The sequence below is a fragment of the Notolabrus celidotus genome, chromosome 11, assembly GCF_009762535.1.
Source record: "Notolabrus celidotus isolate fNotCel1 chromosome 11, fNotCel1.pri, whole genome shotgun sequence".
Lineage (NCBI taxonomy): Eukaryota > Metazoa > Chordata > Actinopteri > Labriformes > Labridae > Notolabrus > Notolabrus celidotus.
The window spans coordinates 3,418,211-3,480,816 of NC_048282.1; the positions used below are offsets into that span (position 1 = coordinate 3,418,211).

Below are 62,606 nucleotides of genomic sequence, written 5' to 3' on the forward strand. Positions count from 1 at the left end.
GAGTTGGGCAGGGAGGGCAGGGAGGACTGGTGGATGGGGACTGAGGGAGGGTGTCCATGGGAAGGGGATTGGGTGTGTTTGCAGGCTAGGAAGGATCAGGGGAATTGGGAATCAGATTCAATCAAAGAGTTCTGGAAACATGACGGACAGTGAAGAGGATTCCTGGGAGATCGTGGTGACAGGAGGAGAGGACACCAGCTTAACCGTCCTGGCGATTAATCCCGACTCCGGCAGCATCAAAGTTCTGTCCGTCATTACAGACCACATCTCAAGCGTCCGAACAATAACATCAATAACACATCCAGAGGGAGGCAGTGGAAACCAGACTCAGTCTCTTCACGCCCTGCTCGTGTCAGCCGGTGGGCGAGCTCAGATGCAGTGCTACCGGCTGTTGGTCACCTGGGACACGCAGAGACAGATTCCTTCCTGTCAGGTGATCCAGGTGGCCAGTCACCGATTGGACGACCAGTGGGAGAGACGGAGGAACCGACACAAAACTGTGAAAATGGACCCAGAGACGAGGCAAGTCCATACACAATAATCAATCAATCAATCTTTATTTGTATAGCGCCAAATCACAACAAACGTTATCTCAAGATGCTTTTACAAACATAATGAATTCAGAGAAAGTACGATTCATCCAACCTTTCATTTAAGACACTTCCTTTTATTTTACACTGCTGATCAAGCCTCACTGAATTTTGTCTCCGTGCTTTCAGGTACATGTGTGTAGTGGCTGTGGATGAAACACCAGGCAGTGTTCTTCTGGCGGTCGCCTGCAGTGACGGAGCTCTTAGGTTTGTGTCTGTAGAAACATCTTACACCTCCCTCTCTGGAGCTTTAGTAATGTTGACTTGTATAAAAATCTAGAAGAAGAAAAAACGTTCCATTAGTTCAATAACAATCAATTATTGATTAATCATTAAAAAAAGTAAACGTTTTCCATGTCAAATATAATGCCAAATGCGTTTTTCCCCTCAATCAAATTTTCCTTCACAATACAATGTATATAACTGACAGTATTGAATATCTACAGATCGTATTAAGGTGATTAAAATGTAAAATGCTGAATATCAACGTGTGGAGCAGGCTCATAATCTCCGCGGACATACAGTCATAAAAGTGAAGGCTCAGACTTCAACAAGGGAACTGAACAGAAACATATTTCAATCAGGAGAGACACAGTTTGAAGATTAAAAGTTAGTTATTAAAACTTAAAAATAATGAAACTTGACAGTAAGGACTCTATGGGGATCATTTAGTGAGCATAGGATGTGTGAATTTGGCAGCAGAAGAAATCCCCCTTGAGTCCAGACTCTGGTGGTGGTGGTGGTTGATGAATTCTAGGAATTGAAGACTTGCAGAGACCAGGTGGAGATGGGGAGATGGAGGGGTGTGCACCATCAAGCAAGAAGGAACTAGCTGGAGAGAGACACACAGCAGAAAGTTGATAGGCTGACAATAAGGGCGTGCCACTGAGCTATTGGCTGACAGCCGCCACTGATTAACCAATGGCAGCTCCGGAGCGTACAGCTGTAGGCGGGTGAGCTATTGAACAAGAGAGAGGAGAGTTAAACAACTGCTGTGATTGCTTTTATAGTCTTCCTGTCTGAACTTTCATTAGAGCTACATTTCAGACTCAGTGTCCAGTTTGCTCGTTCTTATTGAGAAAAATAAGCATGTGAACGTGGTCAGGTGTCAGCCAGGAGCGCAACCGTGTCAACCAGTCCGGCGGCAGAGAAGAAAAAAGTGCTTGTGGAGACCTGTCACTCAGTCGCAGCCCCCAGCTGAGTGTCTCCACTGTGAGCAACACCTTCAATCAGCTGATTCACATGAAACATGCTTTAAACTTAAAACACCTCCCTGGTAGCTGAACCAAATATGAGACCACATGATGTTTGTTTAAAAAAAAAAGTAAGTTCTTAACAATTAATCGATTAATTGTTGACATTCCTACAGGAAATTAAACATTCCTTTTGAAAGTGGAAGCATTGATTATGAGACATTTTGGGGTTAAAGGTGACATATCATGCAAAATTGACTTTTTAATGGTTCTCTACCTGAAATATGTTTCCCTGGCATGTCTACAAACCCCCCGAGAATGAAAATAATCCATTCTGCCCCTGTTCTGATTTCTCCACCTTTCTGTAAATGTGTGTGAAACGAGCCGTTTCAGACTTCCGTGTTTTTGTTACGTAACAACAATATCCGGTCTGTCACGGAGTCAGAGCTCGGAGCTTGTTCAGCCCATAGACTGTATAAAATACTACTCAACCCCTCCTCCGTTTTTCATTCCCTGCACACATGTGTGCTAACAAGGAGCTTAGGAGGGAGGCATGCTAGTTGTAGGCTGTCTTAATAAACACAAAGGTCGGTTTTACTCCCCACGTCTGCAGATTTGAAGATCTAGTGGATGATTTTTATTTATCATTGATAAGTGCTAGCGCTAGTTAGCATAGCCACATAGCGTAGCTGTAGCTGTGTACCAAGACACACGTCTACATACTGACAAATAAAACAACAAGAAACACAGAATCTGTGACCAATCCTTCAGAAAAGGTCCCGCTGCCTTTCTGGCAGAGGTCGGTTTTACTCCCCACGTCTGCAGATTTGAAGATCTAGTGGATGATTTTTATTTGTCATGGATAAGTGCTAGCGCTAATTAGCATAGCCACATAGCTACATCTTCATAGCTGTAGCTGAAGCTGTGTACCAAGACACACAAGAAACACTAAATATGTGACCAATCCTTCAGAAAGGTCCTGCTGCCTTTCTGGTAGAGGTCGGTTTTACTCCCCACGTCTGCAGATTTGAAGATCTAGTGGATGATTTTTATTTATCATGGATAAGTGCTAGCGCTAGTTAGCATAGCCACATAGCTATATGTTCGTAGCTGTGTACCAAGACACACGTCTACATACTGACAAATAAAACAACAAGAAACACTAAATCTATGACCAATCCTTCAGGAAGGTCCTGCTACAGGCGCCTCTCCGTCAGGATCAGATTCTGGATCAGATGAAGTAATGTGATCTGTGAGCAGCCGTGTATATTCAGCCAACATGTAAACATTAGATCAACGTGCTGGAGAGCCGAGGGCACATCCACTTCCTGAGGGGGCGTGGTCAGAGGGAAAACAGAGTGTTCTGAGGAGGACTGAAGAAGAGGGATTTTCAGGCAGACCAAAATCTGATTTCAAAGTGTTTTTTTTTTAGCATAAACTTTAAAGACATGTTTTGGGGACCTCTTAGACCAATATATATTGATGAAAAAAGCGTGATATGTCACCTTTTAAGTTTTAACTGCAGGCAGTATACAGCTTGAATGTAGCTAAAGATTTAAAATGCAGCTGTTTTTATTGTAAAGATGTCCTCAGGTTCTACACATTTCTATCTTTTAACTTCATAACTGTTTCTTTCAGATTTTTCTCGGTCAGCGAAGTCAAACGTCAGATTGATTTGTTATGGGAAACATTTTACCATCAGCGCTGTGTGCTCAGTGTCGCCACCTGCAGCCTGGAGGACAGTCAAGGCAACAGGTGACCTCATTTCTCAAACCTGAAATTTGTATCTTCTTTATAAGTCATCAGTAGTCTTATTCATGAACAAGATCACTGATTCTTGTAGAAATGTTTGTCTTCATTGTACATTACTCTGTCTTTAACTGAAAGCTTTTGCTGTTAGAAGTCTTAAAAGAGGAATCTCACATGAGCATGTTCACCTTGGGTCTCCAGGTATACTCTGCTGTGCAGCGCAGCAACAGATGGTAAAATTGCTGTGTGGAATTTGACTGAGCCTTCCTTCTTATCAACTGATTCTTCAAGCTGCACCCTGACTCCACCAATCCCTTGTCTCCTCATTCCCGCCCATCAGAGCGGCGTCAACTCATTGGCTGTCTGGAGAGAGAATGTGGGACAACACGAGGACCGTTGCTTGGTAACTGTTGCTGGCGGAGGGGATGATGGGCAGCTGACGGTGTCCACAATTAGGGTGCAGTACCCAGAAGAAGGGAAGACCGGGGGCAGCAGAGGGTCTTCTCAGATGTCTGAGCCTCCAGCTCTAAACCAGATGTCTCTTGATCTCCACTCCCAGTCCAACACCCTGCTGGCTCACGCTGCCCCTCTGACGGACCTGAAGCTCCTGAGCCCCGGTCTCTTGGTCACCACTTCTTCAGATCAGAGGGTTTGCCTGTGGAAGTTCAGCAGTGCCGGTATAAACCACAGGGAGGCGGTGTACTCCCACGTTGCAGATGCTGCAGGACTTGCTGTGTGGGAGGGAGAGATGATGGTGCAGCAGGAGGAAGATGACAAGAGGAAAACAGGGTTTGAGTCTGAGCTGGAGATTGCAAAAGTGGGGCAGAAAGGGGGTCCCACGAGTTTAAGGATGAGGTGTGAGACAGGAGGGAGATTCAATGAGGATAAGGAGACAGCTGATGAGGCCAAGAGAGGAGAACCTGATGAAGTTGAGAGTGGGTCAGGTCACCATGTTGGTTCAACCAGTGATGAGAAACAAGCAGAGGCGAGGGGATGGGTGCTGGTCTGTGGACAGGGCCTCCAGCTGTTAAGAGTCAAAAATGCAGAGATGGAGACTGCTAGAGGAGGAGCAGGACAGCACAAGGAGGATCACAGAGTTAAAGTGACTTTGCAAGAGAAGTCAACGTGAGTGGGATCAAAAGATGACAGCGCTCCAAAGAACTACTTCAAAATTAGACGAGGACCTCAGACTTCAGAGGTTCTCGTCTGTAATAGTTTGACCAATTCACAATGAGCCTCTGTTTGATACCGACACAAGAGCAGACTCTGAAAGTCTTTTTATTTTATAAAATGCCTTGATTGCTCTTGAACCATTATTTGATAGACAATCATGAGTGGCCCGACATGACCAAGGTCAGATAGAAATCTTGGTCTGCTTTAACTCAACAAATGAATATATTAAATTTTACTTTTGTAATTTAAAGAAAAGATTTTTAATAAAGTTTTTTATTCTCTATGTCTTGGAATATCTTGTGTGAGTGGAGTTCAGTGCAGTTCAGAAAGACGTTCATATCTTATGCAGCTGCATGACGAGTCGGTGTAAAGAAAAGAATGATTCATTTCCTGAGAGGAGACATTTCAAGCACAAACTCCTAAATGATAAATCAACAAAGGTCATTAAGAGTCAGATTATTTCTCTCTGAATTTAAGTGAAGCAGGAGGAAACCCTACTGATAAACTTCTCAGAACAACAAAGATTTAGACAGGAATTAGCTTGAAAAAAACAAACTACACAGACATAGGGCTGGGCGATAATTCAATAACCAAAATTATCGCGATATAATTGTTCTCAATATAAATACAACAAATGTTCAATACAAATTTGAGATATTAAAACCTGTAATTACAACCCCCAACCACTAGAAAGGGAAGAGGCACTTGTGTGCTTTAAACGCTAGTTGCCACCCAACATTGAACAGAAGAAGAAGAAGACGGGATTGAACAGCCAACCATGTCGCAGGGTGAGAGGTAGGCGGAATCAGTGTTGTCAATTTAGTGACTTTGGGCCCGATCTACTAAAGGTTTGCGTGTATAAAAACACGTGCAAACTTGATAGCGCGCGTAAAGCTGACGTACTAACCGGGAGCACCGAGGATTGCGTCTTTCAAATGAGCAAAATAGCACTCACAAATCATTTAGTGTGTTTGCCTTCATGAATATGCAGAATACATGTAGATCATCTGGACGCGCAAAATACTGGGAGGAGGAGATGCAAATGTAATCATTTAGCACACGCAATGTGATTTATCAAACCTGAAGCAGATGTGAAGTGCGCGCTGTATTTGCGTCTATATTTAGCACGTTTGAAAGGCAGGTGCAAACTGGCACAGCGTTACGCACACATGGCTGTGGTCACTGTAAAGCTCATCATAACATCGCTTTACAACATGCCCGCAACAGCTGGGCTTACAAGCATTACTAAATGTTTTAGTCAATCAAACCAAGAGAACAAAATAATAATAATAAAACAACACAAATTCAAAGCAGTTCAGCACCACGGATAGCGACCGCATCATTCTGACACCCACTTTAACTTTTTCATATAATGAGAGCACAGTAGGTCACTGTATCAACAGATATAAAGTTTAGTAAAATTGGCACAGAGGCCCACATGTTCACATACAAACAAAAAATCTATATGAAGTACTCGGCCTACTCACCACTGTCTGGACGAGCCTTTAGCTCCGTGGACTTGTCCACGATGCACTGTATGTCCATTTTCTTTGATCTGTCATTCTCAATAGATAACATGACATGTCCACTCAGTCTCTCCTGTCCCATCGTGCTCATCAAGGGGTTTTTAGTTAGTTTTAACTTGGAGAATGAGCGCTCACTGAGCTGCGCCAGGCAGCTCTGCGTAACTCCTCATCTCGTGCTTGCAGCAGTGTGTTGGGGCGAATTGACTCAAACATGTTCCCAGTTCCATTTAAGCTGGTGAATCTTTGGGACAGTTGCTGGATGATGATATCAAGCATTAAAAACGTTGCTCTCTGCGTCAGTGAGGCGACTGTCTTCAACCAAGTGATGCCTAACTTTTCTAGAGCAAGAGTGGCAGACTAAGCCTCATCAAATCGCTCTCTAAACTCCATCAAAACACTGATTGAGTTTTGGAGAAGAGTAGATGAGTTTATTTCATCGGCAGATCTTCTGTTTTTTCTCACATCATTCACCTTTTCACAGATGGCCTCCCAAATCGTGTTTCTAACGCTGAGATGTCTCTGCTGGAGTTCACCGGTGTGTTTATTTCCCTCCTCCACTAAAACCTCCAACTCCATGTCTTCAAACTTCATTTATCACTTAAGGCCACTCTGCTCTCTCAAACTCTCCATGGTGACAGCCGATAGCACACGCAAAATCCTCATTAAAATAGGGCAGTCCACACCACTTTTGCACTCGTTATCATTTGCGCACGCAGTCTTAGTAGATCACCCGCAACACACCCAGAAGTAACACGTGCAAAATTATTATTTGCACACGCAAATTAGCGCTCGTTATTAGGGATCTTAGTAGATCAGGCCCTTTGTCTCTATATTTAGAGAGTTTTCAGTCCCCTCTGGTGACTCTTTTTCAAAAAGGCAACTAGCGACAAATCTAGCGACTTTCTCTGGTGTTAAATGGAGACTTTTGGAGACTGACGTGAAAGCATGTTATTCTTACTTTTCTCAATGAGCAGTGGATGCTACTGTGAGTCTCTCCTAGCTGCAGTCAGAGCAGGAGGCGTTCACCCCTCAGCATCCAGACTGCAGATATATCAAGCATATACGAAGACACCACTGGCTGATCCCGCCTACTGTCTCTTTTTGGTCCATTTAGATAATTAATATAGATGTAAACAATAAACAAGTAGAAAATGTTCTGGTTGAAAAATGTAATGTTTTACTTTGATTTGTTGTAGGCTCCTAAGGGTAGTTATAAACATATTTAGGGTGTTTTTTAACCTCTTTTTGTCTCTCCCTCTGCGTTACACGTGTCTCCTACAGCGTCCATTATAATTCCAATTATGCAAATTAAACGATGACGTCATATAGCGACTTCTAGCGACTTTTAGGACAGCCAATAGCTACTTTCCTCACTGAGGAGTTGGCAACACTGGTTTGGAGCAGAATGTAAAGGCAGCTGAAACAAGCAGCTATTTAAATCAAATGATCTTAACCAGAGAAAATAAGAATCTACAAACTAAAACTTCACAAAAATCTAATTTTACACAAAAGACCTGCTTCCTGTTAGCACCATCAGAAATGATGGATTTAAGAAGTTTATCAGAAAACTAAATCCAGATACAAACTAACAACCTGTCTGGTTTCTTCAACTTTCAAAAATCTGCCTTTAAATTTAAATGAAATAAAGATTTGATATTCATTGTTATAATTATCGATATCGACTGATATGAGAAATGTTAACGTGAGTCCAAACTCCAGTTTTCATTCCTCTTGGCCTGTGAGGAGCACGTCAGGCTCATTAAGGAAACCACAATGTTCATGGGTTTTATTGAGAGAACAGTAAATCCATCTCTGATGTGTTTTTGCCATCTGTAGCCTCCTTTGGGGAAAAGCAACACACTGTGCAAAGATGGTTTTCTTGACTGGGGATATGTTTAATATATTCTGTTCAATCTGAACTTGTCAGGATATAGAGGCGTTCACTTGAATAGAGGTGTGGTTTTCAAAAAGCCAAAAGCTTGCCTCTAACAAAAGCATCCCGGTGTCTAACCCACGTCTTAAGAGTTGTTGAGATACAAAGTTTACATCCTGTACAAGGCTAAGAGACACACCTATTCAAAACCTTCCTCCTGAGGTGCAAGCAAACCACTTACATTCTGACTGTGCGGCTGAAGAGCTGCTTCTTCCCATAATTGCATGACTATAAAAAGCATCACCTAAACATCACTCCTGCCTTAAAATGATAGACGACATCTATAATAAGCTTTGTTCCTGAATCATAAAAGTTAAGTGCAATGTCACAATCACTGCTGTGACTGTGAGGAGACTGATTGAGCCCTGCAGAGAGGAAGGAGTCCCCTGAGTGGAGCTGACTAATCCTGTGGAGCTGTGATCTCCAGCCTGGGAAACATGAGGGTGAGTAACAGAGCGTGTCTCAGCTGCACAGGATGAAGATTCAGGGGGAGGTTATCAAATGATTGCTTTTCCCTTGTTTATCATTTTTACAACTGTTGCCTTATTTAAATTTAAGGTGGTGATAACATGATGGGTTATTATTACTTACTTCTTTATTTGCTGCGATAAAAAAAATGTAGCTTGTAGTTTTTTGTGTTATGTGTCTCATCAACACTTTGTTGTTCTGATATGGTGCACCTCCTGCCTTGGTGTGTTTCCCATCCTTTGGTCATGTACCCTGCCTTTATTGTTTTAACCCTCCTGTTATGTTTGTTTCTCAGTCAGGAACAGCAGTAATGTTCCTGGGTCAATTTGACCCGGGGCATATTTAGTTATCCATAAGTGTCAAAACCCCCCAAATCCCAATAAACATTTTTAACTCCATTAATAACCATTTAAATCAATACTTAGTTCAATGAGGAGAACTCACTCGTTTTTCATGAATATTCATGTTAAAACTTTAAAAAGTATAATGTTGGCAGGACTCCCTTGCAGAGAATGTTTTGCCCCTCCCCTCCTGAAGGCTGATTTATACTTCTGTGTCTCCCCTACGCAGCAGGGGCTGACGCGGACTTGAAACCCACATACTTGTGCGTCGGTGTGTCCGTGTCGCGCAGCAATTCTCCGCCGAACCACTAGAGGGCAGTGTGGTCTCTCTGATAGCCGGTCGCCTGCTCCCGGCCCCGCTACGATCTCTGTTTACTTTTCCCCAGAGATTCAGAGCGTGTTCTGTTAATCTACAGCTGATACATGTTGCTGTTTATCATACAGACATGATTACATGAAGAATAGAGAGGAGGAGATGAAATACACGGCAGATGTGCAGCCGATGTCCGGGATCCCGGAAGTGTTGTAAATGCGGGAAATACAAAGCTGCCGAGCGGACCAATCACAGGGCTTGAGGTCCCCGTCGGCTCTACGGGGAGTTACATTTTGGAGGAGGTGCACGTCAGCTACGTGCGTAGGCCTCGTCGTAGGTACGGGAGCCACGCGGACCCCCGGCGTAGGGTACGCCGTTGATTCAACGCAGAAGTATAAATTAAGGCTGATTTATACTTCTGCGTCTCCCCTACGCAGCAGGGGCTGACGCGGACATGAGCCCCACATACTTGTGCGTCGATGTGTCCGTGTCGCGCAGCAATTCTCCACCGAAACACCTGAGGGCAGTGCGGTCTCTCTGATAGCCGGCCGCCTGCTTCCGGTCCTGCTACGATCTCTGTTTCCTTTTCCACAGAGATTCAGAGCGTGTTCTGTTAATCTACAGCTGATACATGTTGCTGTTTATCATACAGACATGATTACATGAAGAATAGAGAGGAGGAGATCAAATACACGGAAGATATGCGGCCGATGTCCGGGATCCGGAAGTGTTGTAAATGCGGGAAAGACAAAGCCGCCGAGCGGACCAATCACAGAGCTTGCGGTCCACGTCGATTCTACGGGTAGTCACATTTTGGAGGAGGTGCACGTCAGCTACGTGCGTAGGCCACGGCGTAGGTACGGGAGCTACGCGGACCCCCGCGTAGGGTACGCCGTTGATTCAACGCAGAAGTATAAATCAGCCTTAAATCAGCCTTGAGTGTTCAATCAATGTGGATGGAGTTTGCCAACAGGAACAGAGAAGGTGGGGTGAAATATGTCACACAGTTACACAGAACAACTAGTATTGGACACTTCTGATCCTTTTTAGCCTTCACTTTGATTGCCGGGTCAAATTGACCCACGAACAGTATCTGTGTAATATAAACATGCAGGGGGGGTTGAAAATATGTGAAATGAACCGTTTTTATTTTATATGTTGATTACGCTAATTAACCCAAGCAGAGGAAGTTTCATCTGCATTTGGGTCTCTTCCCTCCAACATGACAGCAAAGACCAACATGATTGTTTAGCCTTCATATTTTACCTGGAGCTCACTTCAGAAGCAGTTTATGTGCATAGACCTTGTAAAGGCTTTGATGGTTACAGTTGTGTGTCGTATATCAGGCCAGGGTTTGGGTGAGGTGTGTAGAAGTTGCATGACAATTTTTAAGTAGGGTTAAATATTTTATTACTTACTTTTTACTTTTATATTGGTTTAAATGTTGTTTCATTATTATATAAGTTTTTACTGTTTATTTTATGTATTTATTTATTTTAATTTATATTCTTAGTTTTATTAATATTTTTAGCCTTCATTTTATTTTTCAACTCTTATCCTTACCCTTTTAAATGTAATATCTTAACTGTTTATATTCTTAATATTAATTTGATGCTTTCACTTATTTTAATTACACATAATTATTGTTGTTGGTGTGATTAGTCTCTATTTTAAAATCCATTTCTGTTTTTGATGTCTTTAAGCCATTCTTTTATTTCTGCTTCTTTCTTGTTTTTAGTCGCTTTAAAGCACTTAAAGTTGCATTTGATTTGTGTGAAAGGTGCTCTATAAATAAAGCTTGATTGATTGAATACAGAGTCAGTGAGGGTCAACACATGGATAGAAGAAGTTTTAATAGTGGTAGTTATAAACTGCGTGTAAGTGTGTCTCTGAACATGCTCACTGTAGTTGCATCTTGTACTTGCTGGCTGGAGTAGTGCTGATAAAGTAGAAATGTTGTTGTATGAAATGCTGTTCATGTGGCAAGTTGATATGACACAACGTGCACATTGTGTGTGTGTGTGTGTGTGTGTGTGTGTGTGTGTGTGTGTGTGTGTGTGTGTGTATCTTGCATACTTATTTAGCTGTGTGATAAGAAGATGTCAGATGGCGAGCAGCATGTTCACCTGTGCCACATTAAATGTCACACACTGCAGATCAAAGTGTGTGATGATGATTCATCGTCACGTCAGGACTGGAGTGTGCATCATTTTCTCGGTGTGTGTGTTTGTGCAGTATGAATGTGTGTGTTTGTGTTATGGTCTATAAAGCGTATATGTTTTTGAACATGTCCTGCAAAGAGATGTGTGTGTGTATGTATCAGTGTAACTTTTGATCATGGATTGCTTTTTGACCAACACATTAAATCAATAACCCGGTCATGTTTCTTCCACCTAAGAAACATAGCTAAAATTAAATCCCTGGTCTCACACACAGAGTTAAAAATGCTGGTTCATGTTTCATTTCTACATGGCTCGACTATTGCAATTCTCTTTTCACCAGCCTAAATAAATCTTCTCTTGACCAACTACAATTAATTCAAAACGCTGCCGCTAGACTGATGACCACATTACCCCATCCCATTCTCCTTACATTGGCTGCCAATCAAATCCAGAATACAGTTTAAGATCCTCATATTAACATACAGTGGATATCAAAAGTCTACACACCCCTGTTAAAATGCCAGGTTTTGTAATGTAAAAAAATGAGACCAAGATAAATCATGACAGAACTTTTTCCACCTTTAATGTGACCTATAACATGAACAATTCAACTGAATTTTTAAAAAAATCTTTTAGGGGAAAGAATAAAATAATAATTAAAGCCGCAAGCGGCGATGAACGAGCCCTCGCACACCCGCATCCGCCGCCTACGCGAGCCGCCGCCACACGTAAACTGCCTCCTGATGTTTGCCACCACACGATGCGAAAACAAGATCTGAGAGTATATGCTGCCTTAGGTGGTGCAAATGTTCCAAGTTTTTGGCAGATTGCCAAGAAAACCTCAAACTTCAGAGTCTGCCACGCCCACAATTTTAGTCTGACCAGAATGCCTTTAATGGTTTTATAATTGTCAATATGTCTGCTATAGAATGTGCCTTGTTTGGACTGAATCGGAGAAAAACTCTAGGAGGAGCTCTCAAAAGTATGCACCCTTATTCGGGCTTCATTCTTCACATTCAGAGCTGTATGTGCGTTTGATGCCCCGCCTCAACGCATGCCACGCCCACATTTTTTGTCTGACCAAAATTTGTTCTGATAATTTTTTCTCGTCAAGGTGTCTACTATAGGTTGCCTTTGGTTTGGACTGAATCGGAGAAAAGCTCTAGAAGTTAATAGCGGTAGTATGCACCCTTATTTTGACGCCACTTTTCATGTTCAAAGCTAGGTGGCGCTCTTCCTGTTGAGTTTGGGATATGGGTGCAAGAGGCTTTTTTCTGCGTCCTGATGCCATGAATATGTGTAAAATTTTTCAAGCATGTAGCTCAAAATAACCCCTATGGGGAGGGTTTTTTGAAAACTGTAGGGGGCGCTAGTGAGCACATTTTTTTGACTTTTTTTGCGAAACCCATAAAATGTCGCAATTTTTCCCAGGATTGATGAGTGTGTTGGATGAGGTGAGATTACGTGAATTTTAAAGTCACAAAAATCCATTTTCCGACGTTTTCTTTTTATGCCCCGCCCCAAAGTCTGCCACGCCCACATCTTTCGTCTGAACAGAATGCCTTTACTTTGTATTAATCGTCAATGGGTTTCCTATAGAATGTGCCTAGTTTGGACTGAATCGGAGAAAAGCTCTAGGAGAAATTAGAAAAAGTATGCACCCTTGCACAGACCCATTTTGGCCAATTTTTTCATGTTCAAAGCTAGGTGGCGCTCTTCCTGTTGAGTTTTGAATATGGGTGCCACTGACTTTTTTGTGCGTCCTGATGCCATAAATATTTGTAAGATTTTTCATGCATGTAGCTCAAAAAACTCGATGCATAGGGTGTTATTTTTACATCTAGGGGGCGCTACAGAATTTTTTTTTGCGAGACCTATAATAACTTGCAATTTCCACCAGGCCCAATGAGTGTGCAAAAATATCAGCGCTTTCATTAATGTTCAGGGGTCCAAAACTGCAATCTCCTATAATAATAACCCTTAGGGTTACAATAGGGCCTTCGCCACCATCGGTGCTCGGGCCCTAATAATGATAATGTGGTTGCATAAGTGTACACACCCTCTTCTAACTGGGAATGTGGTTGTGTTCAGAATTAACCGATCACATTCAAACAGTAGTCAGTATTTTCCTCAGTTACATCTTACAGCAAAAGCCATGGTCCACAGAGAGCTTCCAAAGCATCAGAGGGATCTCATTGTTGAAAGGTATCAGTCAGGAGAAGGGTACAAACATGTTCCAAGGCATTAGATATACCATGGACCACAGTGAAGACCGTCATCATCAAGTGGAGAAAATATGGAACAACAGTGACATCACCAAGAACTGGACATCCCTCCAACACTGATGAAAAGAAGAGAAGAAAACTGTTCAGGGAGGCTTCCAAGAGGCCTACAGCAACATTAAAGGAGCTGCAGGGATTTCTGACTAGTACTGGCTGTGTACTACATGTGACAACATCTCTCCTATTCTTCATATGTTTCAGTTATGGGTAGGGTGGCAAGACAGAAGACTTTTCTTATGAAGAAAAACATCAAAGCCCGGCAACAGGTTTCAAAAACACACATGAAGTCTCCCAAAAGCATCAAATGTTTTATGGTCTGATGAAACCAAGGTTGAACTTTTTGGCCATAATTCCAAGAGGGCTGTGCACAGGAGATGTCCTCACTATCTGATGGATTTGGAGCTTTTTTGTAAAGAAAAATGGACAAATATCACCACGTCAAGATGTGCCATGCTGATAGACTCCTACAAAAAAATGGAGTGCTGTAATAAAATCGAAAAGTGCTTAAAAAAATTGTAGTCAAAGGGTGTGTACACTTATGCAACCACATTATTTTATTTTTATTTTTGTATTCTTCTTTTATTCTCAAAAAAATGTCAATTGAATTGTTCACGTTATAGCTCATGTTACAGGTGGAAAAAGTTCTGACACGATATATCTTGGTCTCATTTTTTTAAATCACAAAACCTGACATTTTTTTAACAGCGGTCTGTAGACTTTTGCTATCCACTGTATAAAGCTATCCATCATCAAACACCCTCATATATCTCCGACCTGCTCCACCTTCACATCCCCAGTGGACCCCTCAGATCCTCAGATCTTGCTGTGCCTGGTGTGAGGCTAAAACCTAAAGCTGACCGTGCCTTTGAGCTTGTGGCTCCAACTCTGTGGAACAATCTTCCACACCAAGTGTGCTGTGCTATTTCCTAAATGAAGTTGACTTACTTACTTACTATATACAGTATATACATATCTTCCTGTCTGCAGGCACTTTTGTCAATATCTGTGTGTGTGTGTGCATGTGTGCAAGCCCCAGAGCTAGATGGGGGTCATCGCCCATGAAGGGCCGGGCTGCAGGTATCATGAATATTTTAAAATGTTTTGCCTCATATCCGATTGCCTTTTGTCAAGCACCCATGTCCCTGCCTGTCACTCAGAGGGGAGTAAAGGAGGAAGAAGAGAGGGGAGGAGAAGAAATGTAATGTCAACCTCAAGGGGAAGAAAGAAAGTTGCCTGAGGAAGGCTCCAGTGTTCATTACCCCTGCCACTCACCATAAGAAAGCTGCACCCTTCCTATGATCGTTCCAAGGGACAGAAATCCAAAGCACCTGTGTTACCAACACTATTACTTACAGCGGGGGATAAGAGTGACAGAAAAAAAGAGGGGAGATGAAAGCACCTGTGCTGACAGGGTATAGGGGGCAGGAGGAGGAGGGTGGTATTTGGAAAAGGGCACCTGCTGCCCTGAGAAGAGAGACAGAGAGAGACAACAGACAGAGAGGAAAAGAGCAATAAGTGAAGGTGTAGTGAAAGGTGGAAACAGAAGAAGAGCAGGATGTGAGTCTTGGATGAATTTCATTTTGACGTGTTTAATCAATAATAGTCGTCTTTAGTTTTTCAAACATGTGTGGAAAGAGGGAGTGACTTTTATTTTGCTGTCAACACACAAAAGACGGGATAATTAACACCCATCAAAGAGGTAAGTACACACACACACACACACACACACACACACACACACACACACACACACACACACACACAACTTGTCCTCTCTTTATGTGCGTCACTTTATTGAGCTTATGCATGCTAAAATATTTGCTCTTATTATCCCTGAAAACAAATATTCACTCTGAACTGTGTGTGGTACACAAAGCTTTTAACTACACTTTAGTTTTAACCCTGTTTTAGATGTGTGTTTTGAAATTAAACACTAAGCACATGCATAAAGGTGCATTTCGACCAAGAGTTCCAGGGTCTTTTAGCCCCCAGAACTACTTTACCCTGAACTAAAAGGTTCCTGTGCCCCCATTGTTGTCTGCGTTTCGACCGCGGGCTGAAGTCCCAGGTAGATTGTGCAAATCAGGCCAGTTACGTATGGAGGGAAAAAAGTAAATGCACTACACCACCAGACCAGTAGAGGGCAGTAACACAAAGACCAATGCCATTCATCACAGATGACACCATAGAAGCAGACGGACAGGCTGGTATCATTATGAGCAACACAACAGTTAGCCTGTTAGCATGAAGAGACTCAGCTGTTTTAGATGGTGCTATATTTCATCACAGATGGATTCACTGAATCAACACATGAGAGGAGATAAGCGCGAGTAGCAAAGACGTTTCAACACGGCTTTAAAATCCTTTTGAACTCAAAAAGCCGTGGCAGAGATCGGCCGGTGTTTTGGTTTAAACAGCGACCCTGTTAACTGGAGACTTTCAGCCGGATGCATCCCTCATAAACGTCTTTAGACCATCATTAAATATCTGATGAGAATATTTTGAAATCTTGATAAAAACTAAACTAGTTTGCATTCCCAGGAACTCCCTCTGTGTTTCAACAGCTGTGTAAACTCCACAAACACTGACACGTTCAGCTGAAGGTCTCCAGTTTACAGGGTCACTTTTAAAACCGGAACACCGGGAGAGACACATTCACGGTGGGCTGAGAGAAGACTACTGTTACAAGCTGCTAAATCAAGAGAATCACAGCTTCTTCTTTTGAAAAGTACACACACATACAAAAAAGATAGAACAAATCAAAACTAATGAAAGAAAGAGAAATCAAGTGAATCACAGATGTGTGTGATGTTATTGTGGACGGAGGGCAGAATAAAAACACTGCTGGTTAATCAACCAATCAGACACGTTCAGCATTGCAGGCCCTGCCCACTGAAAGTCCCGGGACCTTTGAAAAGTACTACCTCCCTAGCAGGGGCTTTTCAGGGGGGAGATTATCTACCCCTGAACTAAATTTAGACCCTGGGTCCTCCGGTCCAAACGCACGTAGTTCAGGGGTAAAGTTCCTGCGGTCGAAAACCCCCTTTAAGTCTAGAAGTTTATGGGTCCACCCTGTACTGTTACTTTTACCTTGTTTACTGTTTTAAATCTTTTTTTTAATAAGGATGTCTCAAAAATTGCTAAGAGTAGGTAAAGAAATGTGTGAGTGCAATTATCATGTATAATGATAATGTGGACAGGTCATGTTTACCATCTATGTGTCAGTCTAGCAGGTGGTTCAACTCCATAACTGGAAATCTTGACTCTCTGTTGTCACAGGACCCTGGATTGGTGATGTCAGGTGAACGGCTGCCTCTTATTGGTTCATCTGGGAATAAAACAACAGGTGATCAATTTATCTATCTATCAATCAATCAATCAATCAATCAATCAATCAATCAATCAATCAATCAATCAATCAATCAATCAATCAATCAAGGTTTATTTATATAGCACCTTTCATATAAAGCAACCCAAAGTGCTTTACAGCGACTGAAAACAAGAAAGAAGCAGAAATAAAATAATGGCATAAAGACATATTAAAATCAAAAATGGATTTTAAAATAAGATAGAGACTAATTCACACAACAACAATAAAATACATGTATGTGTAATTAAAATAAGTTAAAGCATTAAATTGGTATTAAGAATATAAATAGTTAAAATAAATACATTTTAAAAGGTGAAGGATAAGAGTTGAAAATAAAATTAAGGCTTAAAATATCAATAAAACTGAGAGGATAAATAAAATAAATAAATACATGAATAAATAAATACAAATAAAATAAACAGTAACAATTAATAAAATAATAAAGCAACATTTAATCAATTTAATAGTAAAAGGAAGTAATAAAATGGTTAAACCCTACATGAAAGCCAGACTCAATACATTTTTACTTTATGTTTCAAAGTCTCAATATTTTATGACCAACTTACCTTTTCCATCTCAGAGGTTGTTATGCTTCAGGTTTAGGGTATGGATGGTGACAATGGATCATGATCCAGTTGTTGAATGAACATATTGTTGCAGCAGTTGTCATTTTATCAGCAACTAAGTACATTTAACATTTCAGCACGTGTGGTCCAAATAATTACTAGTAGAGGTTGAACACGTACCTTGAGCTCAAGATCAAATGTGTTCACATAACGTTTGAAGTAAAAAACACTTCAGTTCAAAGTCTACCTGCCAGCTAATAGGACTGCTCTTTATGTCTGCTCTCCCATCACAGCCAAGCCCCATCTCTCCTCCCCAGCCCTCCAACGCCCCCGTCAGGCAAACAGCCGAAAGCGCAGCCAGCAGCAGCAGACGTCTTCATCTTCCTCTTACCCTCACACCGGGCCTGCTTCCATCCTCCTCTCAGACACCACCATGACACCTTGGGGAGGCCTGGCTCTCTCAGAATCCTCGTTTACATCAATCCCCCTGCCTCCACCTCCCCGGTCCGTCCCACCTCCACCCCCTCCTGCTCCTCAGCCCACACCCTCCACACCGTATCAAGAACGAGAGAACGAAGATGTTTCCAGCTCCAGTTTTAACTCTGAGGCTCCTTCTCCTCCTGTTGTGATCCCTCAGGACCACGCAGGTAAAGGCTGGTTATGTATACACTGTGGACCATACAACCAAAGCCTTAAGATTTATGTTTACAGCTTTTGTGATAAGTTCTTAAGTGTTTGAAATCAACAGAAAGAGCTCTTTATCACAGAGCGAATGGTGCTAGGATTGAAACGTGTATATTCTAACTCTCAAAAACTGCTGCTATGAGGAGATGTCAGACCAGATCATTGACAGCACACTGATTTCTCACATTTTCAACACTAAATATCCACAATGAGTGACTTAACTGTTACAAGAAAGCAGGTTGAAATTTTTATGTGTAAGGATTTGCTGCCTTGCCATGTACGGGACAAATTCAGCAAAGAGATAAGAATTGCGTTGTTGTCCACAGGAGGCGCTAAAATCAACACAAACTGAAAGTTCCCCACAGCAACTTAAAAAAAATGTGTTCTTATGAAGTTAACAATCCCTCAGAGAAAAAAAGGCTTTCATCTTTAAATGTGATATACCTCAAGTAATCCTGTTTTTTATAACTTGAACACAGCCAATCGATTTAAAAAAAAAATGTTTTACTAAAGCACTTTTGTAAGTGTTTTCAAAAAGACAAATACATGACGATAACACAAAACAAAACAAAAACACATTTTGATTAGGCAAATAGATACAAAAGTTTAAAGTCCAAAAAGACATGCATGCATACAGTATAATAATTGTTATGTATTTCATTAGCTCTAACATAACCCCAACACTTCATCCTGTCCAACAAGATAACATGGTGTGTGGTAGAGAAGGGTATTAAGGACCTCATGATTCAATATCGACTCAATTCAATATTGATTTAAATGATTGTCTGTGACAATTGCCGGTGCTTTCTCCGTTAAACCCCATTAATTAATTGCCCCTGTCAACAAGTTCTCTATATTACAATGTTACAATGTTACAATGTTACAATGTTACAATGTCATTTAGCAGACGCTTTTATCCAAAGCGACGCACATACGAGAACAAGAACAACACAAGCAAAGATCTAGAGAAGAGGAAACAAGATCAGTAAGAGTAACAAAGTGCTTCAAGTCCATTTGGGTGCAGGTACTGCCAAGCAGTGTAAAGGCAATGCACAAAAATAAGTAAGGAATTTTTTTTTTTTTTTTCAAAATAAGGAACATCTACAATGAACCAACAACACAATTTAAGACCTTCCATTATCATCATCAACAATTAACATCACCACAATAATGACCAAAGTACCAAGTGCTGGGTCACTCAAGAGCTGAACACAGATTCCCAGAGTAGAGCAGGACAGTGTGAGTCAACTGTAGCTGGAAGACATGATCTGCCACTGGGGACAACAGTGGAGAACAGTCTAGCTAAGTGCATAGTGCTTCCTAAAGAGCTGGGTCTGTAGCTGTCTTTTGAAAGTAGAGAGGGACTCTGCAGATCGAATGGAGTTGGCCAATTCATTCCACCATTTAGGGGCAACAGAAGAGAAGAGTCCAGCTAGTGATTTTGAGGCCTTGTGTGCTGGAAGCACTAGGCGCTTTTCAGAGGCTGAGCGTAGCGGGCGAGAAGGGCAGTAGACCTGGATGAGGGGTTCCAGGTAAACTGGAGCAGTTTTGGTTCCTGCTTTGTAAGTCATGATTAGAGTTTTGTATCTGATGCGAGCTGCAACTGGAAGCCAGTGTAGTGAGATGAGCAGGGGAGTGACATGAGCTGTCTTAGGCTGGTTGAAGACCAGACGTGCTGCTGCGTTCTGGATCATCTGCAGAGGTTTAACTGTGCATGCAGGGAGGCCTGCCAGTAGAGAGGTGCAGTAGTCAATGCGTGACATTACAAGAGCTTGAACCAGGAGCTGTGTTGCGTGTTCTGTCAGGTAGGGTCTGATCCTCTTGATGTTATAGAGGGAAAAACAGCAGGACCGAGCAATCGAGGCAACATGAACCTTGAAGGTTAGCTGGTCACTGATCATGACACCCAGATTTCGGGCAGACTTAGTGGGCATGAGGTTTTGTGATCCAAACTGGATATTGATCTGTGGGTCCATAGTGGGACTGGCTGGAATGATAATAAGCTCAGTCTTGGACAGGTTGAGCTGTAGGTGACGTTCCCTCATCCATTTAGAAATGTCAGCGAGGCAGGATGAGATCCGAGCTGAGACAGTTGTGTCGTCAGGTGGGAAAATATTGCTCCCTGTGTGGCTTCCGTGCAGGACTCCCGCTGCAGAACATTTGACACTAATTCCCACTCATTAGAAATGAAATGAAAAGTGATAATTATGTAAGGGTCAGTCGCTCTGAAAGTCCAACCATCACATGTAAGTGCGACTCTCTACGACGACTTTTACGATTCCAGAACCGCTGGCTTCACCTCTGTGTACAGCTTCGGGTCCACAACTTCTGTCATGTGTTTTCATGTTGGTATTGCGTATCGTGGTTCGAGTGTCTGTACCATCTTCTGAAACCCTTGGTTATCCACGACACTGTACGGTTGTCTTTTTTTGATAATTGGTTCATTTTTGTAAGTATAACTTTGGCCAGAACAAAACAAAACCTCATTCAAGGTTCACGATTACCTCTCCTCAGATGTTGTTGCATTCTATTCTTGGCGGAAACCACATTCTTAACTAAACATCTTCTCTCCATTTCTCCACGTCCATCCCTCTCTCTCTGTCTCCAGGTGGAGTAGGTAGAGGGTTCAGACCAAGACGAAGAGTGTTGCCACAGTGTCGTGTGCCTCGCCCTCCTCGTCTCCCTCCTCTACGTCCCGTCACTAACCTCAGCTTCTCTCGGAGCTTCACCTTCTCTTTCTTCGAGCTGCCGCTGCATCAGTCACCTCGCCATCGAGCAGAGCGCGTCAGAAACCTCATGGTGCTGCTGAGGCAGATGCACTACTGAAGAATTAGTTATTCAGGAGCAAGCTGTCCATGCATTTTGCCTCTACTGGACATGACAGCTGAAGAGCCACAGTACACGTGGGAGGAAAGAGAGCAAGGCTGACACGCACCAGAGGACTACACCTCTGGAGACTGAGGGTCAAGCAATGAGGACTGCTGCCTCTGCATAGGGTCCTTGCTCTACTGACTTCAGTGAGCAGGTTCCCTTTGAATCATCCTCTTGATGGGAATAAAGATTCTGCTCTTTCTAGACTTTATACCATACTCTTGTTTTATTAGTGCTTTATTTGTAGCTCCAAAAAGGTCTAACTCATCCCAGTTTCTGTGTTTACTGTTAATAAACGAAGCTGAAAGGGTATCCTCACATATTTTAATACAGCACATTAGGTTAAGACTTTTGAACATTGTTTTTACTTATAGAGAACATCTCTCCTAACTATATATGAGGTTTCTGACCCTGTAAACTGGAGACCTTCAGCTGAACGTGTCAGTGTTTGTGGAGTTTACACAGCTGTTGAAACACAGAGGGAGTTCCTGGGAATGCAAACTAGTTTAGTTTTTATTAAGATTTCAAAATATCCTCATCAGATATTTAATGATCGTCTAAAGACGTTTATGAGGGATGCATCCGGCTGAAAGTCTCCAGTTAACAGGGTCGCTGTTTAAACCAAAACACCGGCCGATCTCTGCCACGGCTTTTTGAGTTCAAAAGGATTTTAAAGCCGTGTTGAAACGTCTTTGCTACTCGCGCTTATCTCCTCTCACGTGTTGATTCAGTGAATCCATCTGTGATGAAATATAGCACCATCTAAAACAGCACCAGCTGAGTCTCTTCATGCTAACAGGCTAACTGTTGTGTTGCTCATAATGAAACCTGCCTGTCCGTCTGCTTCTATGGTGTCATCTGTGATGAATGGCATTGGTCTTTGTTTTACTGCCCTCTACTGGTCTGGTGGCGTAGTGCATTTACTTTTTTCCCTCCATACGTCACTGGCCTGATTTGCACAATCTACCCGGGACTTCAGCCCGCAGTCGAAACACATACAACAATGGGGGCACAGGAACCTTTTAGTTCAAGGGAAAGTAGTTCTGGGGGCTAAAAGAACCCAGAACTCTTGGTTGAAATGCACCTTTCTTAACTCAAACTTTGGTCAACGGTTTGTCTGTTTTTTCTTGAAATTTCTGATTCAGCTTCTATATTTGTATTATTTATTTCCTATTACATCATCTAAGGAATAGACTCATGCTATGCAGTTGGTGACTTTTTTTTTTACAAATCTGAATTTCCAAATTGTGGTTAAATGAAGCAGACAAAAAAAACATGTGGAAGTAAAGCAGTTTTTAAATTCTCCCTGGTTTCTGTTTGTCTACATTTCTGATGTTTTTTTTTTTTTTTTTAATTATTCCCTCATGTAAATCTTTTCATTTATAAAGCTCATTGCCTCAGTTCCAGTGTATAACTAATTAAACAGAGAAAACATTGCTTCCTCATTTACTATATCTCTCACGCCCACTTTATCTCTGTCTCTCTCTGTGACACACACACACACACACACACACACACACACACACACACACACACACACACACACACACACACACACACACACTCAGTCCATGAGTCTCTGAAAGCTGGGCTGTGATAATAGAGGCATTCAGACTCACTGAATAGGGTGCAGTGGGGGGTGTAAAGGGGAGGAGAAAAGGGGCACTAAACGCTCTGTAATGTGCAGAGTTCAAGGCTGTTCTCTACCTTCCCTGACTCACGTGTGAGAGTGTGTGGAGCCTCGCCTGTGTGTGATCCTATTACAAGCACGCTGGGGCACATGTGAACTCTCTGTGCTCATGCGGCTCCGCGCTGATACAGACTCGGCCGGCACCTCTCTCTCGCTGCTTTGGTTTGTTTTGGTTGTCTTCACAGTTTTTCCATCCTGCTCTTTGTCATGTAACTTTATACACATTTAATACACACAGAGAACAGTGCGTGAGACACCTCAAGCACACACACAGCCATCCATGACACAGCATCAGAGTGATTATCCACTGCTCTGCCAATAATCTTTGACACTGATTTCAGATGGACAGCGTTGAGCCACATGGCCTTCCTCCCAACAGGCCGTCATATCTCTCTGTTGGCCTGGACGAAGCACAGCTGGATGCCCTTGGGGAGCGAGTAGCAAAGAAGTCCCTGACAGTTTTGGAGAGGGTGAAGGCACAGTGTTGGTGAGTCTAAAGATAGATTCTGGCTTTGTTGTCAGTGTGGGCCCTCAGCCAGTTTTCAGGGCCAAAAGATTATCAGGGCTGGTTTATCTTAAGCTTTGTGGTATTAAACTCTGTGTTTGTCTTTGTGTGTGTGTGTGTGTGTGTGTGTGTGTGTGTGTGTGTGTCTCCAGGTGTTCCAGTTCCAGGTTGAAAAGCTCACTGCTGGGTTTCTTTCCTGTCCTGAGATGGCTTCCATGCTACTCCTTCAGAGAGAACGCCATCGGAGACCTGGTGTCTGGGATCAGTGTTGGGGTCATGCATCTACCACAGGGTGAGAAGGCAACACAAAGGAGATGGCATCATTGCCACTTACTGAAGCAGTAAAAGTTGCTCAGATAATTGTATTAAATCCTCTTGCCGACAATAGTTTTTTAAATGTTTTCAAAACTTAGCACCAGAAATTGATGCGAATCTCCGGTCTAAACCTCCGGTCTAAAATCTCTATATGCAAAACATCATTTGTGCATTCAAATGTTTAGTTAAGATCAAATTAAGTTCAGTGCATTTTATTTGCATTCTGAAATTTAATCCAAAAGCTTAATATCCCTAACTTTTAGTGAGCAGTTGTACATGACAGTGTACAGCTGGATGAACACATGAACTGAATATTGCTATCAAGATGCCCTAAAAGGGGGGGGGAAGTTTTACGAGTTGAGAGATGCAAAAAAAAAAAACTTAAAATGTTCTCTATATGCATCGTTATCTCTTTGGTTTCAAGACGTTTCTCACCAGTTGAGCTTTGTTGGAAGTTGGAAATATGACCCCTAAGCTCATTTCAGACCTCTACCTCTCTTCTTCTGTCACAGGTATGGCCAATGCCATGTTGGTAGGAGTTCCTCCAGTGTTTGGTCTCTACACCTCCCTCTATCCTCTGATCATCTACTTCATCTTCGGCACTTCTCGACACCTCTCCATGGGTGACTGTTCCTCTTTATTTTTCTGGAAGGCCATCCATTCTTAGTCTGCAGCAGCCCTCTATAATCCCAATGCCTTGCTCAGAAGCTCTGTGTAAGTGGTGTGTGTCTCTTCATGTACAACAGGTTCCTTTGCTTTATTAGCCATCATGATCGGGGCTGTGACGGCCAACGTGGAGTTGCATAGTGAAGAGAGTGAGATTGATGTTGAAGCAACCAAAATCAACATGACAGTGCAGCTCACCTTCCTCTGTGGCCTCATACAGGTACACAGACACAAACTCAAACACGTTAGACAACATGAGGGAAAGCTCCTCTCACCATCCACACAGGAGACATTCTCCTCACACAGGATGCTCTGGAAGTTCAAAGCTGTTATGAAACGATTGTTGACATTTTAAAAAAATTGATACCTCCTGATTATTAAATGACATATTTACAGTAAAAAAAATTGAGAGCTATATCAGGACATATTTTATCAAGCTAAAACTTTATTTGATGAGTCACTTAGTTTTACCGCTAAGTCACAACCAGAGTTGGGCAGCTACAGAAGATGAATTATTAGTTATTAGTTATGAGTTACAACTATGAAAATAAATTGAATTACTGAGTTACTGCATTATAACAATTAGTAAGGCTGATTTATACTTCTGTGTCTCCCCTACGCAGCAGGGGCAGACGTGGTCATGAGCACCACATACTTGTGTGTTGATGTGTCCGTGTCACGCAGCAATTCTCCCCCAAAACGCTTGAGTGCAGTGCGGTCTCTCTGATAAGCCGGTCCCCTGCTTCCGGTCCCGCTACGATCTCTGTTTACTTTTCCACAGCGATTCAGAGCGTGTTCTGTTAATCTACAGCTGATACATGTTGCTGTCTATCATACAGACAAGATTACATGAAGAATAGAGAGGAGGAGATGAAATACACGGCCGATGTCCGGGAACATACAATGCCGCCGAGCGGACCAATCACAGGGCTTGCGGTCTGTGACGATTCTGCAGGTAGTTACATTTTGGAGGAAGTGCACGTCAGCTTCGTGCGTAGGCCTCATAGACTGTATAAAATATGGACGTAGTATCCGTGAGGTCACCCATCTGTTTCTGAAGCGGTGTTTTGAGGCCAATCGGCGGCGGCAGCCATAATGCTTCTGTCAAGCCAGTGTGACGTAAAGAGGCGGAGTTTGAGCCTCCTAGCCAACAGCTGCAGTGTTCCAGCAGTCAGCTGTGCCTCTCATTGGAAGACTAGTAATCTTTATATCTTCAAAATTGCCGCGTTAGAAAAAAATTCACCCCCTTCACAGTGAGAGCACATCAAGAAATGGGCTATCCAAACTACACTCATCTTTTGTACCAGGCTGTAAACATGTTTATTTCTGCTGCAAAGATCGTCTTTTCCCCATTCATGTGTATGTGACTTCCGGTACTTCTGGAGCCAGCCTCAAGCGGATCCTTGATGAACTGCAGCTTTTAACACTTCCGCATTGAACACATATTTTCAGACCGGAGGTTGCCGCTTGGTAGGCCTCTGCATAGGTACGGGAGCTAGGCGGACCCCCGGCATAGGCTACGCTTTTGATTTGATGCAGAAGTATAAATCAGGCTACTACTACTATTAGTTACGTAGGGAAGTAGCTTTAGCATTACTTTTTTTTGCTTCAATACTCTTATTAATTTATATATATTACATATATTATATTTTCCTTCAGAAACATTACAACTCACCTCTTTTTTCCTGTTCTTTACCTCAGGGAGAGAAATGTAGAAATGTAATGTTGGTATCTCACAACAGAAAGTTCATGGCTAGGTAGTGATGGAAAGTATCTGACTCATGTTAATGTAACTAAGTAGCTTTTTTGTGTTCTTGTACTTTTCAAAAATCAGTAGTTTTACCTTTACTTAAATGTTTTAGTGGGAAGTAATGTACTCCTCTTCATTTTATTTTGCATTTGTTACTGAGTAAAAAAAGTGAAAAGCGAAAAGGATTTCATCAACTGTGAGTCTGCCAGCTGATTGGCTGATGTCTGCTACCAGACGGTCAGGTGAACTCATATGTAATTTAATGGTTTACTTTTCAACATCCACTCACAGGTAAATAGTTCCAACTCAGTACTTTAAGTACATTTTACATTTTCTTTTTCTTGAGTTGATTCACAAAATGTTACTTTTCCTCTACTTAAATAAAATGTCATCACAGTAAAGGCTGATTTATTCTTCTGCGTCAAATCGACGGCGTAGCCTACGCTGAGGGTCTGCGTAACTCCCGTACGTACGCAGAGGCCTACGCACGTACTTCCCCCCTTGTCCAAGATGTAACTACTGGTAGATTTCCTCCAATCACGCGGACCACAAGCCCTGTGATTGGTCGGCTCAGCTGCATTGTATTTCCCACATTTACAGCACTTGTGGGATCCACGCACATCAGCCGTGTATTTCATCTCCTCCTCTCTATTCTTCATGTAATCATGTCTGTATGATAAACAGCAACATGTATCAGCTGTAGATTAACATAACACGCTCTGAATCTCTGTGGAAAAGGAAACAGAGATTGCAGCGGGGCAGGAAGCAGGCGACTGACTATCAGAGAGACCACACTGCCCTCAAGCATTACTGCGCGACACGGACACATCGATGCACAAGTATGTAGTGCTCATGTCAGCGTCAGCCCCTGCTGTGTAGGGGAGACACAGAAGTATAGATCAGCCTTAACTCTACTTTTACCCAAGTATAATATTTTAGTACTATATCATCCCTTGCTCCCAGCATGCTTCTCTGCTGTTGTAGAAATAACCTCGCCCATCAAGCCATTATTGCAATTAAAAAGTAATAACTAGATAGACCAAGGCTACCAAAAACAGTTCTGAAGTTACAGTCTTTAGTTTCTTTGAAACATGTTACTCACAGCTGATCACATTTCCTGCACATAGTATTCAACCAAGTCAAACTGTCCCAGCATTACTCCTAGCTAAATATATCATTGGTTCATTTACACAGTTCATATTGTATCATGTAACACTTTAATCTGGTGGTGTTTGAAGCTAAGCTAGGAAGTGTTTGGATGCTAATAGTAGCCATTATGTTGTACCACCTAATCAGTTATCAATAGGGATTGGAAATTATAAATTTGATTGATACAAATGTCATTATTGATTCTGCTTATCAATCTAGTTGTGTATCAATCTCTGCCTGCCTGCATTGTTCCGATGTTAACATTGGATAGGACATACGTACCTCCACTGCTCTGCTGGGATTGGGAAGCACATGTGGACAGATGTTTCAATTTAAATCGTGACCCTGTTAACTGGCGACTTTGTGGTATATTTGGTCATTATATAGAAAAAATAAACTAGGATGCATTCACGAGGACTCTTTTCACGTTTCAACCAACAGCTGATGTTAAAGTCGACCCCTGATGCATTCAGCTGAAAGTCACCAGATAACAGGGTCACTCTTTGAACTGACACACCTGAGTCACGCAGCATCAAACACAAGACACTGCTGACATGTAATGCCATGCCACGCCAAGAAATATTTCAGCATGAAGCTGATGTTTCCACCTTTGCTTGAAATCACAGACAGTGCATGTCGTGTTCGGCTCACTTTGAGTAAATGAAGCTACACTTTGGACCGTCTCTGTCTCCCGTCTGCTGTGATTACTTCCTCGACCCTGGTTGTCGTTTGCACTGACTGCTTCTCATGATGTCATTGTTTTGCAAGGAAACTAGGTGGAAGGCATTGATGAGGGAACCATTAAGCATAAAGGCAAATGATGTTGATGGCTTGAACTAGTTGGAACCAGTTCTCAACTGAAAGTGGTTGTCATTAATGTTGTTTTATCTTGAAGTAGAATTTGCCTGATGTCAAAGTAGCAAGCCCGATGAGGCAGTCGGATGGTGGTGATTTGTCAAATTCCCTGGGAACTGTACATATAGGGCCTGATCTACTAAGATCCCAAATAACGAGCACTAATTTGCGTGTGCAAATAATAATTTTGCACGTGTTATTTCTGGGCGTGTTGCGGGTGATCTACTATGACTGCATGCGCAAATGATAACAAGTGCAAAAGTGGTGCGGACCGCCCTATTTTAATGAGGATTTTGCGTGTGCTATCGGCTGTCCCCGTGGAGAGTTTGAGAGAACAGAGTGGTCTTAAGCGATAAATGAAGTTTAAAGCCATGGAGTTGGAGGTCTTTGTGGAGGAGGGAAATAAACACATCCGTGAACTCCAGCAGAGACATCTCAGCGTTAGAAACACGATTTGGAAGGCCATCTGTGAAAAGGTGAATGATGTGAGAAAAAAACAGAAGATCTGCCGATGAAATAAACACATCTACTCTACTCCAAAACGCAATCAGTGTTTTGATGGAGTTTAGAGAGCAATTTGATGAGGCTTAGTCTGCCACTCTTGCTCTAGAACAGTTAGGCGTTACTTGGATGAAGACAGTCGCCTCACTGACGCAGAGAGCAACTTTCGGGTGAACGTTTTTAATGCCTGATATCATCATCCAGCAACTGTCCCAATGATTCACCAGCTTAAATGGAACTGGGAACATGTTTGAGTCAATTCACCCCAACACACTGCTGCAAGCACGAGATGAGGAGTTACGCAGAGCTGCTTGGCGCAGCTCAGTGAGCGCTCATTCTCCAAGTTAAAACTAACTAAAAACCCCTTGATGAGCACGATGGGACAGGAGAGACTGAGTGGACATGTCATGTTATTTGTTGAGAATGACAGATCAAAGAAAATGGACATACAGTGCATCGTGGACAAGTCCACGGAGCTTAAGGCTCGTCCAAACAGTGGTGAGTAGGCTGAGTACTTCATATTGATTTTTTGTTTGTATGTGAACATGTGGGCCGCTGTGCCAATTTGATACAGTGACCTACTGTGCTCTCATTATATGAAAAAGTTAAAGTGGGTGTCAGAATGATGCGGTCGCTATCCGTGGTGCTGAACTGTTTTAAATTTGTGTTGTTTTATTATTATTATTTAGTTCTCTTGGTTTGATTGACTAAAACATTTAGTAATGCTTGTAAGCCCAGCTTTTGCGGGCATGTTGTAAAGCGATGTTATGATGAGCTTTACAGTGACCGCAGCCATGTGTGCGTAACTCTGTGCCAGTTTGCACCTGCCTTTCAAACGTGCTAAATATAGACGCAAATACAGCGCACGCTATCTGTTTCAGGTTTGATAGATCACATTGTGTGTGCTAAATGATTACATTTGCATCTCCTCCTCCCAGTATTTTGCGCGTTCTGATGATCTACATGTGTTCTGCATATTCATGAAGGCAAACACGCTAAATGATTTGCGAGTGCTATTTTGCTCATTTGACAGACGCAATCCTCGGTGCTCCCGGTTAGTACGTCAGCTTTGCGCGCGCTATCAAGTTTGCACGTGTTTTTATACACGCAAACCTTTAGTAGATCGGGCCCATAGTGTGCCAACCTGAAACTTGTCTCTTGCCTCTGTCTTTATTTTGTCGCCAAGCACAGGAAAGGATCATTTAACAGCAGGAATTCACAGAAGGATCAAATTTGTTTTAATAGTTTCATTCTTTGCTGCTCACACGCAGCTCGCTGTGTTTCCTGGAACACTCCTCAGAACAAGTCAGCTTGAAATATCTGCCCCAAAATATCACAAGACAGAAAAAGTATGAGTCAGAAATGCAGAAGCCTTCTTTGGTATACTTTTTATTATTTCTTTTGGATTGTGAAAGAGGGTTTACACTAATCCAGGTGATCTCAGCTCGCCGTGCAAGTTATCATAGCCAACCTGTAGGCGTCACCAGTGCTTTTATTATGAAATGATCCCTCTCTGAGTTTCTACACTGCACAGATTTTAAATCTCTCTCTGGGGAGTATGGCAAATATTTCCCCTCATTCCCCCCAATACCTTCAAATCAATCTGGATGTTTCAGCAGCTAAAGTGGATTTTAATGGCTGAACATTTTCAGTGATGTAAAACACAAGTGAGTCAGCTTTTTCATTCAATGACATTCAAAGAAACATACACTACCAGTCCAAAGTTTGGACACACCTTCTCATTCAAGGGTTTGTATTTATTGTAATGATTGTAAACACTGTAGATTAATACTGAAGACATCAAAACTATGAAAGAACATATATGGAATTATTGAATGAACCAAAAAGTGTTAAACAAAGCAGAATCTGTTTTATATTTTAGATTCTGTAAAGTAGCCCCCTTTTTCCTTCATGACAGCTTTGCACACTCTTGGTATTCTCTCAGTCTGCTTCATGAAGTGGTCTCCTGGAATGGTTTCTAATGAACATGAGCCTTGTCAAGAGTTCATTTGTAGAATGACTTGCCTTCTTAATGTGTTTGAGACCATCAGTTGTGTTGTTCAGAGGTAGGGTTAGCACACAATGGATAGCCCTATTTGACTACTGTTGTAATCCAGATTATGGCAAAACCAGATTATTTCATAGTTTTGATGTCTTCAGTATTAATCTACAATGTTTAAATTAATTAGAATAAATACAAACCATTGAATTAGAAGGTGTGTCCAAACTTTTGACTGGTAGTGTAGTTTAAGCTACTTTCTGAAGAATTGAACTAAAGCTGTGTGTGTGTGTGTGTGTGTGTGTGTGTGTGTGTGTGTGTGTGTGTGTGTGTGTGTGTGTGTGTGTGTTCTCCACAGCTCCTGCTGTACCTACTGCAATGTGGTGGGGTGTGTCGCTGGCTGTCTGATTGTGTGATCAGAGGATACACCACAGCAGCAGCTCTGCATGTGATCGTCCTGCAGCTGCCTCTGATGACTGGGATACCTGCTCAGAGACACACCGGACTGCTGGCTTGGAGTTGGGTGAGTTGAGACACTGTGATGATTCCACACACTTATCCACACTGACAAGCATTCACACTATACTGAGTCACCTCGGGGACGACTTTGAAGCTGCTCCTGTGGTTCTGTTAAGTGACTGATCTCAGACCGCCGTGGTCAGAGGCGCTGCCAGGGATTCTGGTCCACATTAAAAACATCACACAGGGCCCCATCTCGTCACTACCTATAATGTTCTCAGGCTATTTTAGGACCCTCATAGGCATCCTAACTTTTCTCTCCAATATGGCGCCCCAATCTGTGTAAATTAAGAACTGAAGTCCCTGCCGAGGTAGTCAAACAAGCATATGGAGCAATGGAGTTATGTATATAGATTTAATTATCCAGTTTAAATGGGAGGATGAAACACAGTCCAGGGGTTTTCTATCATTACACTAGCTCAGAGTATAATTTGTACAAGTAGATATAATAGCTCATGCTGATCAAGCGGCAACCTCCAGTCTTAAAATATGATGCCAATGCCGAAGTGCTAAAAACTGCAGTTCATCGAGTGTCCACTTGAGGCTGGCTGCAGAAACACCAGAAACACCAGAAACTACATACGTACACATGCATTCAAAGAAGACGATATTTACAGCAGAAATAAACATGTTTACAGCCTGGTTCAAAAAACAGTTTAGGTCTGAAGAGCTTATTTCTCTCTCAACACACTGAATGAAGTACATTTTTTATAACTCATTCTTTTTTGAAGATTTCAAAGTGACGAGTTTTGCCCACATAAGGGCACAGCTGACTGGATTGACAGGCGGGCACCGTATAGCTGTTAGCGAAAAGGCTAAAGACCCGCCTCTTTACCTCACACTTATGGAAGCATATAGGTATCAAAATTAAAGTGAAAAAGAAAATTTGAAAATGAAATTGCATTAACAGAAATGCTTTTTAATTTTGTAAATATGTGCGCATTATTTGACTCATAAATAAAATGAATATTCAATAATTCTATTTGCATTTTAATTTTCATCTTCAACAATGCTAATTATGTTACACAATGTCAGACTTCATGGACCAGGAAAGGACCATGCAGAGCGCCACAACAGACTCCTCTTCTGTGGACCTCTTTAGCTGACAGATCGCACCACCAGCGTTAAAGAGCACACCTCCAGCTCCCCATACTGGATGTTACAATGTTACAATGTTACAATGTTACAATGTCATTTAGCAGACGCTTTTATCCAAAGCGACATACATACGAGAACAAGAACAACACAAGCAGAGATCTAGACAAGAGGAAACAAGATCATTAAGAGTAACAAAGTGCTTCAAGTCCATTTGGGTGCAGGTACTGCCAAGCAGTGTAAAGGCAATGAACAAAGCAGTGTAAAGGCAATTCCCAAAATAAGGAACATCTACAATGAAGCAACCAACCAATTTAAAACCTTCCATTATCATCATCAACAATTAACATCACCACAATAATGACCAAAGTACCAAGTGCTGGGTCACTCCAGACCTGAACACAGATTTTCAGAGTAGAGCAGGACAGTGTGAGTCAACTGTAGCTGGAAGACATGATCTGCCACTGGGGACAACAGTGGAGAACAGTCTAGCTAAGTGCACATGGATGCGCATGCTTAGGTAGAAGCAGTCTGTGAGGTGAAGTCTGACGTCACTTTCCTGCGCCCTGCACATGCGATTTTATTTTCAAGTTGGTTTGGATTTTGTTACACATTTAGCGGGGCAGATTTGAAAACGAAAAAGCAATGTGCTTTCCATTATCATTTCAGTTGTGGTACATAATGTGCATGCTTGAACATGAAAGTTAAAATGAAAAAGGAAGGATTGCTTTTTCATTTTATTTTTGAGTTAAAATATGCGTATTCATTCTGAAAATGAAAAAGCATTTCTGTGAATGCATTTTCATTCTCAAATTTTCTTTTTAATTTGAATTATGATACTAATTTAGGGGCATTTTTTGAAAATTAAAAAGCAAATGTCATTTTCTTTTTCATCTTAATTGTGTAACATAATTAGCATTGTTGAAGATGAAAATTGAAATGCAAATAGTATTATTGAATATTAATTCTATTTATGAGTCAAATAATGCGCACATATTTAGAAAATATGTCCATAGGGACTTGGCTTGGGAACCGAAGGGTCGCCGGTTCGAGTCCCAGTATGGACGAAGTTTGGCAAGTGGACTGGTGGCTGGAGAGCTGCTGGTTCACTTGCCTGGGCACTGCCGAGGTGCCCTTGAGCAAGGCACCGAACCCCCAACTGCTCGGGGTGCGCTGGTTGACGGCAGTATCCTCACTCTGACATCTCTCCCTAAGCATGTTCACTGCATGTGTGTGCATTTGTATGTATATACCAAAAAAACAACTGTATGTGTAACATGTCCAAAAATAGCATGAGTAAAAAAATTGAATTTCCCCCCTGGGGATTATTAAAGTACCTTTCTTTCTTAAAATTAAAAAGCATTTCTGTTAATGCAATTTGATTTTCAAATTTGCTTTTTCATTTTAATTTTGTTACATATATGCTTCCATACACACTAGCTTGAACAAAGTTAGGTTGTGTTCAGCTTTTCCAATATGGCTCCCGCCGATGATCAGCTTCAAAACAATGCTTCAGTAACAGATGGGTGACGTCACGGATACTACGTCCATTATTTCTACAGTCTATGATGCTGATATAAGAAGCAAATTCAAAGGATGGTTTGGATTTCTTTGAAGTGGAATGTATAAGGTTCACTTTCATAAGTTAGTGTTTAACCTACAGTGGATGGAAGTTAGCTTGGTCTCCCTGTTTGGAGAAGCCAGCTGCAATACTAACATCAAATAAATCATGAAAGGTCAAACTAAAGAGAAGTACTGTGAAATTTGACACTGTGAAAGGAGTTGCATAAAAAATTCACATCCAAAAAAATAAATATTTGTGAGAGATTTGTACGAGTGCCTATGTATTTAGAATATCTCATGGCTTTACCTTCCAGTCAAATAGCCGTTTCTTTCAGCGCTATGTTTATGACAACAAGCTGGTAGAAAACTGGAACCTAACCTTCCTTCTATACTTCTCTGAGATCCTGAAGAATTCAATAATCCCAGCTTACCTTCTTGGTAATTAACTGTCTTTCTCACGGCTCTGGGAGGTGCTGTGAGTGAGTGATAGCTTTGTTTTTCCTTCTTGGCGCCTCAAATGGCAAACTGAAGGTTGGCGTCAAGCTCTTCTAAGGATGTGTTTTTAATCAAAGCATGGACAGAGTTTCAGAGTGTACTGTAGGCTATAAACTTGGAAAGTGTCAGGGCTATTTATCAGCTCTATGCAGGTATTGGTTTTCCTCCAGCTCTGTTAGACTCAAACTTACACTTTGTGCAAGAGAAGTTTACCTACTCCCAGGTCTAAAACTTTACAGACTTTCACAGAGAGGGCACCACACGGCACTGGTAGAGAGATACATTTACATACAACAGAAATAAGCTTTAGCTAGTTGTTGACTGTATGTTAATATGGACAACACGCCTCCATCTCCTCAGATTGTGAGATGTGAAGCCAAAATAGAGCCACTAAACTGAAGTCACCCCCCTCCTGCCGACCAAACCACATTTAACTTATTGATAAAACACTAAAGATCTCTCAGGTCAGGACAGTCTGCAACTTGTCGTTCATCCTCCTCTCTACTAATCCGGTAAAGAATGCTGTAATAGCCACGTTTCTCTCCAGAGCTGACAATCAGTCATCTTTATATTAGGGATGGGCGATGATTTTTGAATGTTCGAAAATTTGTTCACTTTGTAAAAATCGAAGAGTAACTTGAATATTTCTTCATTTTAAAAGTACAATTTTTCATTGTTTTTACCGGTGCCTGGTTGTAATACAGTATTCCCTCCACACAGTGGCTATAGAGCGTCTTAAAGCTGTTTGCTAACCGCATTAATTAACAGAAGGAGAAGAATGCTAACTGCATTAAATAGCAAAAGAAGAAGAAAACATAAGTGACAGTTGCAGGGATTTTCTCCGTTTCTGAATCTCGCACTACTACACACGTATTTCCAGAGACTGAGCATGGCTGTAACATGTAAACACACACGCCACACTGCATCACAGAAACACAGACATACAGATCGAGACAGACGCTGTCAGTGCCCGCTACTAGCAGCACCTCGTCCTGCTGCTGGTTAACAAGACTGACACACAAACAGGATGTTAACATGACAAGTGGGTGTGTGTGGGGTGATTATTCAAACAATCGTCGAATAGATGCCAATGATTATCGAATAGTTATTTGGCTTCAAATGCCCATCCCTACTTTATATCAAATAACTAATTAAAACTAAACTAAAAAAATGAAGACTTGTGCATAAATCAGCACGATAAAAAACACTACCAGTCCAAAGTTTGGAAACACCTTCTCATTCAAGGGTTTGTATTTATTGTAATGATTGTAAACACTGTAGATTAATACTGAAGACATCAAAACTATGAAAGAACATATATGGAATTATTGAATGAACCAAAAAGTGTTAAACAAATCAGAATCTGTTTTATATTTTAGATTCTGTAAAGTAGCCCCCTTTTTCCTTCATGACAGCTTTGCACACTCTTGGTATTCTCTCAGTCTGCTTCATGAAGTGGTCTCCTGGAATGGTTTCTAATTAACATGAGCCTTGTCAAGAGTTCATTTGTAGAATGACTTGCCTTCTTAATGTGTTTGAGACCATCAGTTGTGTTGTTCAGAGCTAGGGTTAGCACACAATGGATAGCCCTATTTGACTACTGTTGTAATCCAGATTATGGTAAAACCAGATTATTTCATAGTTTTGATGTCTTCAGTATTAATCTACAATGTTGAAAATAATTCAAATAAATAAAAACCATTGAATGAGAAGGTGGGTCCAGACTTCTGACTGGTAGTGTATACTGAAGCCAGTCACCAGGGGGAGCTCTAAAAGTTCTGGCCTCACCTGGGGAAGCTGTTGCTCTGTTCATTGTTTCGAACAGGTTTCTCTGACTTAAAAGGGTTCATAAAGAGATGATAGATCATAAAAGATCACAGATGAGATCAGAGTTCTGTCTGTAAGATGGGACTGGATCTTATCCTGTCTTGATGTTGGGTCTTTGTTAATAATAGAACACAGAGGGCCCGATCTAGACCTGCTCTGTTTGGAAAAGGTCAGAGAATAACATTTGTTGTGTTTTGGTGCTATATAAATAAAGATTGATTGATTGATAAAACTTTGTGTTTATATCCTCTTCCAGACGTTAAAGGATGTCCTTAACGGAGTCAGCAGTGCTGTACCAGGAGCCCTGTCAGTCTCTGCGGCTTCCATGGTGATGCTCATTGGAGGCAAGATGCTGAATCAGCGTTTTAAGAACAAGTTGCCTATAGCCATACCATGGGAACTTATACTGGTTAGGACATACCAACACACACACACACACACACACACACACACACACACACACACCCCCACACACACAAACCACAAACACATACACCCACACACACACACACACACACACACACAGACATACCCCCCCCCCCCCCCCCCCCCACACACACACAAACCACAAACACATACACACACACACACACACACACACACACACACACACACACACACACACACACACACACACACAGACATGTAGAGTCATGCACATAAGATACACACAGATGGACAGATGCTGCAGTGACAAACTGTTAAATGACTCATAGTTATATAAAAAAATTGTTTTCATCTCAAGATCTGAGACTCTTCACATATGATGAATATCTGCACCTGCTGATGAACTGTTCAGTCAACTGTTTCTTTATTTAAGATCATATTTCCATCTTTTTCAGTTCATCTTTTATAACTAAGCACCCCCGGGGAACTTAGTGCAGACTACTGTGACTAAATCCTCGATGTGAATGTATATAAATGTATTAATGTTGCTACAAAAACTCCAAATGTTACTTTTAAAAATTAGATCTTTGAACCTTTTCACACCAAGTTCAGTCCTGTTTGATGGCAGGCTTCAAAACCGCTTCAACCACGGGTCTGAAAGATAGCTGTAACAGCAGACTGACCATATCACATTATGATCAAGTGTGTGTTCATGTACTTCCGTGGACATGTGCAGGAACAGACTGATTGATCTAACATTTAGATGTAGAAATTTGTATATTTTTGTTTTCTCAGCTGCTCATTCTGTGCAGAAGATGTCATGTCCATTGTTTTCTCCCACAGATTGTCCTGTGCACCGTCCTGTCAGTGCAGATGGATCTGGCAGGACAGTACAGAGTCCAGGTGGTTGGACACATACCCAGTGGGTCAGTAGGACACAGTCATGGTCTATTTTCTGTTGTTTTGCATGCAGACATTTATAATGATAGATCCTGTTAGTTTCACTTTTTTAAAGACTTCAGGCAAAATGTTTTATTGTGATTAGTTTATGGCATAGCTATGCTCAATACCTCAGCAGTTAATAGATTAAAAAAGAAGACAATGTCATGATATTGTGTCACTACTTGCACATTTGTATCATTATACTGTGTTAATGTTTTCAAACCAGTGTTTTCATTATTTATAACCCTGTACTATAATAATCCAAGTCTTGTAGTCTTTCTAACAATTTAACTTACACAGTACATCTGACTCTCATTCAGCTTCTTTTTTGAGTTGGCCTTGATAGCTTAAAGTAACGTAGTCATCTTGATGAGTGATCGCAGAGGTGACTCCTCAACCGGAGGTCATATTTTCTATTGATGTGTATTTCCGTTTTCTACTTCGAAAAATGACTTAGTCACTGTGTTGATCATGTTGACATCTCTTTGCTTCCTTCTCTTCCTTTTCTCCAGCCTTTCTTTACCAGTCCTTCCCTCTCTCTCTCAGGCTAGAGAGCTGTTCATACCAGCTCTGTGTGTGGCTCTTGTTGGCTTTAGTTTCCTCTCAGCTATGGGCTCAGTGTTTGCCCGAAAACACAACTATCAAGTGGACCCGAGTCAGGTACACTCTAAAAACTTTGAACTGATATTTCAGCTGAGATTGAGGGTGTAAAAGAATTAAGAACATCCATCCACCTATCCATTGATCCATATGTGCATCTATCCATCCATCCTCCATCCATCAATGCATTCATCCATCAAGCCATGCATCCATGCAGCCATCCTCCATGCATCCATCCATGCAGCCATCCTCCATGCATCCATCCATGTGTCAATCTATTCATCCATCCATCTATATTTGCATTCATTCATTCATCAATCCATCCATCCACAATCCATCAATCCATTCATCCATATGTGCATCCATGTATGCATCCATCCTTGCATCTATGTGTGATCCATCCTTGCATCCATGTGTGCATCCATCCTTGCATGAATGCATCCATCCATCCTTGCAAACATGCATGCATGCATGCATCCATCCATCCATCCATCCATCCATCCATCCATCCATCCATCCTTGCAAACATGCATGCATCCATCCATCCATCCTTGCAAACATCCATCCATCCATCCATCCATCCATCCATCCATCCATCCATCCATCCATCCATCCATCCTTGCAAACATGCATGCATCCATCCATCCATCCTTGCAAACATGCATGCATCCATCCATCCATCCATCCATCCATCCATCCATCTATCCATCCATCCATCCATCCATCCATCCATCCATCCATCCATCCATCTATCCATGCATCCATGCATCCATCCATGCATCCATCCATCCATTCAGGCATCCATTTATCCATCCAAAATACATCCATGCATTCATCCATCAAGCCATGCATCCATCCTTTTTCCATCAATTCATCAATTCATCATCCATCCATCTATCCATTCCTCCACCCATGCAACCATCCATGCATCAATCCATTCATCCATCCACAGATCCATCCATTCATCCATATGTGCATTCATCCATGCATTATCAATCCATCCTCTATCCATCCATCCATCCATCCTTGTATCCTCCGTCCATTCATCCATATTTGCATTCATCAATTCAATCATCCATCCGTGTATCCATCCTCTTTCCATGCATCCTTCCATCGATGCATCCCCCCATCCATCCATCCATCCATCCAGCCATCCATCCATCCATCCATCCATCCATCCATCCATCCATCCATCCATCCATCCATGCATCTATCCATCCATCCATCCTTGCATGCTTCCATCTATCCATCCATCCTTGCTTTCATCCATCCACCCACCCATCCATCCATCCATTTCACCCACCTATCCATCCATCAAAGCTTGTTTTAACTGCCATGGTTCATCCTCAGTAAAAAAAATGGCAAAGCAGCATTTCATTACAGTTTGCAGGTCCATTCTCTGTTCTTTCAACACTGCTCCTGTCTTCACTCAGAGTTTTGTTGTGTAAAAAGGGGTCTGGTTTATTGCAGCTGTTATTGATTATCAAAATGATTAAATCAGAGAATAACCAGAGTAACCAATGTCCTTCAAGGTTAAAAAAATATGGACTGCTCTGTGAGTCAAGTATTCTTGGAGGTTTCACAAGAGGAAGATCATTGTTGGAGGTACAAGCTCCAAACAAACACAAGATGGTCAGGTCTCAGTAAATATCCACAAACTGAAAGTAGTGAGCAGCTTTGGGGAATTTAATTTAGTGAAGAGAAGAGAAGAGCTTGGTTGTTAATAATTTTACATTATACAGTCTCTATACTGTGTTTTTCTGAAAGGTAGGTAATAACAGCTAATTTAATCACAGGGCCATTAGCCTAATATAGGACATACACATTCTGTAAATGTAACTGTTAAATCTTTTTAAACTCAGGAAGATAATCACTTGATAACCAAAGGCCAACCAGTTACCCTGCTTTCACTCCTCAGCATCATCTCTAAGCAGCTGTGTATGTTTTCAACATGCTGTCTCTGCTTCAGGACCTGCTGGCTCTGGCTCTGTGTAACACCATAGGAGCAACGTTCCAGTGCTTTGCAGTCAGCTGCTCTTTCTCTCGCAGTATGGTTCAGGATAGTATTGGTGTCAAATCACAGGTACACACGAAAACCCAAATCCACTCTGTAATGTTGCCAAAGACTCAGATCAAGTTATATTTCATTTATAGTCTGTTGTCTTAATATCATGTTCTTTCAGATGGCAGGTCTGGTATCAGCTTTGGTGATCTTAACTATTTTGTTGGAGATTGGTCACCTCTTTGAGCAGCTGCCAAAGGTAAGGTCATTGTGACGTTACAAACATTATTAACTGTCATACAGTTTCCAGACATTGTACGTATTTGTAAAGGGTTTACTCAACAAAAATACACTTTGTGTGTTTTTGAGCTGAGTGTACAGAGGTCACTAAGTGCACAGATTATTTGATCAAGGAGAACTACAGATGTTCGTATATAAAAACTCTGGTGAAAGTAAAAGTACTGATTCAACTTCTTTACTCTCTTACTCCCCTCTATCTGTCTTTCCAGACCCAACTCGGTCGAGGCAGATGGCTGTCTAACATGAGTCTGGTTCTGCCTGAGGTTTCTGCCTGTTAAAAGGAAGTTTTTCCTCACCACTTTAACTAGCTAAATACTGCGAGGTGCAATGCTCATGATGGATTAAGGCGGGGTCAGACTGAGTCTTACCCTGTCTTGGTGTTGGGTCTCTGTTCATAATTTGACATAGAGTGGTCTAGACCTCCTATGTTTGTAAAAGCGTCTTGAGATAACGTTTGTTGTGATTTGGCGCTATACAAATAAAGATTGATTGATTGATTGATTGATTGATTGATTGATTGATTGATTGATTGATTGATTGATTGATAATGAAGTAAATACAGAAAAGTACAAGTACTGCAATGTACTTCCAGCATAAAAGGATATTTCCATCAGGTGTTTCTTTGCAATGCTTACAATACTTAACGTCATATTTTAGAGATAAGAACTAATTTCTAACAATTTTTTTTTTAAAAGTTACTTGAAATAACAGGCTTTGCTCCATCGTAAAAACCAGTGTCACTGACCCTGTTAACTGGAGACTTTCAGCTGGATGCATCCCTCATAAACGTCTTTAGACGATCATTAAATATCTGACGAGGATATTTTGAAATCTTAATAAAAACTAAACTAGTTTGCATTCCCAGGAACTCCCTCTGTGTTTCAACAGCTGTGTAAACTCCACAAACACTGACACGTTCAGCTGAAGGTCTCCAGTTTACAGGGTCACTTTTAAAACCGTAACACCAAGAGAGACGCGTTCACGATGGGCTGAGAGAAGACTACTGTTACAAGCTGCTAAATCAAGAGAATCACAGCTTCTTCTTTTGAAAAGTACACACACATACAAAAAAGATAGAACAAATAAAAACTAATGAAAGAAAGAGAAATCAAGTGAATCACAGATGTGTGTGATGTTATTGTGGACGGAGGGAGGAATAAAAACACTGCGGTTAATCTACCAATCAGACACGTTCAGCATTGCAGGCCCTGCCACCTGAAAGTCCCTGGACCTTTAAAAAGTATTACCCCCCTAGCAGGGGCTTTTAAGGGGGGAGATTATCTACCCCTGAACTACATTTAGACCCTGGGTCCACTGGTTGAAACACTCGTAGTTCAGGGGTAAAGTTCCTCTGGTTGAAAAACGCCTTTGGAATCTTCTCAGATGTTTTCAGTATAATGTTGGCTGTTTTATTGTGTTCATGTCTCTACAAGTTGCTCCTGTTGTGCACCGTTATTAGTTTGAAATCTCCTTTCAGGGCAAGATGTGATTTGTCCTAATACTTTTTTTTACATTTTACATACTTAAATGAATAACTTTCTTTATGTGTTCGAGTCCCATTTGTTTAGGTTGAAATTAGTCTTCATTTTGCCAATGATGTAAAGAAACACCAATATTCACCTTAAATACAATACAGTTGAAGTAATTTACCTGTTTTAGAATTGAAAAGAGTCCAAAGTACAGTTTTTCCTTTTTCTAATGTACAGGGTAAGAGTAACAATTGTCATTAAAGTAAATATTAAGTACAGACGACCACTTATTCAACTAGACACAACTCTACTGTATGCAGTGACACCATTGTTGTATTTTAACAGGAATAAATGCCAAAAAAAGTTTGTCTGTGCCAACTTTTCACAAACTACCAACATGAATAATAGAGCATTTGAGTGAAGATGTTCTCAGAAATGTTAAGTCATTCTCCATCTGGAGGAGACGGCCTGTCAGGATGATTCACGTGTCTCAGCCAGTGTTCAGTCTAAATTCTTGCTGTGTTTGTTCCAGGCAGTGTTGGCAGTGATCATCACAGTGAACCTACAGGGCATGCTGGCTCAGTTCAAAGACGTGTGTGTGCTCTGGAAGGCTGACAGATTAGACCTGGTGGGCAACACACACATATACAGTATACAGTATACACATACTGTACATGCAGTCATACAAATGAGTTTTCTTTGGATTAAACCAGAACAAAAGAGTCTCCACATCCCCTCTGACCAAGCTCCTCTGTCTCCCTGCAGCTGGTGTGGACGGCATCACTGATCTCCACGCTGGTCTTTAACCTGGACCTGGGTCTGGCCTTGGCTGTGGTTTTCTCTCTGCTCACACTCGTCTACAGGACGCAACAGTCAGTAATGATACCTTCATATCTCCCTTTCATGGAGACTTATACATCAGTCAATCATTACTTCATTAATGTGATGCATCGCTTTATTACTGCCAACATTCATACTTTTTATTTATCTTGAATTAATCAGGTTTAATACCCCTCAGGTGATGTCATGAAGAGCTGGCCAGACTTTCCAATTATTCACTGGTTCAAAAACTTTATCTGACCACACTTTTTAATGAGATCTGCAGCAGAGGTCTTGAGGTTAAAAAATATCATTACTTTACTACAAACTGAAATCTGTACTTACTTTTTGCATTTTCTGTGATACTATTAGTTTTTAGTTTATTTGACAGGGAGCATGCACAGCACAACTGCTGAGCAAGAGTTAGCTAAAGGAGCTAATTTACATCCGTGGTCCCTAGGCAGGATGATCTAAGAACACACAATACAAACAAATCTAAAAAGACAATAATCAAACAACTAAAAACAAAACTTGACTACGGCTTGTTTGTGGTCTTTGTTCTTGAAGAAACATTAATGTATGAATTTCATATAAGCAATGAATTCAGTGTTAAAAAGTAGAAGCATTCTTTTGTTATCAATTTGTATTGTTCACATTTTCTCATTTTTAAAAATATCTTTTATACATCTGAAAAGTTTAGTTTTGTTCCTCCCACTCATTTCCCAGGCAGACTGGCTCATTTATATTCTCCACCATCTCTCTCGCCTTTTATCTCCTTCTTGTCTTTCAGCTCCTCCACTGTTGTTTTGGGTCATATTCCGGGTACAGACTGTTACAGAGATGTGGAACTTTACTCTGAGGTAAACTCAATCTATCACTCAGGTCTCACAGTCAAATTGTAATGATGCGTAAGGTGTGTGAGTAACATTAAGATCTGAGATAAGGAGGACTACCATGAGGTAAAGTCCAAAACTTCAAAAGCACTCTTTGTATTTTGTATCATGTTTCCATCTGTCTGGTAGCTTGACAAAATAATTATACTCATTTAGAGTTCTTTTAGTGGAATTTTATGCTTTTAAAATATGCTTTATTTCTTTATCTTGACTTATGTGATTTTACGAACTGCTTGTTTTATTTTGCTGCCCATGTGAAGCACTTTGTAACTTGGTTTTTGAAAAGTGCTCTACAAATATAATTATTATTAATTATCATTATCATTACATTGCATTGGTATGTCATCCATAGAGAAGACAGGGGACCTGACTCTCAGACACAAAGACAGTTTAAATGATCTACATCAGTTATTGGAGTTTTACAGTTTACTCCAATATCAGACAATGAGATGAGGAACAGATGGAGCTTAGCTTACTCATTTATTGTCACTTGTTAATGAAGGACTTGAAGTCCCAAAACATACTTCTAAATATATCTATGAAGGGAGAAATGCTGGTCTCTGTACAGCTATAACAAAAGGTACTGAACCTTTACAGAGTTGGAGCCAGCATGTAGAGCTTAAGACACAAACGGCAAGTTCAGGCCCTTCACAGAAAAATCCTGATGACAAAAACTGTCGTCCAAAGATTTAAGAAAACCACCAACCATCAGTTCCATCAAGTTTAAAAATGAGCATGCTTTATCCCTTTTTTCATGTTCAGACACAGAAAGAACAAAAACAAGCTTATCTCTCTGCTTGTGTCTCTGTTGATGTCCCAACTTGGACTGCTGCCACTTTGATGAGAGCAAATCTCTGTACCTTCTCATTAAACCCTTTCAACATATCACGTTTTGAATTGTGTATGGGTCAAGAAACTGGATTACATCCCAGTTAATGAGCTCCAGAGGTGCTGGAGGTAGATTTTTTAACTCAGGATCAAGCCAAGGAAGCTGTTTCCCTCTGCCTCAAGCCTTTGCTCTTAGCTCAGTTTCAGTTTTAAGGTACAGATAGAAGTAAACTATTGTTCCTCTTGTTTTATATCTTGAGAAGCATTTTTCTAGTTAGAGCTAGGGCGTTGTCAGTTACTCTGTAGAACTTTTAAAGTGATGGTAAATTGGACACTCTTCTCTTGTATCCATATCGCCAAAAAGGCTTAAAATATTCAAATATACAATTATATATAATTATAATACAATTATATTATCATACTTATACAGTATATTTTAAAATAAAGACAAGCATAATAGTCTGTTATTCAACCACAGTGCACCATGACTAATCTCTGGATGCCTTACTGATTTGAAGAGATGATTCACACTGACCTCACATGATCTCTGATGTTCTCAGCTGACTGCAGACTGTGGACCGGCATATATTTACCCTTATTACTGAAATAACTGTAGATATTGAGTCCCCCACAGTATCTCTTGTGCATCTCTGCCAAGAGGCAGAGATGAAGCCATTACATAAGTGCTTAAAAACTGCAGTTCCTTGAGTGTCCACCAGGCTGGTTTCAACAGCACCAGGAGCCACAAACACACCTATTCAAGTAGCAAAAATAAACATGTTTACAGCCTGATACAGAAGACAAATGTTTTTCATAACTCATTAGTTCTGGGGATACGAAGGTTATGAATTTTGCATAATAAGGGGCACAGTTGACTCGACTGACATGCATGCATGTGCAAGCGTGCAAGCATGCTAGCTTAAGGCCCGCCTCAACTCCACCTCTTTCAGCCAAATTCAACCAGGTCCGGTCCGTCTCCGATCCGTCACAGCACCAGTTCTGATAGGTTTCTATTCTAGTCTATGTGTTAACTTCCACTGGATCCACTCTGTTGCATTCCATCTGCGTCTCTGATCCGGCAGGTCTGAGTCCTCCGGATCAGATACACAAGACTTCTATTTTTGCTGGATGCCGGAGCACGACGCATCAATCTCAACAGAGCAGATGGAAAGAGAAAGGAAGTCAGGTTTCACCAAAACAAAATGAAAACAGCCGGTTAATTTTCAGAATAAAACACTCTGTGTTATCACCAGATTGTATTTCACTTAACTATAACAACAAACCAAAGTCATGATGAGCGGAGCCAGACCTGGAGTCAACAGGTCAGAGGTTTTCAGAGGACCAGAAAGACAACATGGATGAGGAGAGGAGGAGGAGAATCCTTGATTCAGTGATTACTGCAGGAAAACCTGAATCCAGCTGTGCAGAGGTCCTGCTCTGTGCTGCATTCTGAAAACGCAACCGGTGGGTGTTGATGGACCAGAGAGCAAGGAGCCGGACTGCAGCGGATCAGAGACCGACCGGACGCAGATCTGGTGGAAGTCTTGGGTTAGCCTATTGCTCGGTTGACCAAAAGTTAGGTTGAGTCAACATTTCAAATATGGCGACCGCCGTTGATAGGCTAAGAAATTCTGCTTCATAAACCAAAGGGTGATGTCACTGATACTATGTCCATGTTTTATGTAATCTGCAATGTCTGCACATGTGTACATCAGATTTATCAGATCACACAATCCGGGAGGCAATTACAGATTCATGTTGAGTCCTTAACTTCAATTCCAGCAGATTTAAAATGTGTTTTAAGATTACGGAAGTTTTCTGCTGAAGAGTTTGAAATACTGAGATTAGATTAGGATGACCTTAACAAGTATAAACTACAACAGAAGTATTCCACAGAGGGTCTGTCTTCTGTAAAAAATAATGAAACACTCTTAACAGTAAAACTGTTTCTTAGTCCAAATACCTTATAAATAGATCCCTGGTTGAACACCACCATATGTCTCACATCAAAACACCAAAGAGCGTCTGTGTTGGCTCTGAGCTTCAGTGAATTCATGTCAACATTTTGTTCTCTGTTCAATCCTTTGATTCTCTCTTCACTCGGTCTGTTTGGCTGCTACACGATTCCCCTCAGTGTGCTTATTCAAGTATCATGCATTAGTGATGGTGTATGCAGACTCACATGTTGATACATCGTTTGTATATTGTCTTTTTTATTTTTTATGATCTTACATGGTAGAGATTAGCTAAGATCTACTTTATTTCTTCAGTAAAGACCATAAAGCCTTAGCATTGAGGGATAGCCAAATAAGTCTTGCCTTGCCTAAGTCAGTCTTTATACCTTAAAATTCCTGGGAGCTTAGAATTAGATGACGTACGTCTGGGATTGCATCTATAATGCAATCCTAAACACTGTACACTTGTTCATCATCAGTAACCATAAGTACACTGGACTGTTTGGGGAAATGACAACCATCTGTCGGTTGGCCTCATCCATGTCCCTCAGGGCGTCGAGGAAGCTGGCGTCTCGATCTCTTTTCCTCTTTTCTGGGTCGAAGAAAAGACACCAAAACACACAAATAAATACAATGTTGCACAAATAAAAGTGTGAGGCTGCAGCACATACTCATTTCAACAGTATTTTATCTTTATGTGGTATGTAGAAGCAGAACTGCCAACACTCCCGATTTAGGCGGGAGTCTTCCGCTTTTGAACTTATTCTCCCGCTGTACTCCAGAGTTGTTCTTTCTCCCGATACTCTCCCTATTTCATGTTGATGTCAATCAAATGAGTGTCCCTCAACTTCTTTTTCAAGAAGTCCTCTACTTGAGCCTTATATTCAAACCCCAAAACCTCCCCCCCTCCTCTCCCTGTAGATGGTTTGATCCAAAAGATGCTGCATGAGATGATTTCTGACAGCAGGTAAACACAGACAGAGTGACAGGTAGATCTGTGACACTGGTGGCTGAAGTGTTCATTAGACTTTGAATTGTTATGAGTTCAACAAACTTCTGCTCTGTTTAAATATTTGATCATCCCTCATTAAAGTGGGTTAGCCCTGTTCTTATAGGTAACTTAAGTTGTGACGTGCAATAACGCAGCATCCTCTTTAAAGTTCATCAGGAGAGTTTAGAGCTGTGTGAATCTGATGACAGAGTGCTGACAGTGTCACTATCACAATATCACAGGTGAAGTTATGAAATCACTAAACTCTACCTGATAACCTCAGGTGGAGATGCAGAGGAAATCTCTTCCTTCTTTAAATACAGAGCAGAGAGCAGCAGAGGCTGAGGATGCAGAGGTCACTGTAGGTCAGATCATATTTACCTGTAGGTCATAAATAGGATTTAAAGGACCCAGATAAATGAGTTTAAAAAGCACATAGAGATGTAGATTCATGTTACAGAGACTCCTGCATTAAAATAATACTATAATGGTGTTAACATCAAAATATGGTGTCAACACAAATCCCTCTATCTGGAATATGTGTGTGTAACTCCTCACTGCAGTGGCTCACTATATTCTCACTCTTCAACATGTTGATGAATGTTGTCATATTTGTAAGACATGGATTTTTTAATGTTGTATGTTTTCATTATTTTATTTTACTGCAAACCTTGACATGAAGAGACATTTAAAGTATTTGACTTACATATCTGTTTATTAAATGTATTAATCTGAAGTTCAGTCATTATGGACGGGGTTGCTGGGTATAGGCTGATTTTAACATACTCCAGAAAACCTCCCTATTTATCACAGTCCAATGTTGGCAGGTATGGCAGAAGTTGTGTTTACCTCGACAGTCCACTGAGGGCACAGGACGAGGGATGCAAACAAACATCAAGTTTTGGCTCAATAAGACGACATACGAACAATGTGGCCTGTGTTTGCCACATGGTTATACACATTTAACTGCTAGCATTAGCATCGATTAGCATGTAGCGATTGTTAGCTTTTGGCTAGACTAACAACAACATAAGTTAAGGTAACGGCTCCTACAAAGCTAAACATGGGTCATGTATTGAGTAATTTACCTTCAGTCAGCCTCACTATCCACGTCCTCAGACATGGCCTCGAGCAAGCCGCTGGCCGTATCCTTTGCACAAGCTGGGGTGGAATTTGATGGCCGGTGTCCGAGGAGGGCGTCCAGGCAGTCAAACCACTTGCTGGTCCTCCGGTCAGACCCGCTACGGCTGTTGTGCTCTTTATCTCTTTGTAATCTTGCTCCAGTTTCTTTAGTTTCTCTTGGACCTGCTTCCCAGTGTGCCTTTCATCCATCTCAGTAAGTCTTGCGGACATTTTCACGTACACCTTATCGTTCCATACAGCCGTACACAACTCCCACTTCATCTCCTCCTCAGCGAACACTGCAAGCAAGGCCTGCACCTCCTCATCGCCCCACCAGTCGTAGATCTTCTTCTCACTCATATTGATCTCGTAATAGCCGCGGTTGTAGCAAAATGAAAAAGGAAACACTGCAGCGTGCAATTGCAGTGTTTTAAACATGGCAGGTCCGATGAAAACACTACGAATGCCCGACCAATCAGACACGTTCAGCATTGCAGGCCTTGCCCCCCATGGCCCCGGGACCTTGGAAAAGTACTACCCCCATAGCAGGGGCTTTTCAGGGGTGAGATTATCTACCCCTGAACTAAATTTAGACCCTGGTCAGTCCGGTCGAAACGCACGTAGTTCCGGGATAAAGTTCCCCCTGGTCGAAAAACGGCTTATTATTTCCGGTAGTTGTGTAGCTGTAGGCTATGTGCTACAGAATGTCATTCACATGTTGTGTGTCTTTATCATGTGTTTTATCAACAGGCACAGCAAGTTCCTGGTGTGACTTTGCTCTCCTTGTCCTGCCCTGTATACTTTGCCAACTCTGAATTGGTCTTCACAGAGATCAGACAGGTGCCAGCACACACACACACACACACACACACACACATACACACACACACACACACAGGGCAGAGCATGAAAAGGCTATAATCGGGGGATAGAGAGAGAAAGGACAAAGGAGTGGAGCGAGTCATGAGCATCAGTAAACAAGGGTTGATTTTGAGTGATAGACTCAGTGAGAGATGAGATTATGATTGTAATCAGGAAAATCAAAGAGTCCAGATGAGCACCAGCACAACATTTTATCTTCTCCTCACAAAGATTACATCCCTTCAACATAAAGTCCATCCATATGTGAACACACAGAACCTCCATGGTGTGCACAGCTGACATGGTGAATGGTTGTCCTTGCACTTTGGTCGTTCTGTCTGATATAAAGAATTTCCACAAGTACTCATTATACCTTGTACTCCACTGTGACATAGAAATAATCTGTTCTTTTCCCTCTCCTCTTCCAGGCAGCGAGCCGAGCTCAGAGCGAGAACCCAGCTCGAGGCTCCTCCTCTGCCTCAGTCTCAGCCCAGACATGGACGTACACTCACTGCTTGGTTCTTGACCTCAGCTCGGTCAGCTTCATGGACTCTGCGGCGATGAAATCCCTTTGTAAGGTGAGGATAGAGAACTGTCTGGATTCAATATGTGAGCTCATCAGAGAGATAATCCTAAAAGTCAAGAAGGTTCTCCTTTACCCCTTTTTGACTCAGGCAGTTTCAGGGCCGGTTCTGAGCCGGCGCTCAATTGAGAACTGTTTTTCATTTGTTTGGACTGTGAGTGAACCGGCTCCCAGCCGGGAAAACCGGTTCCAGAGCGGCTCCAACTCTTGCTGGTCTGGAACTGCAAACCGCTTACGTCAGGGGCGACGTGCGGGGTAGCCGTGATCAAAAACACAAACCAAACGTGTTTCAGCCATGCAGTGAAAAAACAGAAGAGACTAATGGATTCCAAGGCAAAGCAGTGGTTGGCTGAGGAGACAAGCTGCCGTTGTCCGTCATCGTTGTTGTAGTAAGGGAAAGTTTGCGCTAGTGCTGCTGGGAAAAGCGGTCACGTAAATCTGACGTCATGACGTGCCTCTTCCACGGGCTCAAGTGGGTGGAAATACAAACAGGTGCCTTGTTGGTTCGCGAGTTCAACCAGATCCAAACCAGCGCGAGCACCAGCCCGGAAATACAACCCGGTTCACGTTGGTGGAAAAGAGGTACTTGTGCATGCGTGGGTTCTCTCTGTGTTCTCAGGCTTCCTCCCACAGTCCAAAAACATGAACAAAAACATTCTCACCAGGTTAATAGGTCACTCTAATTTACCTGTAGGTGTGAGTGTGTGTGGATGGTTGTCTGTCTCTCTCATGTTAGCCCTTTGATAGGTTCGCATCCTGTCCAGGGTGTACCCTGCCTTCAGCCCAATGTCAGCTGGGATAGGCTCAAGCCCCCCACGACCCCGAACGGGATGAGCGGTGAAAATAATGGATGGATGGATGGTTGGATGGATGGATGGATGGATGGATGGATGGATGGTTGGATGGATGGATGGATGGTTGGATGGATGGATGGATGGATGAATGGTTGGATGGATGGGTGGATGGACGGATGGACGGTTGGATGGATGGATGGATGGATGGATGGATGGATGGATGGATGGATGGATGGTTGGATGGATGGATGGATGGATGAATGGATGGATGGTTGGATGGATGGATGGATGGATGGATGGATGGATGGATGGATGGATGGTTGGATGGTTGGATGGACGGATGGACGGTTGGATGGATGGTTGGATGGTTGGATGGATGGTTGGATGGATGGTTGGATGGACGGATGGACGGTTGGATGGATGGATGGATGGATGGATGGATGGATGGTTGGATGGATGGATGGATGGATGGATGGATGGATGGATGGATGGATGGATGGATGGTTGGATGGATGGATGGTTGGATGGATGGATGGATGGATGGTTGGATGGATGGATGGATGAATGGTTGGATGGATGGGTGGATGGACGGATGGACGGTTGGATGGATGGATGGATGGATGGATGGATGGATGGATGGTTGGATGGATGGATGGATGGATGAATGGATGAATGGATGGATGGTTGGATGGATGGATGGATGGATGGATGGATGAATGGTTGGATGGATGGTTGGATGGACGGATGGACGGTTGGATGGATGGATGGATGGATGGATGGATGGATGGATGGTTGGATGGATGGATGGATGGATGGATGGATGGTTGGATGGATGGATGGATGGATGGATGGATGGATGGATGGATGGATGGATGGATGGAACGATTCGACCTGATTCCATTCAATGCGGTTCAGTTTGATTCGATTCTGTCCAAAGAAAATTGATTATTGAATCCTGAGTCCAAAATATCTTTTTTTTTATCTCATAAAACTAAAAAAAAAAAAGATAATGTGTCTTTCAAAATATAATTTCCTTGATTTGATTACTTTCCCAAGAGAGAACAGACTTCCCATACAAACTAAAAATAAGCAAACTAAAGTCGTTTCACACACTCATGCCTCTTTATTTCACTGTGACGGGTAGTTGGGTGGAGAAATATGAGAATGTGGTTTACCTAACACAGAAATCTTTGCTTTTCTGTTAAACTGCCTTCATTGGCTTGTTAAAGGCCTGCTAGCTCTGAAAAGGAAGTATTTATTCCCCCAAAGTCCAAAAAGTGAAGCCAATTAAACCATAAAACTGGATGAAAACAACTACTGTTTGCCAGAGCTCTCTGCGTCACATCTGAAAAACAATGCTGTTTGTGTTAAGACCTTAATGATGAAAGCAGTTCAAGACATGTTTTTCCTCCTCTTAGTCTCTGTGATTCTCACTCAGGCTTGGTTGTCATTGTCACCCGCTCTTCATTGGAAAGTTCTTGCTTAACTTTGTCTTACCTTGAGAAACATTTCTGTCACGCTCAGTTTAAAGCTGTCTGCTTGGTGTGTTGTAACTCGGATTAAAGGTGTGGTGGAATTCATAAATCAACTGGACACTGGACACAGAAGACTCAGGAGACTCTGACGGCTTACGTTGAGATAGTTTATGTAGAACTCGATTGAGGAGAAATAACATAACAGTGCAATGCCAAGTCAGTTCTGCTAGACAAGTCCTCAGGCATGTACCTTTATTCACCCAAAGACGACACTACAGTTAGGTACTCATATTAGGACAATAGAATACAAAACAATTGGGAAGAAGAGCGGTGCTCTAGTCTGGAGACAGTAAGTCGGTCACAACACACAGATAAAGACAGGAACATGGGGAGAGACCTTGATTACTACACTGACCCTTTCTCGTCTATCCCCCAGTAGCCACAGCTGACATAGGAGAAGTGACTCTGCCCCTGACACTTAGACTGGAAGAATACAAGAGTTGAACATTCTTACATACATATATATACGACTATGAAAATTCCACACGAAAGGTATAAACCTTGTCACAAAGTCATCACTCCAAACAATAATAAATCATGATATGGGCTGAGATGTTGTGGTAACAGAAACTGACGCCTAGTTGAGGCTGGAAAAGTGTCAAATACTGCTGCTGCTTGTGCTGCAGCTTGCTCTGCTCTGGTGAGATTGATAGTAGATGGATACTTAATTGATCGTGAGGGAGATTTATTCCTCTTGTTTATTTATTTATTTATTTAACCTTTATTTAACCAGGTGAGTCAATTGAGAACCAATTCTCATTTGCAATAACAACCTGGGCGCATAACATCTGACATATGATACAACCCCCCTCTAATATTTGCAAGATTATAGATTAAGCCTTTAATAAGATTATATTAAACCTAACTTTATTGATCTATTATTAGAATTAAGCCTGCAATAAAAATCAAACCTGTGCAAAAAATTTGAATCGCACCTTTTCAACAATCTAGATCTAACCTCCATACATGGAACCTTTATAAAATAATCCAGTTAAAACCTGTTCAAAAAAGTTAAACTTGCAACAGCATAAACTTTAAAAGAAACCGGTGTCCCTGACTTTTCAAAACACAGCAGTGTCCTTTATGGAGGTGGTTCATATCCAAGCATGAGAAGCAGAGAGCAGAAACGCTGTGTGCAAAAACTGTAAAGGTGCAAATGTGCATTTAAAAGGACTGAAATAAGTGTTATGTGCAATGGAAATGCTTAGGTCCAGAGTAGTTTCCCCTGTGCCTCCACTTTGGGGATCTAAACAGTGTAATGGCCAGGGGTTCAAAGAGCTCCTGAGTCTGTTGGAGCAAGTCTGGGAGAGCAGTCTGCTGCTGAACACACTCCTCTGCCTGATGAGGATAGATACAGTCATGGCCAAAAGTTTTGAGAATGACACAAATATTACATTTTCACAAAGTCTGCTGCTTCAGGGTTTTTAGGTGTTTTTGTCAGATGTTTCTATGGTATAATGAAATACAATTAGAAGCATTTCATAAGTATCAAAAGCTTTTATTGAGAATTACACAGAATTCATGCAATAAGTCAATATTTGCAGTGTTGACCCTTCTTTTTCAAGACCTCTGCAATTCTCCCTGGTATGCTGTCAATCAACTTCTGGACCAAATCCTGACTGATGGCAGTCCATTCTTGCATAATCAATGCTTGGAGTTTGTCAGAATTTGTGGGTTTCTGATTGTCCACCCGCCTCTTGAGGATTGACCACAAGTTCTCAATGGGATTAAGATCTGGGGAGTTTCCTGGCCAAGGGCCCAAAATCTTAATGTTTTGTTCCCCGAGCCATTTTGTTATGACTTTTGCTTTATGGCAAGGTGCTCCATCATGCTGGAAAAGGCATTCTTCATCACCAAACTGCCCTTGGATGGTTGGGAGAAGTTGCTCTCGGAGGACGTTCTGGTACCATTCTTTATTCATGGCTGTGTTTTTAGGCAAGATTGTGAGAGAGCCCACTCCCTTGACCGAAAAGCAACCCCACACATGAATGGTCTCAGGATGCTTCACTGTTGGCAAGAGACAGGACTGATGGTAGCGCTCACCTCGTCTTCTCCGAACAAGCCTTCCTCCAGATGCCCCAAACAATCGGAAAGGGGATTGATCAGAGAAAATGACTTTACCCCAGTCCTCAGCAGTCCAGTCCCTGTACCTTCTGCAGAATATCAGTCTGTCCCTGATGTTTTTACTGGAGAGAAGTGGCTTCTTTGCTGCCCTCCTTGACACCAGGCCTTCCTCCAAAAGTCTTCGCCTCACTGTGCGTGCAGATGCACTCACACCTGCCTGCTGCCATTCCTGAGCAAGCTCTGCACTGGTGGTGGCCCGATCCCGCAGCTGTAACACCTTCAGGAGACGGTCCTGGCGCTTGCTGGACTTTCTTGGGCTCCCTGGAGCCTGTTTGGCAACAATTGAACCTCTCTCCTTGAAGTTCTTGACAATCCGATAGACGGTTGACTGAGGTGCAATCTTACTCGCTGCTATAAACTTCCCTGTTAGGCCCTTTTTGTGCAATGCAATGATGGCAGCACGTGTTTCCTTGCAGGTAACCATGGCTAACAGATGAGGAACAATGATGTCATGCACCATCTTCCTTTTAAAGTGTCCAGTCACTCAATCATGACAGATTGATCGCCAGCCTTGTCCTCATCAACACCCACACCTGTGTTAATATGTGTGACACCTGTGTGTCATTGAAATTATGTTAGCTGGTCCTTTTGTGGCAAGGCTGGAATGCAGTGGAAATGTGCTTTTGGTGATAAAGTTCATTTTCAAGGCAAAGAGGGACTTTGCAATTAATTGCGGTTGAGCTGATCACTCCTCATAACATTCTGGAGTATATGCAAATTGCCATTATAAAAACTGAAACAGCAGACTTTGTGAAAATGTAATATTTGTGTCATTCTCAAAACTTTTGGCCATGACTGTACATACACTACCAGTCAAAAGCTTGGACACACCTTCTCATTCAAGGGTTTGTATTTATTGTAATGATTGTAAACACTGTAGATTAATACTGAAGACATCCAAACTATGAAAGAACATATATGGAATTATTGAATGAAGAAAAAAGTGTTAAACAAAGCAGAATCTGTTTTATATTTTAGATTCTGTAAAGTAGCCCCCTTTTCCTTCATGACAGCTTTGCACACTCTTGGTATTCTCTCAGTCTGCTTCATGAAGTGGTCTCCTGGAATGGTTTTTAATGAACATGAGCCTTGTCAAGAGTTCATTTGTAGAATGACTTGCCTTCTTAATGTGTTTGAGACCATCAGTTGTGTTGTTCAGAGGTAGGGTTAGTACACAATGGATAGCCCTATTTGACTACTGTTGTAATCCAGATTATGGTAAAACCAGATTATTTCATAGTTTTGATGTCTTCAGTATTAATCTACAATGTTGAAAATAATTAAAATGAATAAAAACCATTGAATGAGAAGGTGTGTCCAAACTTTTGACTAGTAGTGTACACATACATATACATACATTATACATACACTAAACTGTCTAATTCTGCTGAATTGACCTTGCATGTCAGTCAGACATTGAAATTGTAAGACACATCTTTGGACCATTGTTCACACAGACCTCTCTCAGCTTTGATTAAAAATGAGTTACCAGTGGTGCTGATATGACTGTTATCTCCTCCTCCACTTTGGCCTTCATGATAAAAGTCATTTGTCAGCCCGAACAGTTGACACGTGAGGAGTCTGTAGATACACCTGTGGAAAAGGTGTTTCTTTATGGCAAAGACAAAAACCTCAGGAAAAGCTGTGACACATGAATATCATTTATTTTTTATAATTTTTTTAATCTACTTTAGTTAAATTTTGGTAACTCAGTTGCAGAGGGATCGCCCATTCTTAAGATATTTAAAAAGAAAAGTATAATAACCCTAAATTTAAGACTCCACCGTCTACTCCTCTTCGGCCTCCCTCACAAATCCCTCCATAAACTCCAACTGGTCCAGAATTCAGCTGCCCGTATCATTGCCCGAACCCCCTCCATCCACCACATCACTCCTGTCCTCCAACAGCTCCACTGGCTCCCTGTTCAGTTCAATTCAATTCAAAGTCCTTCTGTTGACATTCAAGACCATCCACAACCTCGCCCCCCCATATCTGTCCGACCTCCTCCATGTTCCCACTCCCTCCCGCTCCCTCAGATCCTCTTCCTCCATACACCTGTCTGTCCCCTCCGCCCGTCTCACCACTATGGGGAGCCGAGCATTCAGCCGCTCTGCTCCCAGTCTCTGGAACTCATTGCCACCTCAACTCAGAAACACAGATTCTTTCCCCCATTTCAAATCACAACTCAAAACACATCTGTTCAAAACCGCCTACTCCGTCTGACTCCAATTGCTCTGTCATTTTGTTATTGTTTCTATTTTTTCTTACCCCTTGTTAGTTTATATTGTTTTCATTTTTGACTCGATTTTGTTTCCTTTAATGTAAATTCGTGTATGTATATATTTATATCTGTGCGGTGTCCTTGAGTGCTGAGAAAGGCGCCTTTAAATAAAATGTATTATTATTATTATTATTACAGTGGAGCAGTGGTTAGTGCTCTTGCCTCACAGCAAGTAGGTCCTGGTTCAAAACCCTGGCTGAGCAAGGGCCTTTCAGTGTGTAGTTTAAATGTGCATGTGTCTCTCTGGGTACTCCAGCTTCATCCCACACTCCTAAAACAAGCTTGTTAGGTGAATTGGTCTGTTAGAGCCATAGAGTAATTGAATGTATGTGCCTTTAATTGTCGTGCTGCAGGTAATTAGTGAGCAACTGAGCATGTGCGCTGCAATGTGTGCTTTAATCTGAGCAGTACAAAGAGCAACATATTTTCTAACCATAGCTTTGTTTGTTTTTTTATAGTTTTGTTGCTTTTGTGGAAATATAAGTTAATAGCAACTAGAGAAGGGATTTTTGTTTGTCAATATCTTTAATAAATTCTCAGTTTGTTTCATTTGATACGGCATCAATTACATTTTTGAGTAAACCTGTTTTAGAAAGCACAAGTCAGAACCCCTCCTCTTGCCCATTGACAGCTGGGATTGGCTCCAGCCCCCCTGACCCTAAATGGGAAAAGCAATCCACATGATTGATGAATAATCCCAGTTTTTGTGTTGTTCAACAGACGATAGAAGACTTGGAGGTCCAGGATGTCTGTGTGTTTCTGGCAGCATGCCCAGGTCAACTTCATGTTTCATACACACTCGAATCCGTTAACCTCACCCTGTCTTTCTCACACACTCCCTCATCTACTGACTTACAAGCACATCAATTACACACAGACATGTTGTTTTTCTTTCTCTTTGGCTGTTTTTGTTGCCTCAGCTCAGTTTATCATCCTCTCTTCCACTCTGTATCTCTACTTTTCCATCCTCTGTCTCTCTTTATTTCCACTTTGAGTAACAATAACACAAATGTGCACAATCAAACTAATAACATTGCTGCAACTATGATATATTTTTAAATTTTTTCCAGTAGAAGTAAAATGTAACACATACAGCGTGCCTCTCTATGTCAACAGAGAGTGTGTTATCCCAGCTCCAGACTCAGGGTCCTGTACCCGATGTCCTGCCCAGCCCTCGTCTCTTTCCGTCAGTCCATCACGCTCTCCAACGGTGCCACAGCATCTTGCCGAGGCCTCTGGAGGTAAGTTAAGGGTGACATATCACGCTTTTTTCATCAATGTATATTGGTCTAAGAGGTCCCCAAAACATGTCTTTAAAGTTTATGCTCAAAAAAACACTTTGAAATCAGATTTTGGTCTGCCTGAAGAACCCTCTTCTTCAGTCCGCCTCAGAACACTCTGTTTTCTCTCTGACCACGCCCCCTCAGGAAATGGATGTGCCTCGGCTCTCCAGCACGTTGATCTAATGTTTAAATATTGGCTGAATATACACGGCTGCTCACAGATCATGTTGCTTCAACCCTCTGAATCTGATCCAGAATCTGATCCTGATGGAGAGGCGCCTGCAGCAGGACCTTTCTGAAGGATTGGTCACAGATTTAGTGTTTCTTGTTGTTTTATTTATCAGTATGTCGACGTGTGTCTTGGTACACAGCTACGAACATGTAGCTATGTGGCTATGCTAACTAGCGCTAGCACTTATCCATGATAAATAAAAATCATCCACTAGATCTTCAAATCTCATGTGGGGAGTAAAACCGACCTCTACCAGAAAGGCAGCAGGACCTTTCTGAAGGATTGGTCACAGATTCTGTGTTTCTTGTTGTTTTATTTGTCAGTATGTCGACGTGTGTCCTGGTACACAGCTACAGCTACAGCTATGAACATGTAGCTATGTGGCTATGCTAATTAGTGCTAGCATTTATCCATGATAAATAAAAATCATCCACTAGATCTTCAAATCTGCAGACGTGGGGAGTAAAACCGACCCTCTGCCAGAAAGGCAGCGGGACCTTTCTGAAGGATTGGTCACAGATTTAGTGTTTCTTGTTGTTTTATTTGTCAGTATGTCGACGTGTGTCTTGGTACACAGCTACAGCTACGACATCTAACTATGTAGCTATGCTAATTAGCGCTAGCACTTATCCATGACAAATAAAAATCATCCACTAGATCTTCAAATCTGCAGACGTGGGGAGTAAAACCGACCTTTGTGTTTATTAAGACAGCCTACAACTAGCATGCCTCCCTCCTAAGCTCCTTGTTAGAACACATTTGTGCAGGTAATTAAAAACGGAGGAGGGGTTGAGTTGTATTTTATACAGTCTATGGGCTGAACAAGCTCCGAGCTCTGACTCCGTGACAGACCGGATATTGTTGTTACGTAACAAAAACACTGAAGTCTGAAACGGCTGGTTTCACACACATTTACAGAAAGGTGGAGAAATCAGAACAGGGGCAGAATGGATTTTTTTTATTCTCGGGGGGTTTGTAGACATGCCAGGGACACATATTTCAGGTAAAGAACCATTAAAAAGTCAATTTTGCATGATATGTCACCTTTAACATGTTGATATTTATATATCTTTTAGGCATTTTTAAGAACAAAAATTGCCTTATTTTTTCCTTTTCTAATTATTTTGTGTAATAAATGATTATTTATTCTCAGTACCTCAACATATTCAAGCATCCAAGCCTGTTCACATGAAGCTCTCTGGGATAACTAAACAGAAACACAAATACATATTCAAAAAATAAAGATGTATAAAACTTCTCTGGTTGGGCTCTGATAGAAACTGCAAACAAAAATCATATTTGAAATTCAGTGTTTATGGAATGTAAAAGAAATGTGGAATTGGAGAGAAAGTGAGTGAGACCGTGCAAAGTCTCAGAACCAACAGCTCTCAGAATCTGACTCTACAAACTTTCATCTGGAATACGTTTTGGGAGTCTTGTGGAAATGTGGTTAAAGGGGCTTCAGATTTTGTCACAAAACATCCATAGATTAGAAAATGAATTACGTCTCTGGTTCAACTGTACTGGTTTTGATGCTTTTTATGCATCACGAGTCATAATACAAAACATATAAATGTGTTGGTGTTTATTTGATTCCTTTATCTCATTACAGGAAATCAACTCAGATGCAAGTCAATGTTGAACCTGCGGCATGAATGCTGAAACTACAGGACAATTTTGTGATCTCAACATGAAAAGAGGACAGAAAAAAGAAGTGATACTTTGGAAAGATCACCTTGACACCACTCCGTTTAAAAAAGAGAAAGGCATTTTTAAAACGTTCACATTTTCTATATTTTATACACTACATTTGTAACATATTTTCAGGCAATAAATGTAACTTTTCCTAACCAACCCTCGTTGATTTCTCTGTCAAGTGGCGCTGAGATTTGATTATCAATCAGTCAATCAATCAATCTTTATTTGTTTAGCGCCAAATCACAACAAACATTATCTCAAGATGCTTTTACAAACAGAGCAGGTCTAGACCACTTTATGTCAAATTATGAACAGAGACCCAACACCAAGACAGGGTAAGACTCAGTCTGACCCCACCTTAATCCACCATGAGCATTGCACCTCACAGTATTTAGCTAGTTACAGCGGAGAGGACAAACTTCCTTTAACAGGCAGAAACCTCGAGCAGGACCAGACTCATGCTAGACAGACATCTGCCTCGACCCAGTTGGGTCTGGAAAGAGGGAGAGAGGAGAATAAGAGAGACAGGAAGCGGTGATATAGATCAGACGAGTAGTAGTAGCTGTTGCCGCTGGAGTCCACCACGTCTGTATTAGCTGGAGTCTGGAACGTCCACAACAGGAGGACGTCTACGGCAGCTCAGAGGAACCTACGAGACAAGGGAGCTCAGGGACTCCAGAAAGTTCTATGGTTAGTAACTTTCAATGGGGCAGGCAAAGTTAAAGTAAGTGATGGGGGGTTATGACTCTACAGCTTTAAGAAATATACTGTTAGGGTGTGGATTTAGCCTAATGGTTAAGTAGCGGGTGGCCCGGGTTCAAGCCCAGCCTGCAGCCCCCCTCCTGCATGTTATTCCCCCACTCCTACACTATCCACTGTCCTCTCCTCTATCAGCAAAGGTGTAAAAGCCCAAAAATATAACTTAAAAAAAAAGAAATAGACTGTTAGATGTTTGTTTCAATGTATGGACCTCTGGGTTGTTGGCCCAGCACTCTCCTGCAGAAAGACTCTGCAGGTAGAAGGCTCAGATGATAAGGCTAAGATTTTTATCCATGTTATCCAGAATCACTAATGTTATCAGACTCAATGAAACCAGATAACACAAAGAAAGGCAGAAGAAAACAATCCCAGCTTGGCTACATCAGGATATGAGCAATGTTTTTAACCCTCTCAGAATGACAACATGTGAGTCTTAAAGTCAACTTGCCAATGTAGTCAGTAGGAGAGGGTCGGTTGCCTCCAGTGGACTCTGACCTAATAACCCTGACTACGGTCCGCGTAGCTCCTGCACCTACACAGAGGCCAACGCACGTAGCTGACGTGCACCTCCTCCAAAATGTAATTACGCTTAGAATCAACGCAGACCACAAGCCACCTGATTGGTCCGCTCGGCGGCATTGTATTTCCCATTTTAACAGCACTTCCGGGATCCCCACTCATCGGCTGTGTATTTCATCTCCTCCTCTCTATTCTTCATGTAATCATGTCTGTATGATAAACAGCAACATGTATCAGCTGTAGATTAACAGAACACACTCTGAATCTCTGTGGAAAAGTAAACAGAGATCGTAGTGGGGCAGGAAGCAGGTGACCGGCTATCAGAGAGACCACACTGCCCTCAAGCATTTCGTCAGAGAATTGCTGCACGACACGGACACATCAACGCACAAGTATGTGGTGCTCATGTCCCCTTCAGCCTCTGCTGCGTAGGGGAGACTCAGAAGTATAGATCAGCCTTAAGGAGGCAAGAGCCTCAGGACTGCCAAATAGGGAGAGAAAAATAAGGACTATTCTGAGCGCCCATGACCGACAGGGACCAAGAAAATATTTGAAAATGTGCAACAGTGAAGTAGTGGCAGCTAATTTGTCTGTTTGTCATTGAGCCTCAAAATCCCTGGCAGTGTTGGAAGCCTTATCCACTGAACATCAAAGGCCTCAGTGACACACTTGTTGAAGAGATAATGGAGACAAAGGACAGTGAAACATTAACAAGTGAGAGCATCCATTGCTCTGCAAGCAGAGGAACAAAAACAACACGTACATTTAGATTAATCTGAGTTGAAATGCAGTTTTTAATCTATCATCATTAGATGTGTCGCTCTGTCAACAGTATATCAGCTCCCTGTAGTTTCTCACAGACATGTCCTATCAAAATAAACCTACATTCCTGTAGAGTCATACTTGAGTTGGGAGTTTTTATAGCTGCGTCAGTCTCTGTTTGTCCTGTGGTGAACTGTGTCTGTGTTCTGAATTTATCAACCATGACTGTGTTGATTTCCTTCCAAGTGACAGAGAACAAAAGAATGTGGCTGCTTCTCTCTCTGTATTGTTTTCCATTTCAGTACCTCCTACATGTGAGTGTAAATTGTAAACACTGATTCATGAAGTTGCTCAATCTATCCATTAATCTCCATCATGTTGACAGTATCTCTCTTTATCCTACCTGCTTGCAATGTGTCATAAAATGCTCCAATGAAATCCTTCACGCTACCCTCTGCTCCACTTTCAGACCTTGCCCTCACCTCCCAGGCCAAACACCTCCTCCTGTTCCTCCTGTTCCTCCTGTTCCTCATGTTCCTCCTGCCATTCTCCACCTCTCCACCAGATGTCCTCAGACCTTCCCTCCTTTTCCATCCTAACACCTGTTCTTTCTTATTTTTCAATCACTGCCCCTCCCACCTGCTCACACACTCCACTTGTCATCCTCGTTCCACAAATGCTGGATCATTGCCTTTGTTGTGTTGTCAGTTTGTCTTT

General features: G+C 41.8%; 3 protein-coding genes across 5 annotated transcripts in view; all 3 read left to right on the plus strand.

The window, feature by feature from the left end:
- Positions 1-4,990, plus strand: part of wdr6 (WD repeat domain 6) — an 8,457-nt gene extending 3,467 nt beyond the window's left edge. For both annotated transcript variants that reach the window (XM_034695248.1, XM_034695249.1), the window contains exons 4-7: positions 1-522; positions 720-797; positions 3,422-3,538; positions 3,734-4,990. The exon at positions 1-522 is cut by the window's left edge and continues 2,236 nt beyond it. In XM_034695248.1, coding sequence (XP_034551139.1) covers positions 1-522; positions 720-797; positions 3,422-3,538; positions 3,734-4,661 — 1,645 coding nt within the window. In that variant the 3' untranslated portion in view covers positions 4,662-4,990. The remainder of the gene's footprint in view (positions 523-719; positions 798-3,421; positions 3,539-3,733) is intronic.
- Positions 4,991-15,342: 10,352 nt separating this feature from the next.
- On the plus strand, positions 15,343-21,700 carry LOC117821172 (proline-rich receptor-like protein kinase PERK14). Of its 2 annotated transcripts, XM_034695256.1 has the most exons (4): positions 15,343-15,429; positions 17,010-17,076; positions 17,960-18,313; positions 20,959-21,700. In XM_034695256.1, exons 2-4 carry the CDS (start codon positions 17,025-17,027, stop codon positions 21,174-21,176), a joined length of 624 nt encoding a protein of 207 aa, XP_034551147.1. In that variant the 5' UTR covers positions 15,343-15,429; positions 17,010-17,024; the 3' UTR covers positions 21,177-21,700. The 2 variants fall into 2 exon arrangements, with proteins under 2 accessions (XP_034551147.1, XP_034551146.1); XM_034695255.1 differs by lacking the exon at positions 15,343-15,429 and having other exon boundaries at positions 16,929-17,076.
- Positions 21,701-23,262: 1,562 nt separating this feature from the next.
- Positions 23,263-60,001, plus strand: LOC117821170 (solute carrier family 26 member 6). Its single transcript, XM_034695252.1, has 18 exons — positions 23,263-23,398; positions 23,569-23,708; positions 24,244-24,354; positions 24,478-24,617; positions 31,010-31,174; positions 36,407-36,559; positions 37,381-37,463; positions 37,992-38,139; positions 40,049-40,162; positions 40,263-40,340; positions 42,383-42,478; positions 42,616-42,722; positions 43,460-43,529; positions 49,209-49,298; positions 49,748-49,897; positions 57,357-57,411; positions 57,753-57,877; positions 59,764-60,001. The coding sequence occupies exons 2-18, from the start codon at positions 23,693-23,695 to the stop codon at positions 59,791-59,793; spliced, it is 1,731 nt and encodes a 576-aa protein (XP_034551143.1). The 5' UTR covers positions 23,263-23,398; positions 23,569-23,692; the 3' UTR covers positions 59,794-60,001.
- The last annotated feature ends 2,605 nt before the right edge of the window (positions 60,002-62,606 follow it).

Excerpts from the sequence above, each read along its gene's own strand:
- LOC117821172 (XM_034695255.1), top strand. The coding sequence starts at position 16,947 with ATGTGTCAGTCTAGCAGGTGGTTCAACTCCATAACTGGAAATCTTGAC. Across the intron at positions 17,077-17,959 it reads ATCTGGGAATAAAACAACAG|CCAAGCCCCATCTCTCCTCC; the intron begins GTGATCAATTTA and ends CTCCCATCACAG. Across the intron at positions 18,314-20,958 it reads GATCCCTCAGGACCACGCAG|GTGGAGTAGGTAGAGGGTTC; the intron begins GTAAAGGCTGGT and ends CTCTGTCTCCAG.
- LOC117821170 (XM_034695252.1), top strand. Across the intron at positions 36,560-37,380 it reads TACCATGGGAACTTATACTG|ATTGTCCTGTGCACCGTCCT; the intron begins GTTAGGACATAC and ends TTTCTCCCACAG. Across the intron at positions 57,412-57,752 it reads GTTTCTGGCAGCATGCCCAG|AGAGTGTGTTATCCCAGCTC; the intron begins GTCAACTTCATG and ends CTATGTCAACAG.